The following is a 60,948-nucleotide window of genomic DNA, read 5'->3' on the forward strand; positions in this document are numbered from 1 at the left end:
AAAGTCAGAAGCATAGAATTCAAAACCAATAATAAGAAGGGGCGTCCCAACACTTTTGGCCTTTTTAATAATTGAGTTGAGAAACGTTATCTGCTGCGCCACACAGCTTGTAAATCAAGGCGGAACCGCCGCGAACGTTTTCACGCGTGTCTCCGATCGGCGTCGCTTCACTCCTGTCTGTCGACCAAAAACCATAAAAGCAACCACACAAAGGCACAGCAGCAGCAGGACCGGCACCGTTCGGGGCCGCCAGCGCTCGCTTCGTGATGCTAATGTCTCCCGCTCGTCGGGCCACGGCGGAGAGAGGATGCTACGATACGCAGGGTTCGGCTCGGCACAGCTTCGTTTTAATCTCGCCACAAAACACTTCGCTAATTTGCTGCAGCCTGGCGGTACACAGACGTACACCAAAGCTGTCAGGGGCGAGTACGAGACGCAACTAAAAGCATGTGGACGCCCGATTCAGCATTTCTTTTATTGACTTTTTGCTGATAGAACCACATGGGCGGGGGGTTATTTTGGCCCTACAGTTCGTAGTTACGTTCACAAACGTCACTTAAACTCTACCGTGCAGAAAAAGTTGCATTGTGGTAACAATATCCGGAAGCGGAGTCTAGTTCTCTGGGCTCGGAAGCATCTGGGATGGACCAACACACAATCAAAACCGTATTGTGCTTCTGAACAGCCTGTCCATCACTTACATTTACATTTTTAGCATTTAACAGACACTTTTATGAAAAGAGACTTTCAATGCTGGGACAGTATACAGTCTGAGCAATTGAGCTTTAGGGGCCTTGCTCAAGGGCCCAACAGTGGCAACCTGGCCCTACAGTTCGTAGTTACGTTCACAAACATCACTTAAACTCTACCGTGCAGAAGAAGTCGCATTGTGGTAACAATATCCAGAAGCGGCGTCCAGTTCTCTGGGCTCGGAGGCATCTGGGATGGACCAACACACAATCAAAACCGTATTGTGTGTTGTGGTCGGACACTTACATTCTCGGCATTTAGCTGACATGAAGCGACTTACAGTACTGTGACTGCATACTGTCTAAGCAATTGAGGGTTGAGGGCCTTGCTTAAGGGCCCAACAGTGGCAACCTGTTAGTGGCGGGGCTTGAACCAGCGACCTTTCGATTGCTAGTCCAGGATTTTAACCACTAGGCTACGAATCAATTAGACGACTCATTTTGTACGGCTGGGTCGGTGTTCCGGTTCATTCCAGAGCTGCTGAGTGGGGCTGAGGTCAGGGCTCTGTGCAGGACACTGGAGTTTATAGATAGTTTATAGAGCTTGATTTGTGCACAGGCCTTCCCTAAACTGTTGCTACAACATCAGAAGCTTATAATTTCCTGCATATAATTGATTTATTACACCTAAGACACATTAATTCAGTAATTATCCTCTGTAAAACAATCATTCCTGGCGCCGCTCGGCGTGTGTTTGCTCACAGAGTTCCTCCGTCGGCGTGTAAAAGCCATAAACGTCCCGGCGGAGGAGCAGAACAGCAATCGCGGCGGACTAAACGACTCCCGCGCACCTCATTAACTTCCTAACGGCCAGGATTGAAGCGTAATGAGGATGAGGGATGATTTAGGAACGGCGGGAGGCGGCGCGAACGCGAGGACCTCGTGAGGTGAGAGAAGGGGTCGGCGTTTGTTCGGATCAGTAAATAATTACCTGAATCCTGCGATGATACGTGACGATATCGCCGCCTGAGATGAGCGTGTGGGTCCTAACAACCGACTGCAACCTGAGCGCTGTAGGACATACGCCTCATGCAGGAGGACATAAGCCTCATGTCCTCGTTTGATTATGGACACTTTATCTGTTCCAGCATGACTTCACGTGGCTCTTATGACTAAATGGATGATTTATGGAATGCACAAATTCCCATAGACACACTCCAAAATTCTTCTGAACAGCCTGTTCATCACTTACATTTTCAGCATTTAACAGACACTTTTATCCAAAGCGACTTACAGTACTGTGACTACACAGTCTAACAAAATGGCAGTGGTGGGGCTTGAACCAGCAACCTTTCGATTACTAGTCCAGTACCTTAATCGCTGGGCTACGATTGCCCTAATAATCAGGTGCCTACATACACTACAGTATATTGCCAAAAGTATTCGCTCGTCTGTCTTCACACACATATGAACCTGAGTGATTCCCATTCTCAATACACAGGGTTTAATATGATGTCGCCACCCTTTGCAGCTATAACAGCTTCAACTCTTCTGGGAAGGCTTTCCACAAGGTTTAGGTGTGTTTAGTGTGTTTATGGGAATTTTTGACCATTCGTCCTGAAGCGCATTTGTGAGGTCAGACACTGATGTTGGATGAGAAGGCCTGGCTCACAGTCTCCGCTCTAATTCATCCCAAAGGTGTTCCCAAAGGTCCCAAAGGTCAGGACCAAACTGGCTCATCCACGTCTTTATGGATCTTGTGCTTTGTGCACTGGTGCGCAGTCATGTTGGAACAGGAAGGGGCCATCCCCAAACTGTTCCCACAAAGTTGGGAGCATGAAATTGTCCAAAATCTCTTGGTATGCTGAAGCATTAAGAGTTCCTTTCACTGGAACTAAGGGGCCGAGCCCAACTCCTGAAAAACACCCCCACACCATAATCCCCCCTCCACCACACTTTACACTCGGCACAATACAGTCAGACAGGTACCGTTCTCCTGGTAACCACCAAACCCAGACTCGCCAGACGGAGAAGCGTGATTCTTCACTCCAGAGAACACGTCTCCACTGATCTGTCCAGTGGCGGCGTGCTTTACACCACTGCATCCGACGCTTTGCATTGCGCTTGGTGATGTGAGGCTTGGATGCAGCTGCTCGGCCATGGAAACCCATTCCATGAAGCTCTTCACACTGTTCTTCAGCTAATCTGAAGGCCACATGAAGGTTGGAGGTCTGTAGCGATCGACTCTGCAGAAAGTTGGTGACCTCTGTGCACTATGTTCCTCAGCATCCGCTGACCCGCTCTGTCATTTTACGTGGTAACACTTGGTGGTTGAGTTTCTGTCGTTCCCAGTCGCTTCCACTTTGTTATAATAGCACTGACAGTCGACTGTGGAATATTTAGTAGTGAGGAAATTTCATGACTGGACTTGTTGCACAGGTGGCATCACAGTACCACGCTGGAATTCACTGAGCTCCTGAGAGCGACCCGTTCTTTCACTGATGTGTGTAGAAGGAGTCTGCATGCCGAGGTGCTCGGTTTTATACACCTGTGGCCATGGAAGTGACTGGAACTCCTGAATTCAACGATTGTGATGGGTGAGTGAATACTTTTGGCAGTATAGTGTACCTTATATTGGGACACCCTAGACTTCCAACTCTGAAGCAACAGTTTAAGGAAGGTCTGTTCCTGTTCCAGCATGAGCAAACTCTATAAAGACATGAAGAAAAGCTCAGAGCTCTGACCTCAGCCTCACTCAACAGTTCTGGAATGAACCGGAACATCTCTAAGGGCACAAATTCCCACAGACATACCCATAAGTCTTGTGAGAAGCCTTTTTAGAAGAGCGGCTGCTGCAAGTAGCCCAGGCACTACACAAGCCGAATCCCGAACATTTTTGGTGATTTAGAGATCTATTTAGGTCCAAAAAGAGGACGTACGGTCACCCTCGTCTAAAGTAAATCAGGAATTAGCAAAACCATTTAGCCAAAATGCTAAACATAAGGTGAATCAAAAAAAAAATTACGGAGCTTCATTCAGCTCCGTAATGGATCAAAGCTTTTTAGCTCCTTTATTCAAAGCGCTATTAAATCACTCGTCCGCGTTATGATGATGGACAAAATGTCAGCGCGCTAATAGCCCGCAATAAAGCCGCGCTCGAAAATGCGAACGGCAGTGAATCACCCGGACGGACTTTATAGCCTGATAGCGAGGAGCTAAATTGCCTCCCCATTTCGCTCCTGTCTGTCAGGAAAGACCGACCGAGTCGAGCCGAGCCGAGGCGAGTCCGGCCCCGGATAGGCCCTCATTAGCGCTCAGGAGTTCATCCAGGCACGTCGAGCGGGGCCAACGAGACGCCATCAGATGCAATTAGGCGTCGGGAGCGCTCCGGTAATTGTGTCATTTTTATCATCAGCATGCTTTATTGCTCCCCGGCGTCCGGAGAGCCCCGAGTCGGGCAAATTGGCGCATTAGGGCCGGCTCTTTCCCGCGGCCTGCCTCCTGCGCGCTTATTAAGGCCGCATCGACGCGGCCGCTCGTCTGGAAGACACGATGAATCATCGGTTAATCACCGCGCCTCGATCTGACGTCCTCGTCCACCTACTTACCTCGCCTACTTCTCTCCTCGTACCTCGCTGAGCAGCTCAGTACAGAATCTCCACAACATCACAGTGTATTACAATTATTCCTCTTATATATAAAAACAGTATGTGGACAGTTTAATAAGTAGGATTGGTTATTTTAGCATTGCTAAGTGGAGCGTTAAACCAGGACACGTATGCTAGCAGGACAGTCGGTGGTACAGAAGAAGCTCAGTGAGGCTACATGAAGCGAAGCAGCCAGCAGATAAACCCAAACCGACGCCCCGACCCGGATCTGATCCCTGTGATGGAGTTAGCAATCGAGCTAGCTCTGCATAGACAGGCACGGCTAACAGAGTGAGCTAGCCAGCTAACGTTAGCTCGTGAAGCTAAACAGAGAAATGTTTTTAGTGCAGTGATTGTGCAAGAGCAATATAAGAGCATCCATCCTTCCATCCATCCGTCCATCCATTCGTCCATCCTTCCATCCATCCATCCGTCCATCCGTCCATTCGTCCATTCGTCCATCCGTCCATCCATTCGTCCATCCATCCATTCGTCCATCCATCCGTCCATCCATCCGTCCATCCATCCGTCCATCCATCCGTCCATCCTTCCATCCTTCCATCCATCCACTCGTTCATCCATCCGTCCATCCATCCGTCCATCCACTCGTCCATCCACCCGTCCATCCATCCGTCCATCCATCCGTCCATCCATTCGTCCATCCATCCGTCCATTCATCCATCCTTCCATCCTACCATCCATTCATTCGTCCATCAATCCGTCCATCCATCCGTCCATCCATCCTGCCATCCATTCGTCCATCCGTCCATCCATCCGTCCATCCATTTGTCCATTCATTCGTCCATCCATCCGTCCATCCATTTGTCCATCCATTCGTCCATCCATTCGTCCATCCATTCGTCCATCCATTCGTCCATCCTTCAATCCTTCCATCCTTCCATCCGTCCATCCATCCGTCCATCCATCCATCCGTCCGTCCAGCCATCCATCCGTCCATCCATTCGTCCATCCATTCGTCCATCCATCCATCCGTCCATCCATCCATCCAAGTGGAGCGTTAAACCAGGACACGTATGCTAGCAGGACAGTCGGTCGTACAAAAGAATCTCAGTGAGGCTACATGAAGCGAAGCAGCCAGCAGATGAACCCAAACCGACGTCCCGACCCGGATCTGATCCCTGTGATGGAGTTCGCACTCGAGCTAGCTCTGCACGGACAGGCACCGCTAACAGAGTGAGCTAGCCAAAAAGTTTGTAAATAATCTGAATTATGAGCTCCACGACTTATTAGAATCCTCTCTACTGAGGCAGCAGCTGATCAGGTAGGCATTAGGCAGCTCACCAGGTTTTCAGACAGACCCAGAGACCGCGTACGTCTGACTGTTAGCGCACAGCTTTGTTAGCTGAGTGTTATTTGACGTGATGAAGTTACACACGTGTAGCTACGCTGACTCATGTGGAGAAACTGCGGCAGGATTAAACAGTATTTACACAGAGCTCCCGCCGACGCTTATTCCCAAAAAAGCTGATTTACGGAGCTTTAGGTGAAGTCTCCTCTCCCGAGCGAGTCGGAGCACGTCGTCGCCCCGCCCTAAATCCTCAGACTGGATCTTAGTACCACACAGACCAACACACACTAACACACCACCACCATGTCAGTGTCACTGCAGTGCTGAGAATCATCCACCACCTAAATAATACCTGCTCTGTGGGGGTCCTGTGGGGGTCCTGACCATTGAAGAACAGGGTGAAAGCAGGGTAAAAAGTATGTAGAGAAACAGATGGACTACAGTCAGTAATTGTAGAACTACAAAGTGCTTCTTGCCGGCGGAAACCTCACAAGACCCCCGGAGCGCCGTGGCCTCCTGTTTACCGCATCCAGTCCGATTATAGACTCTCGATTTCCCAGCAGCGAGCGATCTGTTAATTCGTTTATCCTCCGCAAACAATAACGCCGCGCTGCGTTAGCGAGGAGACGCTTTAAACGTCGCCGTGAATAACGAGATCGGATTTCTCTCCGCGCAGTCCGGCGGAAACGATGAGGACAATATTAACCAGTATCAAACACTCCAGTCAAACACAAGCGCCGGTGTTTAAACACCGTTTTATTTATCTGTATTCAACAATATACTCACTATAGGGGCAAAAGTATTAAGACGCTCCTATCTCCTAATATTTGAATTCATGTGTTTCAGCCAACAAGTGTAATAAATCAATTATATAAAGGTAATACTATGCTTCCAGCTGTGCAGCAACAGTTTAGGGAAGGTCCTGTCCTGTTCCAGCATGAGCACCTCCTCGTTTCTACACTCACTGTTCATTTCATCAGCTCCACTTACCATATAGAAGCACCTTGCAGTTCTACAATCACTGACTGTAGTCCATCTGTTTCTCTGCATGCTTTGTTTGCCCCCTTTCATGCTGTTCTTCAATGGTCAGGACCCCCACAGAGCAGGTATTATTTAGGTGGTGGATCATTCTCAGCACTGCAGTGACACTGACATGGTGGTGGTGTGTTAGTGTGTGTGGTGCTGTTGCTGCTGGAGTTTTTAAACACCTCACTGTCACTGCTGGACTGAGAATAGTCCACCAACCAAAAACATCCAGCCAACAGCGCCCCGTGGGCAGCGTCCTGTGACCACTGATGAAGGTCTAGAAGATGACCGGCTCAAACAGCAGCAATAGATGAGCGATCGTCTCTGACTTTACATCTACAAGGTGGACCGACTAGGTAGGAGTGTCTAATAGAGTGGACAGTGAGTGGACACGGTATTTAAAAACTCCAGCAGCGCTGCTGTGTCTGATCCACTCATACCAGCACAACACACACTAACACACCACCACCATGTCAGTGTCACTGCAGTGCTGAGAATGATCCACCGCCTAAATAATACCTGCTCTGTGGGGGTCCTGACCATTGAAGAACAGGGTGAAAGCAGGTTAAAATGTATGTAGAGAAACAGATGAACTACAGTCAGTAATTGTAGAACTACAAAGTGCTTCTATATGGTAAGTGGAGCAGATAAAATGGACAGTGAGTGTAGAAACAAGGAGGTGGTTTTAATGTTATAGCTGAGCTTTATTTAGGATTATTTGAGGGGCCTGTGAGGAGGTTTCGCTGGACCCTCGATCGTCTGCTTGATTACACGCCCGGATTAAATTCTACGTTTCCTGTAAATAATTTGAATTGAATAGAAAATTCCAGCCAGATGAATAAACGTCGGCGTTAAATCAGCCCCGGTCGTGCACGGTACAGTCTGTAAATATTTGGACGGTGACGCGTCCAGGTCATCGGGTCTGGCGCTTTGTGAATGAACTGATGATAGAAAAACACACAGACGGCCAAGAATCGAGCGCCGCCGATTATCCAATTACTTACGGTTCAGGGAAACGGAACGGCGCGGTGCTGCGAGGTCAGTCACAGACTCCAGTGTTTACTGTACGACACAGTTTCACATCTCGGCCTTCAAATCACCTTCCAGAGGTTTTACAGCTGTTGTTCCAGGCATACAAGGTTTCAACCATTTCCCCCCAAGTTTTCCCCCCATTTTGTCGTATCTAATAACCCGATTGCATCTTGCAGAACCGACCACTTCTTTTCACCTACACAATGTGGGCTCATATGGGGATCAGTCTCTCGTATGGAGAGTAACGCACTGATCTCCATTATCCCCTGTCTCTGTGCAGCGCCATCGATCAGCCAGCAGAGGGCGTAACTGTATCAGTTATGAGGACTGCTGCTGACCTCCACTCTGACTGAGGAGAGTCGCGACTAACACACGTCCCCTCCGACATGTGTGCATGAGCGGACCGCTTCTTTTCACCTACACAATGTGGGTTCATATGGGGATCAGTCTCACGTATAGAGAGTAACGCACCGATCTCCATTATCCCTCGTCTCTTAAAAAGTTTAATTAATTTATTTTAGGTTTGTTTTTGCTTTGTTTTGTTTTCTGCTGATTCAATCATTTAAAATTCAAAAACTGGTAGAAAAATGGGAGGCAAACAATCACAACACTGTACCTACTGTCAGTATGCAAATAAAGACCTACTGGACCGAACCCTAAATATTAGGTCGTGCTTTGCGTCTTTTAGCTTCGTAAAAATCATCCAGATCTACACGTCTGATGGTTCAGGATGTTACCTCACTAAATCCTTTCATTTTTCTTTAGATATTCATTGGCCAAAATTATTGGGACATCCCTCTAAGTGTTGGGGTCAGACACCTATAGCCTTTAGCAGAACCCTTTTTCACCTATGCACTCTGCACATCAGGGTCCTTACACCCACCTAGTCCGGTCATCCCACCCTAGCAGAAACGTGTCTGCTGCAGGCACTGCCAATTATGCCCGCTAGATGGTGCCCAGCCGACCGGTGGCAACGCCGAGTTTCGAACCGAGGAGTTCAGAATCTCGGCGCTGGTGTGCTAGCGGAATAAACATGTAACTCTATGGTGTTAGCCACCATGTCTGTTACAAACAGCTGTGCCACCTGACTTCACAAGTCTTCTTTTGACTGGATAGGCATAGATTCCCACAGACACAGTCCAGAATCTTGTGTAAAGCCATGCCACAAGAGAAAATAGGGCTTGTTGTAGGGTGTCCGGATACTTTTGGCCCTATAGTGTAGCATTTGGATTCTCAGATTGGTTTGCTTTTTTATAACATTTTTCTAACCTTGTTTTTACTCCCAGTTTCTTAAGATTCCTGTAAAATTTGCCGGTCAGATGTTACAGATGTTTGCTTTGATGTCTCCGCCGTTTCCACCAACGTTGACGGGAACTCCAGAAATGATTTTCATAGATTTTTTTTTTCTTCATCGTCTGGCCAGGCCGGGGTTCGCAGCTTCGGTCGTGGCTGATGAAATTACTCTCATACATCGAGCGATTATGTAGCGAAGCAATTACTCGTTGCGGGTGATTTATTCATGGCTTTAGGTTTGAACCCACGCCGCTGGGTCCCGCCAGACGTTATTCACTCAGTGTGTCGATTCCACTCAGTATCATCTCTAAAAGTAAAGGAACGTTTCTGTTCAACAAGCCGCCCAAGATGAACCGCTAGTGCTAAATAATAGACTTGATCTCCACAGCCAAACAGTGCAGGTAGGAAATGTGGAAGAGCTTCTTGTTTGACATGAACGTCTGACTTCACGTGTGTTCTTTTCAGAGATGTTCACAAGTCACAAAATACGAGTCCGAGTCAAGTCACAAGTCTTTAGACTAGAGTCTGAGTCAAGTCACAAGTCAATATAATAAACACAAAACATATATTGGAAAAGTTCAGATAAAAAACAACAACAGATTAGCGAGTGTATTTCACCGTTTTACTTCGTGCCTTTACTTTCCTCCTCATTGTGTAAATGAATGTAATTTCTGTAACAAGAAGGTTCCAGTTAAAAGCTTCAACTGATACGTTTTGTTTTCATTGCAGAAGAAAAGCGCTCGATAAATCACGGCACAGCGGCCAAAATCCCAAACACAGCAAAAAAAAATCATAACCGCTGCTTACCTCAGCTTCTTTTCTTCCAGATGCTATTACATTTATAAGCGTGTGTCCCATTAGGAATAGAATCCGTTATTTTATAATTAAAAACCGGATCGACATTTAATTCATCTTTAATAAAAACTAGCAACTCCTGTTGTTCACGAGTCATGAGTTGAGTCCGAATCATTTGAAACGAGTCCGAAGTCTGAAGTCCCTGTGTGTGCGACTTACGTGCAACTCGAGTACCCATGTCTGGTTCTTTCGACTGACTAGGCATAGATTCCCACAGGCACAGTCCAAAATATTGTGTAAAGGCCGAATTTCCTTTTGTTTTGTTTTGATTTTGTTTTCAGATATATCAAAAGCCCCTCTTTTGAAAAGGCCACTTTGAAGTGTATCTGTGGGAATTTGTGCCCATTCAGTCAGATGACAGCATTTGTATGGCCGGTCCTCAGTTAATGTTCCGGGTTCATTTCAGAACTGCCACTGGAGTTTCTTCACGTCCTTATAGAACTTAATCATGCTGGAACAGGAAAGGACCCTCCCTAAACTGTTGCTGCACAGCTGGAAGCATGTTTCCTTCATATGACTGATTTATTACACCTGTTGGTAATCGTTACGACATGAATTTATCGGGGCGTCCCAAAACATTTAACACACCAGTTACATATTAGACTGAAGTATTTATTTCATTAAGATTTTAACCTCCTGTTTGATTCATTTCGTTCCTTTTTCCAGCGCCAGCGTTTTAAAACTGCCCTCAGATCCCACGGACGGAGCGGCGGAACCCGGAGCGCCGGAATAACAACGTTCTGATTAATCAGGGGGGCGCGAACGTTCCAGAACTGATCGTCATTCTCTCCACCACGAGTGGAAATGAAAAATAAGAAGCAGACAGACGGAGACGGAGTCCTGGTCAGATATTTCACGTTTAGAGTCACGGAGAGGGCGGTGAGATACGAAGAGGCGCGTTAGCTTCACGTAGAGAGGACGAGGCGAGATGCTGACTAGCTCCTCGTGTCCTGGCGCCGTACAGACACCAGCTAGCAAACGCTTTTCATTTCGGGATGAAGCTCTACACCCATCTTCATTACACCACATGGAATCGGCCTTTATGTTCACTCATTCATTCAGTCAATGTCTGTTTTATCACTGTGTTTACCTGGTCAGGGTCGCAGTGGGTCTGATTCATAGGGCAGACACACTCACACGTGGAACATATAATACCAAAATGATCTTAATAAATTAAAGCCACTGCAAAAAGATTTAATACAAATTTTAATTATTTTTATTTATTTATTTAGTTTTTTATTTATTTATTTATCTATTTATTTAGTTTGTTTATTTATTTATCTATTTATTTAGTTTTTTTTATTTATTTATCTATTTATTTAGTTTTCTATTTATTTATTTAATGATTTATCTATTTATCTATTCTATTTATATATTTAGTTTATATATTTAGTTAGTTTTTTATTTATTCATTTGTTTATCTAATTATTTAGTTTTTTTATATTTAGTTATTTAGTTTTTTATTTATTAATTAATCTATTTAGTTAGTTTTCTATTTATTTCTATAATTATTTATAAATCTATTTAGTTTATGTATCTATTTATTTAGTTTTCTATTTATTAATTTAATGATTTATTTCTCTATTTATAAATTTAGTTTATTTATTTAGTTAGTTTTTTATTTATTAATTTATCTATTTATTTAAATAATTTATTTATGTAGTTTTTTTTATTCATTTGTTTATCTATTCATTTAGTTTTTTATATTTATTTATTTAGTTTTTTATTTATTCTTTTGTTTAACTATTTATTTAGTTTTTTATTTATTCATTTATCTATTTATTTAGTTTTTTATTTATTTATTAATCTATTTATTTAGTTTTTTATTTTTTTCCTTAATGATTTATTCATCTATTTATATATTTAGTTTATTTATCTATTTATTTACTTTTTATTTATTTATTCATTCATTTTTTATCTATTTATTTAGTTTTATATTTGTTTATTTATTTATTCATTTATTTATCTATTTATCTAATTTATTTATTGCTTATATTTATTTAGTGTTTTATTTATTTATCTATTTATTTTTTTATTTTACACCTCCCCCCCATTTCTCCCAATCTAGTCATTTCCAATTCCAAACTGCAATTCCAGCGTCGCTGGCCGAGGACTATCACACGCACCCTCCGCCGCCCACACAGTCAGTTTAACTGAATTAAACCCATTTTAAATCTCTTGTTATGATCACACACTCGGTGGCTCTGAAATATGCATGAAATATTTCTTAACTAATCCAGGAGTGACATCGTGGATTCACTGGGAGAGTGAGTGAAGAAAAACATGCAGTAGGTGAATTGGCTGCTGGAGTGTGTTCTGCTCTGCAGCCTCTATCTTCACCATAAAAAAGCAACAAGTGAAAGTGATTCAAAAATAAATATATATATAAATAAATAAAATAAATTTTTCTGGCACTCCAGGTCACCACATGAGGAAAAAGTCCTGACATCAACCTGCTGGTACTGAGTCGACATCAAACATCATCTCAGATCTTCACTGGGGGTCTCAGAACGAACACTGCGCTTTAAACCCTGTATGTTAGGGCGCTCCGAAATCCCCCGTCTGCTGCATTAGTAATGAACACATGCCCTTCTGATTGGCCTTCGCTTCCACCAGAGGCCTGAAGCACGCTGGGCCTCCATCCCACTGCAGCCTGGATCGATTTACTCCCCATTACTAATAGATAAAGGTTAAGACTTTGATACGAGCTGTAGCTCAGCACGCGTGCACCGCCCGCCGAGCGCCCGCGCCGTACCAGCAGGGATAACACGACCGCCTCCACAGACCGGGAAGTCGTGATCAGCCGATCGATGCACCAGTTCAGGGGGATTAAAACCAACATCCTTTCAAAACTAAATCACACCCAGCGTCTTTCCTTCCTCCCATTTACTCAGAACTCAGGACTCAAGGCTAGCCCTGTTAGCCCCAGCGCTAGCCCCAGAGCTCAGATCAATACGCCGCCTCTGCTTCTTTGAGGCCGGTCATGAGCGCTGACCTCGGTCCAGCTCAGAGGGAAGCAGAATAAGAGCGACGGATCTTCTCTCGCTCTGCTTCCTCTGCAGGTTCTAAAACGTTATAATCAAAAGCAGCTGCAGCCCGAGCTCCCAACGATCCACTTCAATTTTTAATGAACGCTGGGAGCGCGGAGTGTGTGTGTGTGTGTGTGTGTGTGTGTGTGTTTAGCTTCAGGAAATAAGATTAACAATTCTCAAAAGAGAATAAGAGTCTACTGCACACACACACTGTGTTTCATCGCCTTTACACCTGATTCACTTCCACCGCTGCCACGCCCAGTGGATCCTTAAATATGTGAACATGTTCGCCTCGTCACCCAAATCACGAAACACTTAACTCCCTGCACCTGTATTACTTATTTATCTATGTATTTATTTATTTATTTATTTTTACCTTTATTTATCTATTCATTTATTCAATTATCTATCTATCTATTTCTTTATTTATCTATTTATTTATTCATTTATCTATCTATCTATTTATTTATTTATCTATTTATTTATCTATTTATTTATTCAGTTACTTATCTAGTTATTTATGTATTTATTCATTTATTTATCAATTTATCTATTTAATAATGTATCTATTTATTTATTCATTCATGTATCTATTTATTTATCTACTTATTTATTTATTCATTCAGTTACTTATCTAGGTATTTATTTATTCATTTATTGATACATTTATTCATTCATTTATTTATTCATTTATCTATTTATTTATTTATTTATATATTTAATTATTTATTTAGTTATTAATCTATTTAGCTGGTATTTATTTAATCAGTTATTTATATATCTATTTATTTATTCATCTATTTAATTATTTATTTAGTTATTTATCTATCTATTTGTTTATTAAGTTATTCATCTATTTATTTATCTATTTATTCAGTTACTTATCTAGTTATTTATTCATTTATTTATCATTTATTTATCTATTTATTTATTCATTCATTCATTCAGTTACTTATCTAGGTATTTATCTAATTATCTATTTATTTAGTTAGTTATTTATATATCTATTTGTTTATTCAGTAATTAATTAATTTATTTATTTATCTATTTAATTATTTATTTATTTATCTTTTTAATTATTTATTTATTTATCAATTTAATTATTTAATTATTTATCTATTTAATTATTTATTCCTTTATTTATTTATTTAACATTTGCGCCCCTATTTTTGCTATTCCAACGCCGCTGGCCAAAGAGAGTCGCAGACTATCATGCACACCCTCCGCCGTCCACGCAGTCAGATTAACTAAATGAAACCGATTTAAAAATTCGTTATGAACACACACCAGGTGGCGCTAACATTTCTAATTCTGAGATGAAATATGTATGACACATTCCTTAATAAAGCAGCGTTGGTCTAAATCTCTGATCGCTCATCGGTCTGCGTTCACACCGGCAGCGTCACTATCACATGTAGGTCCATGTTTACCTCACAGCAAGGGGAAAAAAGCAAACGTCACAGCGGTACTTTGTTCTTTACTGGCTCATATCTACAAAATATATAGATGTCATTCAGGAGGTTTTTCCTACAGAACATTTTCTATCTAAATAAAAATAAAACCTCTTTCTTACACCAATCATTCAGACACACCAGACGATTCAGAGAAAAATCAAAAAAGCATCAGAACTGATTGATTTCACGTCGATCCTTTACGGCTCCGACGCGTCAGAACTAAATACGTTCCTGCGTTTAATGAATCACCAATTTCTTCCTTCCCTTTCAAGTCTACGCAGTGAGAAAAGCTCATTATGTGCATAATTCATGAGATTACAAATTACACCTCAGAGACCGAGAGAGAAGAAATGATGTATAAAGGCGGCGGGATAAAAAAAACAGTAGCGCGTCGTTAGGATCAAGAAAAATGACGGCGGATCTTCAGGAACACTGAACGCTTTCTTCAGTATTTCAGTTTCATCCGCCTGGATTTAGTCCGTCAGTCGGGATGAGTCTGCGCCTGCACCACGCCAAGAGAACACTTAAACCCGACGTTTACAATCACCTTCCAGTTAACCCGGCCGCAGGGACGCGTCCCAATCCACTAAAACACTAACAGACTGTTCGAACACCGACACGGCGCACGTCACGCCGGGAGCCTGGAGTCGAACCTTCTCTCCTGACTCGGGACCGAGAGAGTGGATGGAAGACGCGCTACGTGAACGCGTAAGTTGAAGTTTGCTTCTTGGCGTGCTTCTGCAGGAGCCGAGGCCAAAGACGGGGATGATTTACTCCTGCCTGACGGAGAGCACCGTTACAGGAGGTGCAGCTGAGATACTGAACCTGATACTGAACCTGATACTGAACCTGATACTGAACCTGATACTGAACTAGAGTGAAATTTAAACGTTTTAAATAGCGAGTCAAACTTGTTAGCACCATGCTAACTAGCAAATCTTGACATGACCTCGTTGTCCCTGTGGCAAGCGTGTAGGAGAGAGCTGATATCAGAAAATTGCACTTGGTAAATGTAAACAAACAAAAAACACTTAATGCCTCAAAACCCAACACACCTCCATCGCTGCCACGCCCAGTGGATCCCCAAATATGTGTACATTTTCACATCTTGTTGCCCAAATCGCTAATAGCTCAACACCCTGTGTCTTTGTTATTTATCTATTTATTTTCTCATTTATTTATCTATTTATTTATTCAGCTTTTCATCTATTTACTCATTTATTCATCTATTTATTCATCTGTTTATTTATTTATTTATTCTGCTATTTATCTATTTATTTATTTATTTGGTTATTTATTTATTCATCTATTTATTTATTTATTTATTTATTCAGCTATTTATTTATTTATTCGGCTATTTATTTGTCTATTTATTTATTTATTCAGCTATTTATTTATTTATTTTTTCAGCTATTTATCCATTTATTTTATTATCTATTTATTCATTTATCTATTAATTGACTTATTTATTTATGTATCTATTTATTAATTTATTTATCTATTTACTTATCTATTCTTTTTTAATTAATCATTTATCTATTTATATATTTACTTATTTATTTAATTATCTATCTATATATCTATTAATTGACTTCTTTATTTATTTATCTATTTATCTATTAATTTATTCAGTTATTTATCGATCTATTTATTTAATCATTTATTTATTTATTCGCCAACATGGACAGTCCTCCTTCGTCCGAGGGAGGTAGGGATTCCTTATAACTGCTGCAGATACGACCTCTGCTGGCTGATCGAAGGCACTGCAAAAAAACGGGGGATAATGGCGATAGATGCATGACTCTCTGTGCGCAATACAGATCTCCGTATAAACCCGAAGTGCACACGTGTCAGAGAGGGCATGTTAGTTACTGCCCTCCTCAGTCAGGAGTGGAAGTCTGCAGTCTGAAGGCTTACATCTAACTTTTTAAAACACTCTGCTGTCATAGTTACCAAATCAATTTCTGACCAGGGTTGCCAGATTTAACCTCTTAGGACCCAAGCATTTATCATCTTGTTTTTCACTTATTTATTGTCTAGTACTTTTTCTACCACTAGATGGCAGACAAAAGTGTCCACTAATGGGGACAACAGGTGTAAGTTAAGCAGAAAGAGGTATAAAGCATAACAAAGCCAAAATATGTGACTGCAGGGTCTCAAGAGGTTAAGTCGTGAAAGAGCTCCTCACACTCATCAGCCAATTTTCGGTACCCCAGCAAAACTTAAAAGCATAAGCTTGACACATGCATTGCAGCTTTGTTGATGATAAAACCTGTATGTAATAATAGAATCGTAACCAGTCCGGCACTGGAACGTTTCATTTGTCTTCTGTGTGTTCGGTGGTCAAACTGCCGAGTTCAAACCTCCATCAGTGAGGAGGAAGTTGAACATCAGCGATGATAAACGTTCTATACAAATAAAGCACGAGCTGGTACAGCAGAGAAACAAATCAGCTAATCACCACGTCCATCATGCTAACGTGCTCTGATCCAGGGTTTATAACCAAACTCATTTACATTCATCATATTTATCAGAGGTTTTTAATTCACAGTGACTTACATCTGAGATCGAATACAATACAGGAACAGGACATCCTAAACCAGGGGCGTCCAAACTTTTCTTGTTGGGGGCCAGATGGAGTAAAAATACACAACCACTGGGCCACAGACTCTTCAGTAATAAAAGCCTTCCTGTTTATTAGTGTGTCTGATGATCTGACGACCAATTTTACTCCCCAGTTTATAACCCTAACGGGAAGATTATTTTATATATATATATATTATACTTCTTTAAATTAAACATACCCACTTCCCTCTGACCTCATTCATTCATTTTCTTATCTGCTGGGTGCTGGAGCCTATCCCAGCTTTTCAATGGGCGCAAGGCACACAGCAACACCCTGGACGGGACGACAGTCCATCGCAGGCCAGACACACACACACACACACACACACACACATTCACCTACAGCGCAATTCAGTGTCTCCAATTAATCTGACTGCATGTTGTTGGACTGTGGGAGGAAACCAGAGCTCCCGGAGGAAACCCACGCAGACACAGGGAGAACATGCAAACTCCACACAGAAAGGACCCAGACCTCCCCGCCTGGGGATCAAACCCAGGACCTTCTTGCTGTGAGGCGACAGTGCTACCCACCGTGCCACCGTGCCACCTCCTTTGATCTTCTGTGTTCACGCCGTGGTCTACAGTAGTTTTCGTTTCACTGGAGTCGCCACGTTTATCCAAAAACTGGGGAACGTTAATGTAGGGGGAAAGAAGACGGGGAGAGTTTTAGATTCACTTTACGCAATAGCGCCACCCAGAGTTCAAACAGTTGATTTTTTTAAACCTGCTTAATAGCGGGATGACTTCAATTTTACTTCTAAAATACCTCACGGAATCCAGATGGTCCGCGGTCCTAAACCCTTTCCATAAAGAGTTCTACAAGGCCACTGATTGGTGAGTTTGAAGTAGAGGAACCTCAGGAAATTCTGACTTCCAGCCCATTGAACATAAAATGGGGCTTCAAGTACCAGCCAGACCTTCTTTTTTTAACAAATAACAGTGCCTGACCTTGGTCTTCCCACACAGACACCCAAAAACTGTGGAAATCAGTAAAATGAAGGCAGCTGTAACTGGAAATTCAATTTGGTGGGGGTTCCTTAAGTCTTTATTAATGCTTCTACTTTCAGAAGATCATTCAGAAGAGTCTTAGATGAACCAAACAACAAATAAATTCAAGCTGTACCAAAAATCCACCACCAACGTGAAACAAATCAAAAGACATTAAACTCTGTTGATGTTCGCGGTAGGGATCGTTCCCACACCGCCGCGCCGAGCGCTTTTGCATCTGAGCTGTAAACAAATAAAGCAGAAGGGAAAATCCGAGTCAGCTTTTCCCTTATTTATTAAAAACTCCTAATGCTCGATTCCACAGGTGTGTTTCAGAATCAATCACATCACACACACTCACTACAGGACGTGCCATCATTCACCCTGGCACATCATTCACACTGGCATAATATCAGACCTTCGTTCAGGGGTGAGAGGTTCGTCCATCTCAACCTCCAGACTGGTCTTAAAATGCCCTCTAGTGGCACCACCGCGATCAGCCATAACATTAAAACCACCTCCTTGTTTCTACACTCACAGGACCACCACAGAGCAGGTATTATTTAGGTGGTGGATGATTCTCAGCACTGCAGTGACACTGACATGGTGCTGGTGTGTTAGTGTGTGTTGTGCTGTATGAGTGGACCAGACACAGCAGCGCTGCTGGAGTTTTTAAATGCCGTGTCTACTCACCGTCCACTCTTTTAGACACTCCTACCTAGTTGGTCCACCTAAAGTCAGAGACGATCGCTCATCTGTTGCTGCTGTTTGAGTCGGTCATCTTCTAAACCTTCATCAGTGGTCACAGGTCAAGCAGTGACCGTGGTGTTTAAAAACTCCAGCAGCGCTGCTGTGTCTGATCCACTCATACCAGCACAACACACACTAACACACCACCACCATGTCAGTGTCACTGCAGTGCTGAGAATGATCCAACCCCTAAATAATACCTGCTCTGTGGTGGTCCTGACCATTAAAGAACAGCATGAAAGGGGGCTAACAAAGCATGCAGAGAAACAGATGAACTACAAAGTGCTTCTTTATGGTAAGTGGAGCTGATAAAATGGACAGTGAGTGTAGAAACATCAACACTGTACCACACAAACACCCAAAGCCCTAAACACCTGTTGCATGGTTGCAGGAGGACACCGAAGTACCCAAAAAATTGCCAACCCAAACGAAGGGACCCATGTTAGTGTCCTTGTGTGGTCATGCTGCCACACAGACATCACTATCACTATATGGACCTTAAGCATCACCAGTGCTCTTCTGACACTGTAGCTGCTTTATAAAGTTGGACAGAAAGGCATGGCTTACAATCAGTGTTCCAATTCATCCCAACAGTATTTAAAGTGGTTGAGATCAGAGGTCACCAACTTTCTGCAGAGTCAATCACTACAGACCTCCAAACTTCATGTGGCCTTCAGATTAGCTGAAGAACAGCGTGAAGAGCTTCTTGGAATGGATTTCCATGGCCAAGCAGCTGCATCCAAGACTTACATCAACCAAGCGTGATGCAAGGGTCGGATGCAGAGGTGTAAAGCACGGCGCCACTTGACTCTAGATCAGTGGAGACGTGTTCTCTGGGTTTGGTGGTCGCCAGGGGAACGGTACCTGTCTGACTGCATTGTGCCGAGTGTAAAGTGTGGTGGAGGGGGGATTATGGTGTGGGGGTGGTTTTCAGGAGTCGGGCTCGGCCCCTTAGTTCCAGTGAAAGGAACTCTTAATGCTTCAGCATACCAAGAGATTTTGGACAATTTCATGCTCCCAACTTTGTGGGAACAGTTTGGGGATGGCCCCTTCCTGTTCCAACATGACTGCACACCAGTGCACAAAGCACAAGCTCCATAAAGACGTGGATGAGCCAGTTTGGAGTCCTGACTTCAACCTGATAGAACACCTTTGGGATGAATTAGAGCGGAGACTGTGAGCCAGGCCTGCTCGTCCAACATCAGTGTCTGACCTCACAAATGCGCTTCTGGAAGAATGGTCAAAAATTCCCATAAACACACTCCTAAACCTTGTGGAAAGCCTTCCCAGAAGAGTTGAAGCTGTTATAGCTGCAAAGGGTGGCGACATCATATTAAACCCTATGGATTAAGAATGGGAGTCACTCAGGTTCATATGTGTGTGAAGGCAGACGAGCGAATACTTTTGGCAATATAGTGCACAGTATATAGGCAGTGTACGTAGATAACATGACTCAGTAATGTGGCTCAACAAGACAGACTGGAGCCCCTGTAAGCTAAAAGCAGGGGAAGGAAGGGGGGCTCGATGGGACCCCTTTAATATCTGGAATAACGAGGCAGTAAAATTTACTTGCTTGCTTTTATTTTCATATCTGTGAAAGATGCCTCAGACAGAGGAAGATCAGAACAACCCGGCGAGATCAAAGTGAATAAACTCTGCATTTTATTTTATTTTTTTTGTTTGCAACCGTAAGTGCAGTCGATGCAATAACAGACTCGTACTGGCGCGGCCCAAATTCCTCGAGCTCTGCAGCAGCTGCGTTAGGCCAGCGCAGGGAAATCCTCCGGGTCGTCCGGGTTCGGAGCCTGAGAGGAGAAAAGCCTCAGTCATGATGGAATGAAAATCATTCACAGCTAAATAAATACAGAAACACGTCACTTCTGATTGTTAATGTGAATAAACCCTTTAAAACGACCTGGACAAACTATAAACCCCTTTAAGCAACTTCATAATGCTACATTTACTGTCTTTAATAAGTTTCTATATTTTAATTAATGCTATTGTAAAGAAAAAGAACCTACACTACTTGTACATGACGGGTAACCAAATATTAAAGCCACAAATTCAAACTCGACCACAAGCTTGAATAAACTGCAATGAAACAGCGCCGCTACGTGGCGGAACCGGGAACTGCGTCTAACAAATGTGTTATTAAGACAATATTTAAAATATTAAGCTTTTAAATGATTGTATACATTTTACATATTCCAACATGTATTGTTTGTATTTTACACTTTGTTTTTAAAAGATCTGTATAGCTTTTTATTGTTTCTGCTGACTCACAATGGTAAATAAAATGCCATTAATAAAATTTTAATCTATTTTTATTAATAAAAACAACCAGACAAGATACGGAAGTCAAAACAACGCAAGTGGAGGTACATCTGTATTTAGTTCTAAAAAGAAAACATTTTACACCCATTTTATGCCCAAATCTGCATAAATTAGTGGCTCTTTGTAGACCAGGTACCACCTCTGATCAAACCAAATCCTGCTACTCAAATCATGTCAACACAGAGCACAAGAATTTCCTTCAGACACCCAGTTTAGCATCATGGTTTGGGCTTTTAGCCAACTTCAGATATAAACCAATACAATATATGGCCAAAAGTATGTGGACACCCAAGCTAATCCATTTTTTAAAGGTCAATCAGACTGAATGACAAGCAGTAAAAACCGAGCGTCAAAGCAGCACATCTGCACGGTGCACGATGCTAAAAATAGCACAGGGACAGTGTTTAGCAGTGCCAGGCAGCACAAAGTGAGTTTGTGACTGCAGACAAGGTACAAAACTCTAACCAACAGGGCAGCAGAGAATCACCGCACTGCCTGATCGACTCCTGTCTGTACATCACCTGAGCGAGGTGTTCGTAGCGTGAGGAGCAGAAGAGAAACTCGAACTTACTTGTACATTTGGGGCGTATTTCTGAGGCGATCTCTCGGCGGTTGTAGCGGACGCAGCACCGCGACCACGCCCTCCTCGCCCGCCTCTGCCCCCTCGAGAGGGCCTGCCCAGGCTTCCGAAGTTTATATCCACCTGACAGGTGATGTCGTTAGCAGGGCGTCGACAGCCCGAGTCGTCCTCGTCGAGCTCTTGGCCCCGACACTAAAACGTGGGGGGATTAAAAAGAAGTCATATTTCTAATACAGTGTTTGTATAACAGTATCTATTAGTGTTAATCCGACTCACCACGATGCGTTTGGACTTGTGGATCACCACAGCTTTGGGGGGCAGCTTGGTATCGGCCTTACGGATGTTAAAGTCCACCTTGGGTCTGCTTTGCTCTTGCATGGCTTTCCATTCATCCAGGGACATTTCTAAAGCCACTTCCAGCACCTCCTCAGTCTCAACAGGTCTGCAGGAATGATCAACATTCATTTATTCTTTTATTTTAAATATTTAGTCTTTTTTTCCTGCATTCCCCCCCTTTAGCTCCCAATCTAGTCATTTCCAATTTCCCCCTGCACTACACTTAAGAGTTCATGACCACTTATGTGAACTGGAACACACAAGTGATCATTTATTACCTCATTTTGGTGGTAGAAATGAGGTAACTGGCCAAAGTTCCTCAGTTTTTTATTAACATGTGCAAATCAAATGAGAAGCATGTTGATCTTTATGAATCAGGCCGTTTATATGGAGATCCGTATCATGCAGGGAGAGTCTCACGCCAATCTCTATTATCTCTCGTCTTTGTGCAGATCCATCGATCAGCCAGCAGAGGTCATAACTACAGCACTTATGAGGAATCCCTACAGCTGTGTGGGCACCTAGCCGGCCGATAGCAAACCCACGGTTCGAACTCGAGAGCTCGAAATGTCAGCGCTACCTAAGCGGCCCACAATTACCCATCTGACCCAAAGGGTTTAATCATTTTAAATCTGACTGTAGCAAACTGACCCGTTTTCCAAATCTGCCTCGGTGGTCTCGGTCACCTCCTCACTTTCAACACTCTCCTCGATCGGTGCTGCATCAGCCACCGCACTGTGAGGCCACCAAGAAAGAAAAGAATCAGCAAACACAATAAATGTTAACTACAATAAAAATAACATGAACATTTAAATGTTATAACATTGATGAAGCCTTTATGTTTACTGCCACATTAGTACACATATGAAGACAATAGCAGATATGAGTAATATTAAATATTTCAGTTCAGGTTAGGGTGTTTAATGTTATTGGGTGGGGTCTTTTCAAAGAGATCCTTCAGATCGTTGTTCATGTCGTAGATCTGTATACTGGGCAGTCGATTAAAATATGTTTTAAGTGTTGAATTACAATTAATATCCATATTTATTTATTTATTTATTAGTGTTTTAACACCGTGTTTAACAGATATTATGTTGGTCTATTTAATCTTGTATATATTTTGAGGCCATTTTATAGTTCCTTTTTATTTTTATGGCTGCAGGGTTGGTTGGTTTGGGTTTTACTTTCATGTGTAACACTGGTCATTTTATATTTTTTATGGCTGAGGTGGGTTAAAACTGTTCTTGTGTAGAAATTTCTTTTATGGTGTCAGGCATGTGTACTTGTCTTTCCTTGGTGTATTTGGGGCCCTTTATCATAACGTTTTCAGCAAATTTCACAGGTTGGGGGACATTTGGTGTTGGTGGGTTATTCTGCCGTAACCGATTCTGCACCTTGTGTGTGTGTGTGTGTGTGTGTGTGTGTGTGTGTGTGTGTGTGTGTGTGTGTGTGTGTGTGTGTGTGTGTGTGTGTGTGTGTGTGTGTGTGTGTGTGTGTGCAACTTGGTCTATGTGAAATGCACCCAAACATTTATGTTAAACCAAGAACACACCAAGGACGACACAGTTTGTTGGTGGTCTGAGTGTTTCATTCAGTTTGCCATTTTTTCCTGATGTAGATAATATCTCCATATATAAACATCTTGATTGGTCCAGTTGGTCGGGATGGTAGTGAAACCTCCTGTTTACATTTACGTACGTAACTTTGTGATATTTGTTTTGCAAGTTTTTGTTCCCCTCTTCTTGCCACATGGTTTTACAGAGAGCATCCAAGAGTGGGATGAAGTCTATCTGCTTTTTCAGTCTCTGAGGTCAGGGACCAGAGCAGACCACTAGGGTTCCTTCACACCAAACTTGCCAATCCAGATCTTTATGGGTGGCCTTCAATCATAAGGTGACCCTAATAACAACAACATTCAGTAGTGGTATTATTTACACAGCACATGTAAAGCAGATGCTTGGCTCTTACCTTACATGGTCTCTCATGGAACCCCAGTTGCGAGGACCGCTGCCCCCTCTCTTCTCCTCAGGACGAACACTCCTGGTTAAGAGTTAATTCCAGTTTTATATTCAATACCAACACACAAGTAGAACAAAGGTTCAAGAACTACAGTAACATCAGGTACTGATAAAAACATTCAGGCCCTTAAACCTCAACTGTTTTTCCAGCCCCTTTGTTTCTTCTTATCAACTTTATGGCCAAAAGTATTTGGACATCTGACCATAAGCTTGTTGGACAACTTATTTTAAAAACAAATGGTATTAATACAGTGACCGCTATGTGATCTTTTCAGCCAGAACAGCCACTCTTATGAGAAGTCTTCTTACTTCTAAGACTTTGAAGTGTGTCTGTGTATTGGAATTTGTGCCCATTTAGTCTGGCACAAATTCTCATGTGTGTCTGGGCACCCAGTTGGTTTGAGTTCATTCCAGAGCTGCTGAGTAGTACTAAGGTGAGTAAGTTTCTTTAAACTGAGCTCCTCTTCATGTCTTTATAGAGCTCGCTTTGTGCACAGGGGCACAGGAAAGGCCTTCCCTAAACTGTTGCTGCAAAGTTATAGATGCGTTAAAACTGTTAGCAATTGTGGCCGAAACACTCACTCACTCTCGTAACCGCTTATCCAATTAGAAGTTTGGAACCTCATATTTCAGGCAGCACTCACAGTAATCACAGTTTTCAGCAGATGGTGTGTTTGGTAACTCTAGAAGTATAAAAAAAACTATAATAGTATAAACAATTAAATATAGACCATAATATTCCATCCTTACGCTCGGTCGCTGCCACTGTGCCGCTCAAACTCCCTCTTTCCCCGCGGATCAAAGCCATCATTGGATCTGTAGTATCCAAATCCTCGAGCCCCGCGTCCTCTTCCTCCACCTCGTCCTCGTACACCTCGGTCAGAGAGCTCCACAGGTCTAAAACAGCACGTTAAAATATATTTATTTTATTTATTTATCATCATATAATAAATCGAACCCGGGACCTTCCTGCTGTGAGGTGACAGTCCTACCCACTTAGCCACTGTGCCGCCCTATTTCAAAAGTAGCCCTGTTTATATGGGCACAGGAAAGTCACAGCTATAGTAAATTAAATGTAAGTGCCACCACCTAAAAGCACCCTGTTCAGGGCTGACTGTACCTCTCGATGGAGTAGCCGAGGGAATCGCCCGCCTCATTGAACTTGTTTTCGCTGAAGGCCACACGCCTGTCCACTTTCTCCTCAGGCTGAGACCGAACGGGGCGCTTCTGACCTGCAGACAGTCACAACGTTTACACAGGTCTTAATAAACAGATTTGTATTTATTGTTATCAGAGTTACCTGGTGCAGGTGTAACAGTGTTATCAGATTTACCTGGCACAGGTGTAACAGTGTTATCAGATTTACCTGGTGCAGGTGTAACAGTATTATCAGATTTACCTGGTACAGGTGTATCCGCATTATCAGATTTACCTGGTGCAGGTTTATCAGTATTATCAGATTTACCTGGTGCAGGTGTAACAGTGTTATCAGATTTACCTGGTGCAGGTGTAACAGTGTTATCAGATTTACCTGGTGCAGGTTTATCAGATTTACCTGGTGCAGGTTTATCAGATTTACCTGGTGCAGGTTTATCAGATTTACCTGGTGCAGGTTTATCAGTATTATCAGATTTACCTGGTGCAGGTGTATCCGTATTATCAGATTTACCTGGTGCAGGTGTATCCGTATTATCATATTTACCTGGTGCAGGTGTATCAATATTATCAGATTCACCTGGTGCAGGTGGATCAGATTTACCTGGTGCATGTTTATCAGTATTATCAGATTTACCTGGTGCAGGTGTATCAGTATTATCAGATTTACCTGGTGCAGGTGTAACAGTATTATCAGATTTACCTGGTGCAGGTGTAACAGTATTATCAGATTTACCTGGTGCAGGTGTAACAGTATTATCAGATTTACCTGGTACAGGTTTAGCAGAGTTACCTGGTGCAGGTGTAACAGATTTACCTGGTGCAGGTGTAACAGTATTATCAGATTTACCTGGTACAGGTTTAGCAGAGTCACCTGGTGCGGGTGTATCAGATTTTCCTGGTGCAGGAGATTTACCTGGTGCAGGAGTAATAGTATTATCAGATTTACCTGGTGCAGGTGTATCAGAGTTACCTGGTGCAGGTGTAACAGTGAGTTACCTGGTGCAGGTTTAGCAGGGTTCTCGGTGGTGCGGGGAAGCGCTTTCCGGTCCCTCTGCGACTCCTTCTTGTTGGGTTTGGACACGGTGGTCGCGACCTTCTTCAGATCCTCTTTCTTCTTTTTCTTCTCACCCTGGACCTGAGCCTGGTACAACAGGTCGAACGGATCTCCCTCATCGTCCAGCAGCCGCCCGAACCGGTTCGCCACCGCGCAGCCGTAACCGGGATCCGCGACCTCCTCAATCAGCTCCTTCATCCCGACAGATCCTCAACCAGATCCTCAACCTGCTCCTCAACCGAACTCCCAAAACAACCCGCGGAGTCAGAGCCGAGCAACTTTATACCGAGTTCAAACAAATAAACAACAAACAAAACATCAAAGTAACAGAAACTACAAACACATCAAAGCACTCATAAAGCCCTAATTAAGAAACGCCGAACACACGGCGGGAAATTTATCACCTGGTACTTAAGCCAGATCTCGCGAGATCCCGGGATGTGTCTCAAATCACACACACTAAACGGTGGGTAGCGCTGTCAAGTTCATGGCATATCATTAAAACCACCTCCTTGTTTCTACACACACTGTCCATGTTATCAGCTCCACTTACCATATAGAAGCACTTTGTAGTTCTACTTTCACCCTGTTCTTCAATGGTCAGGACCCCCACAGAGCAGGTATTATTTAGGTGGTGGATCATTCTCAGCACTGCAGTGACACTGACATGGTGGTGGTGTGTTAGTGTGTGTTGTGCTGGTATGAGTGGATCAGACACAGCAGCGCTGATGGAGTTTTTAAACACTGTGTCCACTCACCGTCCACTCTATTAGACACTCCTACCTAGTCGGTCCACCTTGTAGATGTAAAGTCAGAGACGATCGCTCATCTATTGCTGCTGTTTGAGTCGGTCATCTTCTAGACCTTCATCAGTGGTCACAGGACGCTGCCCACGAGGTGCTGTTGGCTGGATGTTTTTGGTTGGTGGACTATTCTCAGTCCAGCAGTGACAGTGAGCGCTGCTGTGTCTGATCCACTCATACCAGCACAACACACACTAACACACCACCACCATGTCAGTGTCACTGCAGTGCTGAGAATCATCCACCACCTAAATAATACCTGCTCTGTGGGGGTCCTGACCATTGAAGAACAGCATGAAAGGAGCTAACAAAGCATGCAGAGAAACAGATGGAGTACAGTCAGTAATTGTAGAACTACAAAGTGCTTCTGTATGGTAAGTGGAGCTGATAAATGGACAGTGAGTGTAGAAACGAGGAGGTGGTTTTAATGTTATGGCTGATTGGTGTAAATCTAATTCATAAAATAACTTTAATACAATGATATCTGAAATGTAAGTCCCACACTATATGTTCAAAAGTATTCGGACACCACTTCTAATTAGTATTAAATTCACGTGTTTTAGCTAAATTGCTAACAGGTGTAATTAATCGATTACATCAAAGGAGCAATATAATGCAGCCAATCCACCTTCTGCATGTTCTTGGGAGGTGGGAGATGATTTAACTAATTCAGTTTAGTAATCCAAATCTGTTTGAATCCTATATGTATATGATTATAATTACATACGGCTAGCTTCTCTGTGCCCATATAAACAAGGCTAGTTTGACTGAAACCATAACAGAGCACATGAAAAATAAAAAAAAACGAAAGGAAATCAGTCTGGTATGTCTGGCATGAACCTGAAGCTTCTGGAACATTGGTGACACTGTCTACAGTCAAGTGAGCTTTGCATAAATATCAGCTCAGGAAAGAAAAAAGCAAAATGCAAAATGAAACAATATTAAAGATAGACAAAGCAAAGGCAGAATCGGGATCTTCTTTCATGCACAACAGCCTCCAAGCCCATGGCAATGTAAAGCTCACTCAACTGTGAGCAGCTTTACTTAATGTTTTAGCAGCTGATATTTAATGCCACTCTGTTTTTAGTGGTTCGTGGATGAGCATGAAGAGACACTTTAAAAAAAAAAAGACACTTTTTAATAGGTGCAGTCAAGCTAGCCTTGTTTATGTGGGTGCCGAAAAGTCTCCAGCTTGTACCCAGTCATGATCACCGATGAAGAATTAGGAGGCCATGTCACAAAGAGAAATACTTTATAAAATTTTATTTAGCATCATTTTAATCATCGAAAGAAGACAAGTTTGTAAAATCATTCAAATCAAAGTACATCATGAGACAGTTAATGTAATATTTTAAAGAAAAATTACTTTTAATTTTGTGCAAAGTTAAAATCCAGTGATTCCAGTAAAAGTTCTTACAAAATACAAAACCAATTAAATAAACATTACATCTTTTTATACTATATAAAGAAAGGCTTTTACAATTTTCTTAGTTATTCACAAAATGCAGGTCGGTAGCTGAACAAACAGCAATAAATTCAGTTCAGCTGAACTCTGAGTCCATTTCCAGCTTTGTGTATATTTTGTTGATCTCAGTTTTCAGCAGCATCTTCCTGGCTTGCCTGGTTCTCTGGTTCTGGGCTCTTAGATGGAAGGCTGTTCACTGCAGGCATGCATGTGATGGGCACCACTCTTTCACCCGACCCTGCGCTGCCCTCCTTGGGCGCCTGGATCTGCAGCTGGCCGTCGTTCAAAGAGCAGGTCACCGTCTCAGGGCTGACGCCGTTAGGAAGGTCAAACTCCTGGCGGAACTCCTGGCATCTGTACGAGTACGATCCCTTCCCGTCGTCTTGCTTCTTTTCAGACTTGCCGCTCACCCGCAGCTTCCTGCCCACTTGCTTGACCGACAGCTCTTCTGGGCTGAAGTCTTTAGTGTCCAGGGTCAGTGCGAACTGATCGCCATCTCTGGCCAGCTGAAAGGAGATGGGCTTGAACACGGTGGAGGAAGCAGTGTGGTCGATCTCGTCGAAGATCCGCTTGTGGAGGCGCTCCATGAACTCCAGGTTGTTCCGCATCTCCTGCATGTGCCTCATCATCTCTTGCTCCATCTGGTAGAACAGTGGGCGCGTCTCAGGCCACAGGCTGCGCACCGGCCAGTGGAAGTCCACGAATGGGCTGAATGGAGCCTGAAATGTGCTAGGGCAAAGCATCTTCGGTGGATGGTAGATCGCTTGTTCTCTGCTGGTCGCTGCTCTGTCGTCTTTTCGTTTCAGCTGTTCGGCTGTGTCTGCTTGAACACGCTCACTGTGCTGCTTTTATATTCTGGTGGAAAGATCTGGAGCGTTCCTGCTTCAGCACGTCACTGTGTGCCAGGAAGCGTGACGACGTAGGTGCGGTCATACTCTAAAAACAAGATCGATGTATTTCTGCTCCGGGTGCCACATGCCAGACGAGTGCTGCGCTGTTCTATTTACAGTACACAGTCACACAGACACATGTTGCCTACTTTGTTTTGTTATTCAGCTTCCTGGAACACAGAGATGCTCCTCTATAATTCATTATTTTCATTCTGTATTAGCAAATAAAGTTACTTTAACACACTTTATAGCTTTTTTCAAAGGCATAATATTTTCCTTTAAGGTGTAAAATGATATTTAAAAGACCTGAAATCTTTCTCTTTCCAATCAAGGCATGAATTCTTTTTTAAAAAGTTCTGGATCTTTCTTGAAGATAATAATCATTCTTTAGAAGCTTTGAAGTATATTAAAAGATCTACAACTTTCTACAAAGTTCTGGAATTTTCTTGATGCTATTTGTTTCTTTAAAAGCTCTGAAATATATTAAATGATCTGGAATTTTCTAAGACAGGTCATCATGTTCACACAGAGACTGAAATGTTCTGTAAAGCTTTTAAACATACTTGAGTTTTTACTACAGAACGTCTGTTATTCACTTTACATATCTTTAACTAAAGTAATGGGTAATATACCACAAATATACATTTGAGACAAACAGTAATATATAAATATTTGATAGTAGGCTAATATACAAGACAAAAGTAAAAAGAAAACAAATCGATAAAGGAAGGTAAAGATAATTAATTAAATATATGCTGTAGGATATACATCATGCCTTTGAAATTGTTGTTGGAAATTCCCAACAACTTTGTTCTATTATATTTGTCATGAGTATAAATTTAGACAGTTTCTCATCATGCCAACTGAGCTCCGTCCATCATCCCACATTCAGATCCGACACCATGTTCCAGCTTTAAATACACAGAGCTTAACTAGTACTTACATTTACTATAAGTGTATTGTTGGTAATTACATTAAACACTACTTGTATAGTTTTTGTAATTTAAGCTTTGGTTAACTATTATTAATACACTGATTTTAGCGAATACAATCTAAGCAATTCAATTTAAAGTCTTACTTAAGAATCCAACAGTGACCCTGTCTGACCTTTCTGATCACTAATCCAGTACCTTAAAATCTGTTCTACCACTTACACGACCACTAATATTCATTAAATAATTCAATGTACATTTTTAGATTAATCTTTTATTAATTAAATGAATTTTATACATAAAAAGTCTGGTGAGGTGATATTTTTAAAGAGCTGGAATGTCTGGAAAGGTCTGGAATTTTCTTTAAAAGATCCGATTCAGTTCTTAGAGCTGGACTTTAGTTTGGAAAAGTTTGGAATGCCTTTCAAGGTTTTGGATTATAAATATATATTTATATATTTTAAAGAAAAAGACGTATAAAAGGTCTAAAATTATTTGAAAAATTGTATTTTCCTTTTTACCTGGTTTTAAACTGTTTTTTATTTCTAATCAGATGTTTGAAGTGTTATGTTTAATTGTTTTACCTACTAAGTTTTAAAGTAGGTACACAATTAAAAGGGTTAAAAACTCTATGTGAATGATAAAGAATAGTACAAATTCTGTTTTTTTGTCAAACAAACAGCCTTCAGACACAGAAACTGACACACTGTCCATTATGTATACATACTCATATGGTACAGGGGTGGCACAGTGACTAAGTGGGTAGCACTGTCGCTTCACAGCAAGAAGGTCCTGGGTTCGATCCCCAGGTGGGGCGGTCCGGGTCCTTTCTGTGTGGAGTTTGCATGTTCTCCCCGTGTCTGCGTGGGTTTCGTCTGGGAGCTCCAGTCACTTGCACAGTCCAAAGACGTGCAAGTGAGGTGAACTGGAGACACTAAATTGTCCATGACTGTGTTGGATATAAACTTGTGAACTGATGAATCTTGTGTAATGAGTAACTACCGCTCCTGTCATGAATGTAACCAAAGTGTAAAACATGACATTAAAATCCTAATAAACAAACAAATATATGGTACAGATGTAATGAAAAGAACAAAAATACATATTAAAGACAAGAACAGGGTAAATTACATTATTTATTCTTAGTCTATTTTAGCTAGGATACTAATATGTAGAATAAAAGCAGACAAAAGAAGTTTGGAATTTTATTAAAAAGATCAGTTTGTGGTGCATTCAATACATTGGAAATAGTTCTGGGATTTGCTTGTAATGTCTGGAATGATCTAGAACGTTTTAACAGGTAGAACGTTCTGGAAAAATGACTGGAATGTTCTTTTAAAAGACTGAACTTTTCTGTTAGCAGTCTGAGAGTTTCTGAAATGACTTAAATTCTGGAACTTTCTTGAATTATTGTTGATTATTGCAGATGAACTCTTCTCATTTCTCTGCCTTCAGAATACACCATGGCTGCGTCCCAAATCGCACATTAAAATCTAACGAGTGAGTCAAACTGACATCAGTAGTGCACTATGTTTACACGCTATTAAGTAGATCAGGGCAGTGATTGGAACACAGCTTTAGTCGCTGCTTGTGAGAACGAAGATTTAATAGCTAACCATGGTTCCACCGGTGCAGGTCTCACCACTTATCAAGGTAGATTTGATTAGTCTGATATGTAGAAGTAGCGTTTTAATATAAAATCATTACAAATTGTATGTTACGTGTCATTCGGTGCAATTTATTTGTCGGGAAATAGTGCTAGCAGATGCTAACGGTTTACCTCAGATTTACCTCAGTAGAGCGCTTAGCTTCTTGGCTAATGCTAGCTAGGCTAATACACTGTATTAGAAGGTCAGTGGTGGCGACTTTGCTCTCATATTTTAACTTTTTTTTTTCTTTTTGTTACAAACGTGATATGACAATAAAGTAAAGCGTTCTGTGTGAGATATTTCGATAAAATCGCATTTAATCCTGTTTAGATTTTACATCGTTACGCGCTAGAAATCAAATAAAGGTCAAAATAGGTCAAATAAATACGGATTTCTGAAGGAGCTACAAATAAAAGATTCAGATATTTTAGTCTTTAAATTGTATAAGTTAAACATATAATCAGACTAAGAATTATACACATCATACACCGATCAGCCATAACATTAAAACCACCTCCTTGTTTCTACACTCACTGTCCATTTTATCAGCTCCACTTACCATATACAGGGGTTGGACAAAATAACTGAAACACCTGTCATTTTAGTGTGGGAGGTTTCATGGCTAAATTGGACCAGTCTGGTGGCCAATCTTCATTAATTGCACATTGCACCAGTAAGAGCAGAGTGTGAAGGTTCAATTAGCAGGGTAAGAGCACAGTTTTGCTCAAAATATTGCAATGCACACAACATTATGGGTGACATACCAGAGTTCAAAAGAGGACAAATTGTTGGTGCACGTCTTGCTGGCGCATCTGTGACCAAGACAGCAAGTCTTTGTGATGTATCAAGAGCCACGGTATCCAGGGTAATGTCAGCATACCACCAAGAAGGACAAACCACATCCAACAGGATTAACTGTGGATGCAAGAGGAAGCTGTCTGAAAGGGATGTTCGGGTGCTAATCCGGATTGTATCCAAAAAACATAAAACCACGGCTGCCCAAATCACGGCAGAATTAAATGTGCACCTCGACTCTCCTGTTTCCACCAGAACTGTCCGTCGGGAGCTCCACAGGGTCGATATACACGGCCGGGCTGCTATAGCCAAACCTTCGGTCACTCGTGCCGATGCCAAACGTTGGTTTCAATGGTGCAAGGAGCGCAAATCTTGGGCTGTGGACAATGTGAAACATGTATTGTTCTCTGATGAGTCCACCTTTACTGTTTTCCCCACATCCGGGAGAGTTACGGTGTGGAGAAGCCCCAAAGAAGCGTACCACCCAGACTGTTGCATGCCCAGAGTGAAGCATGGGGGTGGATCAGTGATGGTTTGGGCTGCCATATCATGGCATTCCCTTGGCCCAATACTTGTGCTAGATGGGCGCGTCACTGCCAAGGACTACCGAACCATTCTGGAGGACCATGTGCATCCAATGGCGGTGCCGTGTATCAGGATGACAATGCACCAATACACACAGCAAGACTGGTGAAAGATTGGTTTGATAATCATGAAAGTGAAGTTGAACATCTCCCATGGCCTGCACAGTCACCAGATCTAAATATTATTGAGCCACTTTGGGGTGTTTTGGAGAAGCGAGTCAGGAAACGTTTTCCTCCACCAGCATCACGTAGTGACCTGGCCACTATCCTGCAAGAAGAATGGCTTAAAATCCCTCTGACCACTGTGCAGGACTTGTATATGTCATTTCCAAGACGAATTGATGCTGTATTGGCCGCAAGAGGAGGCCCTACACCATACTAATAAATTATTGTGGTCTAAAACCAGGTGTTTCAGTTATTTTGTCCAACCCCTGTAGAAGCACTTTGTAGTTCTACAATTACTGACTGGAGTCCTTCTGTTTCAATGGTCAGGACCACCACAGAGCAGGTATTATTTAGGTGCTGGATGATTCTCAGCACTGCAGTGACACTGACATGGTGCTGGTGTGTTAGTGTGTGTTGTGCTGGTATGAGTGGATCAGACACAGCAGCGCTGCTGGAGTTTTTAAATACCGTGTCCACTCACTGTCCACTCTATCAGACACTCCTACCTAGTCGGTCCACCTTGTAGATGTAAAGTCAGAGACGATCGCTCATCTATTGCTGCTGTTTGAGTCGATCATCTTCTAGACCTTCATCGGTGGTCACAGGACGCTGCCCACGGGGCGCTGTTGGCTGGATATTTTTGGTTGGTGGACTGTTCTCAGTCCAGCAGTGACAGTGAGGTGTTTGAAAACTCCAGCAGCGCTGCTGTGTCTGATCCACTCATCACGTGTCACTGCAGTGCTCAGAATGATCCACCACCTAAATAATACCTGCTCTGTGGTGGTCCTGACCATTGAAAAACAGGGTGAAAGCAGGGTAAAAGTATGTAGAGAAACAGATGGACTACAGTCAGTAATTGTAGAACTACAAAGTGCTTCTATATGGTAAGTGGAGCTGATAAAATGAACAGTGAGTGTAGAAACAAGGAGGTGGTTTTAATGTTATGGCTGATCAGTGTATTATATACTGTATAAGAATAACACGATTTACATTTACCCAGTAATTATATGGCCAAAGTGTGCCCCCCCCCCCCCCTTTTGTATTGCGTATGGGTGTTTAATGGGTGTATAAACAACAGTTTGAGGAAGGCCCTGTCCTGATCCATTATGATTATACCCCAGTGCTCAAAGCAAGGTCCATAAAACATGTGGTGAATCCCATTTCTTTAATGCTGTCTCCTTGCTACAGGCAGCTTGTTGAAAAGAGCTACAGGATGACCTGAAAGCAGCAGGAACAACACTTCCACAGAGATTGATAAGCATTGAACTGCATGCTTGTAAAGGAAGCACAAGAGACAAATCCAACAGTGAGAAAAAACATGATCTCAGGGCAGTGATAGCTCAGTGGTTAAGGTGCTGGACTAGTAATCAGAAGGTTGCTGGTTCAAGTCCCACCACTGCCAAGTTGCCACTGCCCCCGAGCATTAACCTTCAACTGCTCAAAATCGTGTTCAGTCATAACTGTAAGTCGCTTTGGATAAACGCGTCTGCTAAATGCTGAAAATATAAATGCAGTATTATTCACCTGGCTGCTTTTAATCATCCTAATAGTTCTTTTAGTCTTAGCTTTAACTAAACATCCCCAGTTTTAACTAACCAGGCTCATTTAACGGCATACTATCAGGTAGAGGATACGGAAGAGCATGCAGAGCTTTTTTTTTTAAACCAAAAGAAATCAGCATTAATTTCAGCACAGTGAATTCACTTATACGTTATGAAATATCTGGCTGTAAACTTTTACTGACATTTACTCCCATCATTGCAAAAGATGATGAGAATGTAAGCGTGTGTGTGTGTGTGTTAGCCTCCCAAATCAAATATTTTTAAAGCTCTAACATGAATCATCTTTCTTTTCAGGCTGCGAGATGGTCTTTACTGCTGGTTGGAATCGTCTATGGAAAGCAGCGATATGGTAAAGAAAGTACTTTATTGTTTACTGTTTTGGTAGGAAAGTGTTTAGGGGAATGTGCGGCGAGAGGACGGGGTTACTTTAAACAAATACAAACAAAAACAACAGAATTTTGGGAATTAGGGGATTATTATTATTATTATTCAGAGTTTCAAGGATAATTCTTAGTTGTTTTAACAAAGAATGAAATAAACACATGATCTGACTGGGTCCGTGTACCTTTGGTAATTCGTTTTCCACTTTAATTCCCAAAGTTGAAAAACAAGAAAACGGGTCGTTATTCGTTTTTCGTTTTAAGATCAAAAATCGAATAACAAATAAGCAGAAATTGAAAAACGGGTCGTATTTTAATTTTCCAAAATCAAAATTTTTTATCAGTTCAACCAGAAATAAAAGTGCGAGCGCGTGCACGCGCTGACGTGCGTATACACGCATTTATACACGCTTCATATAAAGAGTAAATCAGGTACAAGTGTCTAGAAGACGGAGCACAAAGTCGTAATAACGTGACGCCGCGTCCCCTGTTCTGACTTTTGTGTCTGTCGTACTTTTTCCTGCACTTGTAATTCACACAAGAACTGTTTATCCTAAAAAAAAAAAAATAGGGGGCTATACTAAGAAAAAAGAATGCTGCATTATTTTTTACATTATTATTATTATTATTACCGTATAGGACCCAGTTCTGTAATACAGGCAGAACTAATCGTACATGTCACATAGTGGTGGTAAATTCGGTTCTTTTTATGGACTCTTTTTATTGCGATTGATTTACTGGATGAAAACGCATCCAAATATCACTCGTCCTCCGTGCACTCAGAGCCAGAGCCAATCAGAGGACTCATAGGATCCGGGTTCATTGAGATCTCGGACTCGTGATTCCTGATCCAGTACGAAGATCCGAATCCTTAACCGAGGCGATTCAATATTTCTTGTTCTCGGCCAGTAAACATCCAAAAATTAATACAATTGCACGAACTAACTCTGCAGTAAACAAGAAGCAACAACAATCAAATATATTTGTAATAGTTTCACCGTGACATGTACGATTAGTTCTTATTACAGAATCGAGTTCTAATAAAGCAATAAGCCACGAGAGGCCGTGCATTACTGTGATTGTAGCACGGGGATGACGTTAAAACTTCTTTCCCCGTGCTAAAATCATAACAGTAACGCACGGCCTCACGTGGCTTATTGCTTTTATAAAACGGCGGTCAACATAAAATATAATAAATACAACAATGTTTAATTCATAAATGTATTTATTGTGTATAAACTTACAATAAAGCGTTCTTCCGCGACGCAAAATAGTTCGATTAACAGTGTTGCTAGGCAACATGAGGGCGAAAATAGCATAAATTTTTTCGATTCAGTGGCGTATTAATATGGAATGATGTGAGGTGGTCCTAGGTGTGCGTTTATCGGGGATTTTACAACGGCTTCGAACGCGGCTCAGCCAATCAGATTTTAGGACCGGAACTATCCGTTTTATAAACGGTAATATAACAGGGGACGCGGCGTCACGTTATTATGACTTTTTGCTCCGTCTTCTGAACACTTGTACCTGATTTAAAGTTTATATGAAGCGTGTATACGCACGTCAGCGCTTGCACGCGCTCGCACTTTTATTTCTGGTTGAACTGATAAAAAATGTTGATTTTGGGAAAATTAAAATACGACCCGTTTTTCAATTTCTGCTTATTTGTTATTTGATTTTTGATCTTCAAACGAAAAACGAATAACGACCCGTTTTCTTGTTTTTCAACTTTGGGATTTAAAGTGAAAAACGAATTACCAAAGGTACACGGACCTGACTGTATATTATTATTAATTTTTTGTCTGGTTCCTACACTGGTTTATAGTTTTGATCTGACCAGTTCAGGGTGAAATATCCTCAGGGAGAACTGGAGTTCTGCCACGTAGCTCTGATGTCTGGAACCTTCTGAATGAAATGAAAATACACGATTAATAATTCTCTGCCTTAATTTCCCCAAGGGGATCAATAAAGTCTGGAGTAAACTAGACATTTTGAGGTATTTATAGCTGCTCACGCCACATTCCTGATCAGACTAATAAATGTGTAGTAGTTTTGTTACCGTGAGCAATAAAGAAAGAAGTGAAGTGATCACAGACGTGTCATTATGTTTTATACACCGATCAGCCATAACATTAAAACCACCTCCTTGTTTCTACACTCACTGTCCATTTTATCAGCTCCACTTACCATATAGAAGCACTTTGTAGTTCTACAATTACTGACTGTAGTCTATCTGGTTTCTCTACATACTTTTTACCCTGCTTTCACCCTGTTCTTCAATGGTCAGGACCACCACAGAGCAGGTATTATTTAGGTGGTGGATGATTCTCAGCACTGCAGTGACACTGACATGGTGGTGGTGTGTTAGTGTGTGTTGTGCTGGTATGAGTGGATCAGACACAGCAGCGCTGCTGGAGTTTTTAAACGCCGTGTCCACTCACCGTCCACTCTATTAGACGCTCCTACCTAGTCGGTCCACCTTGTAGATGTAAAGTCAGAGACGATCGCTCATCTATTGCTGCTGTTTGAGTCGGTCATCTTCTAGACCTTCATCAGTGGTCACAGGACGCTGCACACGGGGCGCTGTCGGCTGGATGTTTTTGGTTGGTGGACCATTCTCAGTCCGGCAGTGACGGTGAGGTGTTTAAAAACTCCAGCAGCGCTGCTGTGTCTGATCCACTCATACCAGCACAACACACACTAACACACCACCACCATGTCAGTGTCACTGCAGTGCTGAGAATCATCCACCACCTAAATAATACCTGCTCTGTGGTGGTCCTGTGGGGGTCCTGACCATTGAAGAACAGCATGAAAGGGGGTAACAAAGCATGTAGAGAAACAGATGGACTACAGTCAGTAATTGTAGAACTACAAAGTGCTTCTATATGGTAAGTGGAGCTGATTAAATGGACAGTGAGTGTAGAAACAAGAAGGTGGTTTTAATGTTATGGCTGATCGGTGTATAACTAACTGTGGCTAACGTGTATTCATGTGTTTTTTTTATGACCCTTTTCTTCATCAGATCACCTGAAGCCGATCGCTGCAGAGGAGAGACGAGTGGAGGAGGAGGAAAGAAAACAGACGGAGGAGCGAGAGAGGATTTACAAACAGCTGGCTGAAGGTAATGATATTCTATTCACTCTTGCCTCATAGCAAGAAGGTCCTGGGTTCGGATCCCAGGTGGAGCGGTTCGGGTCCTTTCTGTTTGTCCTAATTAAATAGAATAAAGTCGTCTATCGATCTATCAAACGTTTGGCTGTTTGTCCTCAGTGTTGTATAACACAAGAGGCTCAGAATGACATTCAACGTCTTAGCGAGACACGAATCATCTCAGATGGACTTTCGTTTATCAGTTAAATTGATATTTGTCGCTCAGATGGCGCAGCGGTGAAAACACACACTTGAACACCAGAGCTGGGATCTGGAATACATCGTATCGAGTCTCGGCTCTGCCCGCCGGCTGGGCTGAGCGGCCACATGAACAACGATTGGCCTGCTGTTCAGATGGGGTGCGGTATTAAAAAGCCGGGGGACTCTCTCGCATAACTGATGCAACTTCGACCTCTGCTGGCTGATTGATGGCGCCTGCACAGAGATGAGAAAAGAGTGCTCTCAGGGTGTGTCTCTCCGTACACGATGCTGAGCTGCACTGCACTAGTGGCATTAGTGGAGAGGAAGCGTGACGCAATCGGGCAATTGGACGCCCTTAAAGGGAGAAAATGCATAAACAAACAAAAAATATTTGATGCACCGATGGTCGTTCGGACCTGAAATCAAGATGTACTGAGCATTAATCATGTCTAAACGTTTTCTAACGTCTCTGCGTTTGTCTCCACAGCTGATTCGGACACCATTCTGAAGTGAAACCTCGCAGCGATCTCTTCATTCACCTTCAACACAACGATTACATTAATTGAAGAAAATGAGATCTCTATATTTTGTAATAAAATGTGTAAAATGTACGTCTGTGTTGTCTGTGTTTGTTAATAATATTAATAATAATAATAAGATATTTCAGCTGTAGTGGCTGCTGGTTTTTATAATCGGTAGTGTGAAGAGCAAGCTGATTAAATCAGGGTGATTAGATGAAGCTTTTGCTCCGTTTACATTGAAAACATGAAGCTAAAGCGGCTTTTTATACAGAGGGGTGAGAAACGCTGGTCAGTACAAACTGGGGATTGTTGTGGGTGCAGATTTTTATACCATGGCCAATGGTAGATCAGTGATTAGGCTAGTGGATCAGTGATTCAATTCAAAGGTCGCTGGTTCAGCCGCTCAGATGGAGCAGCGGTAAAGTACGCTAGCGCACCAGCGTTGGGGTCTCGAATACATCGTATCGGATCTCGGCTCTGCCTTTCCGACTGGGCTGGGCGGCTGCATGAACAACGATTGGCTGTCGTTCAGGGTTAGAGGGTAAGAAAGTCGGATCATAGGTCCTCATAACTGGTGCGACCGCGGCCCCTGCTGGCTGACCGATGGCGCCTGCGCAGGGCTGAGGAATAACGCTGATGGGGGCGTGGCCCTCCGTACACAGTACCCGTCAAGTGTACGAACCCGACTCGTGCAGGTGAAAAATGCAGCCTGTACTGACTGTACGTGCCGGAGGGGGAGGTGAAGGGTCGAATCAGTATAGAGGACGCAATCAGGGTAATTGGACACGACTAGATTAGGGGAGAAAATTGGGGGGGAAAAAAAGTGTGGTAGCACTGTCGCCTCACAGCAAGAAGGTCCTGGGTTCGATCCCCAGGCGGGGCGGTCCGGGTCCTCTCTGTGCGGAGTTTGCATGTTCTCCCCGTATCTGTGTGGGTTTCCTCCCACAGTCCAAAAACATGCAGCCAGGCTAATTGGAGACACTGAATTGTCCTATAGGTACCTAGCCGCTAGGATGCATAAACCAGTGCATTGTGGTGCCGGTCCCAAGCCCGGATAAATAGGGAGGGTCGTGTCAGGAAGGGATCCGGTGTTAAATCTGTGCCAAATCAATAATGTGGATCACGATCCGCTGGCGACCCCTAACGGGAGCAGCCGAGGGAATAGATGTTGTAATTGTAACTCGCTTTGCATAGAAGCATCAGCTAAATTCGTGCTTTGTTGATTGGAAAACCTGCAGCCACACCGCCACCTTGTGGACAACCCTGTACAACCCTGCTTATATACACAGTTTCTAGTTATTTCTATTCATTATTTCTAAATCTATGATTTTGTTTGGGACACCAATAAGAAATGAGTTGCACCAGTGCTGACATCTCGAGCTTGTGAGTTCGAATCTCGGCTTCTACACGAACAAAGATTGGCTCGTCTGAGTAAGAAAGGGAGGGTGTAGGGATTCCTGATGACTGCTGCAGTTACGACCTCTTGTGGCTGATCGATGGCGCTACACGGAGACGGGTGATAATGGGGAACGGTGTGTAACTCTCCGTGCGCGATACGGATCTCCGTATGACCCGCCTGGTGCTGGTGGAAAGAAGCAATTGGTGCTGCACACGTGTCGGAGGGGCCGTGTGTTAGTCACGACCCTCCTCGGTCAGGAGTGGAGGTCTGCAGCAGTAGAGGTGAAATATGATTGGGATGTGATTGGCAAGCCGTAGCCTAGTGGTTAAGGTACTGGATTAGTAATCAGAAGGTTGCCGGTTCAAGCCAGGTTGCTGCTGTTGGGCCCTTGAGCAAGGCCCTTAACCCTCAATTGCTCAGACTGTATACTGTAACTGTAATGTAAGTCGCTTTGGATAAAGGCGTCTGCTAAATGCCGAAAATGTAAATGTAAAATGTGGTTACAACTAAATTGGGAGAACAATTAGGGGAAAGAGGACAAGGTTACTCCAGAAACGACAGATATTTATGCGTAACAGAACGCAACGTTCACGGCGTGATGCTGCAGCTGAATCATTTATTATTTACACTCACGGTGTTGATTTATTATTATTTACGAGGCCTTGTTTTACACTTCAGTACAGCGTCTGTCCGCGAGCACAGTTCACTGAGACGGCTGGTGAATCATGCGGTAAGTGTGTTGCACAGACTCAGCTCTTTCTCGTATTGGAGTGTGACCTGAATCCCAGGATTTATGCTAAACCGTGTGTGGATTACACCGCTGCTCTCCCTCTTTAACCCTCGTAACCACACTGGAGGGCAACGGTGTCGCCGCTCTCACCCCTCCAGTCCCTTTTTTATTCTGTTAAAATTCAACTGTTGTCAGTGACTCAGGTTTACTCTGGGATTTGATCAAAACAGCTTTGTTTTCTGTGTAATACTGCTGGGGTTGAGGACGGGCGACGCGTGGAAAGCTCGACTGTATAAGATAAGAGCATGGCTGGATTACTGACCGGGCCAGTGGGGCCAGCGCCCAGGGGCCCTTGAGGTCAGGGGGCCCCAGGGGGGCCCTGGCCCAAAACATTTTGCGATGCCTATCAACATTTATGATACAATATATTTTTATTTCCGAGGGCCCTCCATTTTAAGGATCCTCTGACTATTAGGGACTTTGACCCCAGGGCCTCTTGGGGGCCCTAGCCATGCTTTTGGGGCCCCTAGCCATGCTTTTGGGCCCTAGCCATGCTTTTGGGGGCCCTAGCCATGCTTTTGGGCCCTAGCCATGCTTTTGGGCCCCTTATGAAAATGGATGAGGCGTTGTGGCCATGCTCTTATCTTATACAGTCGAGCTTTGACTACACTGCTCTGACTTCGACTTCTGGCTATTCTGAGCAACTCTTTGCCCAGGGGCCCAGACTATCCTTAATCCGTCCTTGGATAAGAGGCTTTATTAAGGAATGAGTCAGGAGGAGAAGAGCTGATTACAAAGCTGCTGGAGATAAACCATCAAAAATAGAATCAGCAGCTGCTGGTCTGCAGGAATCAAATCTGAATTCTAGCCATTTTTGCAAGTTCATAAAAACGCACAATTTAATTCTCTTTTAGCGCTTTTCCACCAAAAGAACCCTGGTTCTGGTTCTTGAACCGGTTCTCTTCGGGTTTCTTCGAACCTTGGTGTTCTGTAGAGAACCGACCCGCGTTTCCACCAGGTTTTGGGAACCAAGCCGCGTGCATCAACGGTGAGCGTTACACAACGTAAGTAAAGAATAACATGATGGTGGAGCGTGAAGATTAACTGTGGGGATTTGTGCTGTTGTTACAGATGTTCGGTTTTATGTAAAAAGCATCGATCAGCTGTCGGTGATAAGAAGACGTGGACGTGTTTGTCTCAGTTGTTGTTTTCTTTAGTTCATTGACGTGAGAAGCGTTTTGTGCTTCACTCTCACCGCGACTCTCGGCACAAATAACCGATTTGCTCAGCGCTCGACTGGAGCGATAAAACACTAAAGGGATAAACTTTGTGGACCCTCACAGACCAGAATTATTTTTGTATCACTGGTAATGGATCATTCTCGGCACTCCAATGACACTGACATGGTAATGAGCACCAGTAGTGGGATGTACTGGTATAACGTGCATGAGGTGTAGCAGTGTTGTTGGGATTTTTAAACAATTTTTAAAAGGTAGTGGCACAGTGGCTCAAGGGCAGCAAGAAGGTCCTGGGTTCGATTCCTAGGTGAACCGGTCCAGGTCCTTTCTGTGTGGAGTTTGCATGTTCTCCCCGTGTCTGTGTGGGTTTCCTCTGGGTGCTCCGGTTTCCTCCAACAGTCCAAAGACGTGCAAGTGAGGTGAATTGGAGATACAAAATTGTCCATGACTGTGTTTGATATTAAAAACCTGAACTGATAAATCTTGTAATGAGTGTAATGAGTAACTACCGTTCCTGTCATGAATGTAACCAAAGTGTGTAAAACATAACGCTAAAATCCTAATAAATAAATAAATAAACTTTGGACCATGGTTGTGCAACTGTATGATATAAATGAAGCATATTAACACAAATGGAGGTTAATAATCATAATTCTGTCCTAATGACTGAGGTAATGAGATACGAGACTTTTAATCACACGTATCGCTTCGTTAACTCTCCATGAAACACAAATACAGTCTGTAATGAGCATAATAATAAACGGTGGCTTGTTTGTTGAGCAGTCGTTGTAATAAACAGACATTTTTAGTAATTAGTAAAAGCTCACAATGTTTTCATGTCTGTCCAAACCACTACAACAAACCACTCCTGTGTGGCAGGATACTTAAAAAAGAAGAAGACAGAGTCCCTGATCAAGGACTGCTAACACGACTCCGCTGGTTGAGGACATTTTCCAAAAGTATATAAATATATTTATTTCCTACGAGTTACAGCACTACAGAAGTACAGTAGTAGTCGAGCCTTTCATCAAAGCATGTGATGCATCCAAGATACAGATAAACGAATAAAAAATACAGTTTATCGTTAAGCTTCAGTGCTATAAAGAGATTAGATCTGTACAAAATCTAGAGACTTGTACACTGATCAGGCATAACATTATGACCACCTTCCTAATATTGTGTTGGTCCCCCTGCAACTGTGATGCTCTGTGTATTCTGACACCTTTCTATCAGAACCAGCATGAACTTCTTCAGCACTCTGAGCTACAGTAGCTCGTCTGTTAGATCGGACCACACGGCCCAGCCTTCTCTCCCTACGTGCATCGATGAGCCTTGGCCGCCCATGAGCCTGTCCACTTTTGATAGATACTGACCACTGCAGACCGGGAACACCCCACAAGAGCTGCAGTTTTGGAGATGCTCTCACCCAGTTGTCTAGCCATAACAATTCGGCCCTCGTCAAACTGGCTCAGATCCTCACGCTCGCCCATTTTTCTTTGCTTCTAACAAACGTTGAGGATAAAATGTTCACTTGCTGTCAGTGGTCAGAATGTTATGCCTGGTCGGTGTGAGTGCTAGTAATAATAATAACAGTGTTAACACGTGTAAACTCTCAGCTATTAGACACGACCCATATCTAGATTTGCCTTTAAAACATACTGTCTTATAAATAAGTTTGGACACCCCTGATAAATGTAGGTTTTGTTAATTTTCTACATAAATATAAGAACACATCCTCTTTATGGGACACATTTCTGTACGTTCGAGTGTCCAGTAAAATAAATTTGGCTAATAAACAATAATAAGTGTGCAGTAAAATGAATAAAAATAGAACAACGGTAAAACACGCTAGCACACCAAAGTTGGGATTTCGAACGCATCGTTTTGAATCTCAGCTCTGCCATCCGGCTGGGCTGGGTGCCTACATGAACAATGATTGGCTGTTGTTTACACAGGATGGGATCGGCCGGACCAGGTTTCCTCATAACTGATGCAGCTATGACCTTGCGGAGTCAAGGAATGATGCTGATCAGGGTGTGGCTCTCCGTACACAATGCTGATCCGCATATAAACTCGCCTCGTGCAGGTGAACACATGCAGTCGGTACTGCACACGTGTCGGAGGGGGCATGTGTCAGTTGCGGTGCTCCTCAGTCTGCAGTGGGGGGTTGTATCGGTACAGAGGAAGCGTAATGCAATCAGGGTAATTGGATACGACTAAATTAGGAGAGAAAAAAATTGAATATTGGCCGGTCAGGTGGCACAGCAGTAAAAACAAACGCTGGAAACAGAGCTGGGATCTCGAATCCATCGTATCGAATGTCAGCTCTGCCTGCCGGCTAAGGCTGAGCGGCCACATGAACAACGATTGTTGTTCAGATATGGGCGGGACTAAGCCGGGTGGGGTTTCTCCCTCATGACTGGTGCAATTACGACCTCTGCTGGCTGATTGATGGCGCCTGCACAGAGATGGGAAAAGAGTGCTGTCAGGGTGTGTCTCTCCGCACACAACGCTGATCTGCATATGAACTTGCCTCGTGCAGGTGAACACATGCAGTCGGTATTGCACACGTGTCGGAGGGGGGGGGTGTCAGTTGCGGCGCTCCTCAGTCAGCAGTGGAGGGTTGTATCGGTAGAGGTGAAGCGTAACTCAATCAGGGTAATTGGATACGACTAAATTAGGGGAATATTTAGGGAATATTTCACATCCCTGTAGAAAATGAACAAACGTATTTCCACTAAGGACAATAAAACACATACATTTGATCAGGGGTGTCTAAACTTTTGCACGGGAATTGTATCTGATCCCGACGTTAATGAAATTGAACCGGAAACTACGTCCCAACACTTCTGAACGTGTTCAGAAACAAGAGGTTTAAATAGGAGGTGAATTATGGGAGTCGGACCCTCAGATCGTGGTTGCTCACTAGGGAATGTGTGTCTGTGATTGTGTCTGTCGCTCCCGGAGTTTCTCAGGGTCCCTGTGTTCTGGGGTTCTCACCCAAAACATCACCTTTAGTCACTGAGACGTATCCTAAATATTCTGTTCTTCCGTTTAGGTCCTTTCGTTCTAGCCGATTGTGCAGGTCTTGGATCCTGATGATGGATTGTTGATGGCAGCTGCAGGAGAAAAAGAACGACTGCTGAATTAAATCAATAAATAAATAAAAACACAAAAATAACTCGATAGCACAGATTATTTAAAGTTACATTACTGTTCTCTTAATGCTGCATGTTAAGTAGACAGCAAAGTTAAGGGCTTTGCTTAGTGACAGCTTGCCAGTGGTGAGACTTGAACCAGCGACCTTCTGATCTACCCCGTAATTTCCCTCCCAATCTAGTCGTATCCAATTACTCGATTTGTATCTTTAATAGGAGCCGTAACTAACACACACCCCTCGGACACATGTGCAGTACCGCTTCTATTCACCTGCACTGGGCGGGTTCATATGGAGATGAGTATAGCGCACAGAGAGTCACACACTGATCTCCATTATGATCTCGCTCAGCTCTGATCTCACTGATCTCCACGTTTCTCCACCTCTGAACAGGCACCTCGGCTACTAACCAGGGTCCTTAAACAGTGTCGAAGACCCCGCCCACTTTTTTAGTCCAGTCTTTTCCCACACAGCAGACTGGTGGACTAGTAATTTTGCTGCTATTTTGTCTGCTGCTAGGGAGCAGAGCTGAGATTCAAACTTGTGGAGTTCAGAATCCCAGTGCTGGTGTGCTAGTGGAATATCGTACTACGCCACCTGGGCACTCCACAAGGCCGAGCACTCCACAAGGCCAAAGTCTTGACCACTAAGCCACCACTGCCCTTACTGGGTATTCCTCCACTCCCACAACCGGACTGGATGATTAATAAGCCACTAAGCCAAACGTCCGGTGTGAAACGTCTATGCCGAACCTTTTTTGGCTGCTTGCGCTTCTGCCTTCGCCTTCGCTTCCTCTTCAGCTGCCTTCAGCTTCGCCTCGTATTCGTCCTGCAGGGCCTTCCACTCCTTCCTGTTGTTCAGGATGCCGTCGTACATGGGCTGGATGGCCTTGTGGAACCGAGAGAACTCCTGCACGGCAGATATTCATCATGCTGAGCGTTAGTTATAATAAAGCAGAACTTAAAGCACATTAATAAGAGGCATTTACATCACATTTACCTTGTAGACAAAAGTACAGACAAAGTCGATGAAACCACACTGAAGTTTGGGCAACTCGGCCGCTTTGTTTCTGTCCATCATGGGCTACAAAAAGAAAGAAGGATTAACGACAGAGCCTGGAGTCCTGGGTTCCAATTAAAATCAGCTATGTTTATAATCCTTTATAACCTGTGTTCCAATTAAAAGCCAGCTACGTTGGCGCCCAGGTGGTACCGACGAGATATTTTGGTAGCACACCAGTGCTGGGTTTCTGAAGTACTTGAGTTTGAATCTCAGCTCTGCTACCGGTCAGCTGGGTGCCATCTAGCAGGCTCAATTGTCAGTGTCTACAGCAGACAAAATTGGACACTAAGTCTGCTGAGTCTAAGTCTCTGTGCGCGAAACTGGCCTCACGCGCCAATCCACCAAAGTAGGGGCGATTAATATGCTATATTGGGAGAAAAAGGGAGAAAATGCATAAATAAAAGGGCTACAAAAAAAGCCTAGTACCTAGTAGACTAGACGATTTTGTCTGCTGCACTGTCTGCACTGCCAATCGTGCCTGCTAGGGGGCGCAGAACTGAGCTCCAAACTCAAGGAGTTCAGAACTCTGCTAGTGGAATGTCCTGCTGTTCCACCTGGGCGCCTATGAAGTCCATTTTTAATACTTTTAAATGTACATACACATTGCTACACGCCATTTGTTTATTTACCAGGATCCTCTGGGTGGCCAGTGAGCTAGATATCAAACATTGAATTAAACAGATGCTGGGTGCCTGCCGAAGATCTGTTTTGGGTGAAATGCTGCCCAAAAAGGACGGTACTGTCTAAATCTGTCTTATGCAGCTTCGGTTTCAAACTTAGAAAGACTTACGATTGGTTGCTGTTCAAGAACGGTCCTCTCTAAATCACCCTGCTCCCAGAATTCGGCTGCTACCGAGAGCGCCACCTGGAAAATAAAGTCATGCAGGTAGAATCCAGAGCAGCCTTTGATTTTAAGACTTCAGTGACCGTGATGTCTTTGATTATTACCTTGCTCTGAACCTCCCATGGTTTGGTGATGGCTGATAAATCACAAGCTGTCATCATCATGGCCCTGTTAGTAAATAATCAAATAATTAGGCAAGCAAAAGTAAAATGAGCTGAGTAAATGAATAATTAAATATATACGATATTTAACTGATGCAGATCAGTTCTTCGCTCTCACATTACAATCTCCTTCCTTGTTGTTTCCAGGGACAGGAACTCCACCCACTGCTTCTCATCCTCATACGTCTCTGAGAGATCTACGATTTTCTGGAACATAGTCCTCTTCCTGTCAGGAGGGGCGATATAAAATTATTTAAATGTACACGTCATGACTTAACAGAGCTTGCTGCTTTGTGCACGAGAGCACAGTCATGCTTAAACGGGGAAAGGGCCTTCCCTAAACTGTTGCTGCAGAGTTGGAAGCATATAATTTCCTTCATATAATTGATTTATTATATCTGTTAGCAACTGTTTTGAATTCAGTCGTTATTAATTCGAGTGGAGGTGCAGTTCAGCTTGTAACCACTAGGGGTAACAGATTTAAGGAAACGCCCTGAATGTTCCAGCCCATATTTTCCTCTATCACAGTCCCGCACTCACTATACTTACTAACATTTAAGGGTTCGGTCTGCATTCTCGAATACAGGCCGAGGTATGATGACTTACTTGAAGTACAAGGCGAGGTCGGTCGCAATGATGGCGATGTCGATGAGGTGAATAACGTGATCCATCTGTCTTCTGTTGAGATTCTGGAAAATGTTCAAGGACTGAAAACAGAAGGATATATCCAAATCAGTCACCAGTGGAGCGGTCAGTAGGGGTGGGCGATAAAATACAAATAGATAAAATCCTATGTCGGGTATATACACTATATGGCCAAAAGTATGTGGGCACCACTCTGATTATTTAGATGAACGTAGATGTTTCAGCCACACCCATTGCTAACACATTTTACATTTACATTTTACACACAACCCCAACAATAATATAAGGCCTGTTTGTGTTCCAGTGTGATAAAGAGGTCCAGATAGTCATGGTTTAACCATTTTGATGAACTCCAGTGACTAAATACTCCTGGGATGAATTGGGCTGTCGATTGCAAATTCTCTTTTAACTGAATATGCACAAATTTCCACAGACACATTCCAAAGTTTTATGAGAAGCCTTCATAGAAAAATAGAGTATGTTATAGGTGTAGGGCAGTGTAGGGCAACGTCATATTAATACAGGATGTCTAACAAGCTTTAGGTGTCCACATAGATATCACTCACTCACTTACTTTCATAACCGCTTATCCAATCAGGGTTGTGGGGGGTGCTGGAGCATATCCCAGCTTTTCAATGGGCGCAATGCACACAGTACTACCCTGGATGGGGCGCCAGTCCATCGCAGGGCAGACACACACACACACATTCACCTACAGGGCAATTCAGTGTCTTCAATTAGCCTGACTGCACGTCTGTGGACTGTGGGAGGAAACCGGAGCTCCCGGAGGAAACCCACACAGACACGGAGAGAACAGAAAGGACCCGGACTACCCTGCCTGAGGATCGAACCCAGGACCTTCTTGCTTTGAGGCCCACCGAGCCACTGTGCCACCCAGGAAAGATATCTGACAATTAAATAATATAAAGGTTTGAAATCAGCAGCATATTGAGCTGTAATTACCTGAGTCAACTTTCTATTGTTAGGCACTTTTTCATCAGACTGTATTTCCTTATATAGAGGCCAGTCTTAGCAATAAATTGTATTAAATTCTACATTATTTCTGTTCAGTGTATTTTTACCTCGTCAGAGAGCAGAAACTTGCCGAACTCTAAGTGATGCCTCTCCAGAATAGATGAGCCATGAAGCTTTGCTAGTGGATTCTGGGATCTAAAAGGATATTAAAATGAAACACAAGTGCATTGTTCTGTAAAATTACTACAGATGTCATTTCACAGCCTGTACATTATTTATTTATTAGGATTTTAACGTCATGTTTTACACACTTTGATTCCATTCATGACAGGACAGGTAGTTACTGCTTACACAAGATTCATCAGTTCAAGTTTAAACACAGTCACGGACAATTTTGTGTCTCCAGTTCACCTCACTTGCACGCCTTTGTACTGTGGGAGGAAACCCACACAGACACGGGGAGAACATGCAAACTCCACACAGAAGGGACCCAGATCGCTCCACCTGGGTATCGAACCCTGGACCTTCTTGCTGTGAGGTGACAGTGCTACCCACCTATTAAAAATGTGAAGACAAATCGAATTGTCTGTTTTACCACCGCTTTATACTAGGGTGTGACCTGGGGTGTGATACATTAGACAAGAGGCAGGAAACACCCCGTACAGGTCACCAGTCTTTGTACTGTGGGAGGAAACCCACATGGACCCAGGAGGAACATGCAAACTCCACACAGAAGGAGCGGGCTGGGAATCAAACCCATGTCCTTAGCATTGTGAGGTGACAGCGCTACCCACTGCTTCACCATGCTTCCACTATGCCATCCTAATGGCATCCAAAATTATTAAAATGATCTAATATCTATCACACAATTGCACTCACAACTGCCATTCTGAAAAACAGCCCGCATTACAATCCTACTAAATCTAGTACCACATCACACTAACAGTAGTACAGTTTCATTCTGATGGACTTACTTGACCTGGTAGAGGTTATTTGTGCCCCGGTGGTCGATATCATGGAGGAATCCGGCGGTGATCATGGCCATGACTTCCAAATCTGTGTAGTACCGCTTCAGCTGGCCTGTCTGACTCCACACGATCAGAAAATAATTATACACTGTGTTATTTACTAAATAAAGTCTCATTTGAGCTCACTGATAAAAGAAGAGGTTTGACGCCGCTCAGGTGGCGCAGCGGTAAAACAGGCTAGCACACCAGAGCTGACATTTCAAACTCATCGGTTCGAACTCAGCTCTGCCATATGTGGCTGGGCTGGGTGGCTATAAGAACAACGATTGGCTGTTGTTCATACAGGGAAGGGAAATGCCGGATAGGGACCTCATAACTGGTGCAATTACGACCTCTGCTGCCTGATTGATGGTGTCTACACAGAGTCGAGTTATATTGCGATCAGGATGTGATAAGCTGATCCGCATGTGAACTCGCCTAGTGCGGGTGAGACGATGCACTCGGGTACTGCACACGTGCCGGAGGGGGCGTGTGTTAGCTTCGTTCTCCTCAATCCAAGCGGGGATCAAGCATCAGTAGAGAGGAAGCGTAATACAGTAGGGTAATTGGATGCGCTAAAGTCGGGAGAAAAAGGGAGAAAATGCATAAACAAAATTTAAACAAAAAGAGGTTCGTACCGTGAGCAGGGTGAACATGGTTTGTCCGACGTTGAAGCCGTGGCGCCAGTTGTGATACGTGATCTTCCTGTAGCCTTTACTCACAGAGTACATGAAGCGCACCAGAACCTAACGAGAACAGAACGAAAGCATTAGAGTCATTCAGAGTCATTCAGAGGCAGTTGTAGCCTAGTGGTTAAGGTTCAAGCCCCATCACTGCCACGTTGTCACTATTGGGCCCTTGAACAAGGTCCTTAACCCTCAATTGCTTAGACCATATACTGTCACAGTGCTTACTTTGGGTTAAAGTGTCTGCTTAATGCCGAAAATGGAGTAAGGAGGACATAAAGTCAATATCAATGTACACTATTATATTTTATAAACTTTTTTTGCATTGTGGTTTCACACCTTTTAGCAAACTCTCAATCTTAGAAGATTTAGAGTTGATTTTTTACTTTTAGTTGACCATTATTCTGGGTTTTTTAGCGGTACATATTGTGCGTTCAGTAAAAATGTGCTAAATTGACTTTAATTCCAGGGATTCAGCATACATTTTTGTTGGATGTGATTCTTATAGACCACATGTGTCAAACTCAATGACTCTCACATTAAGCGAGAGCTTAAACGATGTATGATTGTCTTAAAATACGCTGTAAAATCCTACATAAACGGCATCTCCCACAATGCATGCCGATTTTGTGACCCGCAAAGTGACATCCCGCTTTTAGATGGCGGTGTTTCCACATCAGCGTTTAACTGAGGCGGTTTTCCAACAAGTGGTGATGAGAAATATCTACAAATAATCCCGAAATGTACAAGAAGAGAAAATTGAAGCAGGAGGAGGAAATTTAATGAAAGGAGGACAATATAAATGTAGATAAACGTTATAAATATACAGGATAAATTTGGCATTTTGACACCAAACACAGAATTTAACCTCCAAGAAAAACAAGAAATTGTCCAAGACTGCAATCACAGCAGGATACGTTACCATCGCCCACCATAATGCAGATGTGGCCACCCCTGTTATAGACGGTACGAACACTGACCTCCTGAGGGACCTGGAATTTCTTCACGACTCCGACCTCGTAGTACATTTGGATCCCGCACATCACCAGTTCCAATTCCGTGCAGTCAAAGTCGGAAAAGCGGAACTCGTAGATCTCAAATTTGTTTTTCCCTGGGAGTTCTTTTTTCTGCAGGCAGAATGAGTGTGTGAGGAAACATCATGACCGTGTGTCCTTTAGGAAATGAACTGGGTGGATGAGAAATAAATGATTAATTCAGTTCTATGGGCAAATACCAGAATCTGCCAGAGTTCTTCTTCTTCACAGTCCTTCGGTTCTTTTCCAAAAACATCTCTGGTTTTCTAGCACGTAAAACAACCACAAAATACAAATTAAACAACAACAACAATGAATTTTTCTTCGTCGCCTCATAACGTGCATTATTTTAGAGAAACTGAACCTTACAAGGATGTCCTGGATCTCGTCGTCTCGGCACTTGACGTGGTACAGCACCATGTCCTGTGCGATGTCCTTCCTGTTCTCCAGTTTGTTCATCTTGTCGTAGGTGTCTGTGTTGAGTGCCGACCAGCCCAGGAACTGGGTCAGAGCCTTCAAACATCAACAGCAACATTCACTAAGTCGAGAGTTTAATGACGTACAGGTGAAGTCGAGTGCACAGACAGAAATTTAATCTCTGTATTTTATTCCTTCCTGCTTCAGTTGTTTACCATGGCTTAAAGACTGGTAATACACCGATCAGCCATAACATTAAAACCACCTCCTTGTTTCTACACTCACTGCCCATTTTATCAGCTCCACTTACCATATAGAAGCACTTTGTAGTTCTACAATTACTGACTGTAGTCCATCTGTTTCTCTACATACTTTTTTTACCTGCTTTCACCCTGTTCTTCAATGGTCAGGACCCCCACAGGACCCCCACAGAGCAGGTATTATTTAGGTGGTGGATCATTCTCAGCACTGCAGTGACACTGACATGGTGGTGGTGTGTTAGTGTGTGTTGTGCTGGTATGACTGGATCAGACAATACCGTGTCCACTCACTGTCCACTCTATTAGACACTCCTACCTAGTTGGTCCACCTTGTAGATGTAAAATCAGAGACGATCGCTCATCTATTGCTGCTGTTTGAGTCGGTCAGCTTCTAGACTTTCATCAGTGGTCACAGGACGCTGCCCATGGGGCGCTGGTTGGTGGACTATTCTCAGTCCAGCAGTGACAGTGAGGTGTTTAAAAACTCCAGCACCGCTGCTGTGTCTGATCCACTCATACTAGCACAACACACACTAACACACCACCACCATGTCAGTGTCACTGCAGTGCTGAGAATGATCCAGCACCTAAATAATACCTGCTCTGTGGTGGTCCTGTGGTGGTCCTGATTATTGAAGAACAGCATGAAAGGGGGGTAACAAAGCATGCAGAGAAACATTTAAACACCACCCTATAAATAATCTTACTTGCTGTCTGTATATCTTTGACCCATCAAATGTTCTCATGTTCTCAGAAATCCCACAATAGTCTAAAGATCGAAAAATTGACATCCTCATTTCTACAACACATGACCACCAATAGAAAACGAATCTGCACCTCCATCAGTTGTTCATCCTGCTCGTCGAACGGCTTCCCGTCTTTCCTGTTGTAGAAAGTCGCCACTCCGACGATTTCTTCCTTCTTGTTGACGATGGGCAGTGAGAGCACGTTTTTAATGGTCCAGCCACTGCTATCAAGAGCCTCTGACTACAGATAAAACAAACACGTGCGTTCTCCATGTAGACTCTGTACTTTGGTTCAGATTTTAATCTTTAATCTTTAAATGAATTTCCATTTTCCACTGATATATACATTTGTGATGCAGGCTGGGCTAGCATGTTCTTCCTCTGAGACAAGTAAACCCCAAGCACTGCATCTTTTGAAAATGCTGGATATAATGGCTATATAATGGTTAAAACACTATGAGGATATGTATTTATTGGTTATGCTTATAATTTTGTATACACAAGTTAGCCTACGTTCAGAATTTGGGTATCGAATTGGGTACCGTCGCTCTATTTCAATGGTCCCCAACCACCGGGCTGTGGACTGGTACCGGTCCATGGGTCATTTATTACTGGGTCGCACAGAAAGAATAAATAATTTATTTATTTTTTGTTTTATTGACAATCACACTTTATTTTGAAAACCTGGATTCTCTTTTAATAACATCCGTCTGTTCCTCTTGACGTGTTTCATGTGATAACAAAAAATTAAGTCCACAAGCTCAATAAAATGAAAAAAAAGCTCCTCAAACTGATTTCCCATCATTGGTGAGTAGTATTATTATTCACTTTGTGTTTTTTATTTATTATGCTCGTCCTATAATTTTATCTTAAATCCTTCCGCCGGTCTGTGAAATTACATCTCATATAACACAGTCCGTGGTGCAAAAACGCTTTGGGACCGCTGGTCTGTTTAATTGGGTGAGAGGAATGTCCCAGTCATGCGGTCTTGGCTCTGGCATCATTAGGAATATAATGTGAACATAGAGAGCTGTGATGTGATTATTACCTGAAATTTAAACATGTCCTCCGCTGGTGCGTTCATGATGTTGCAGATCTTAAATACAGAGCAGAAAATGAACTGGTTAGGTGTGTACGGAGCAGAGATGTTCACAAGTCACGAGTCTTTATAATCTACACAAAACATATATTGGAAATGTAGCGTAGAAATAAACAAATAATCTGTAAATTCAGATAAAAACAACAACAGATTAGCGAGTGTATTTAGCCGTTTTACTTCGTGCCTTTACTTTCCTAGGTACCAGTTAAAAGCTTAAACTGATACGTTTTGTCTTCATTGCAAAACTGGACATATTAAGGTAGGGCGTGGCAACACCATCGTGTTATTTTGGTCCAGCTGACATGAAGCATAGAGAATTGTAAATGTGCTCTCGGGGGATTAATGTACATGACCAATAAAAGTAAGCTTGGCTTTATAAAAGCAAATGCTTTAAGTTTTGACCCAAACCTAAACTACGAGGCATCTCCAAAAAGTTTCCGCAGTTTTTTAACTCTATTTATTAAGTATTTTAAAAAACAAACTCCATCACTTTTCTACATCGTTGCCTTTCCGATGCATTTTTCCAGCGTCGTACCAACTTTTTAATGTTTTGGGTTGAGCTTGTAGTCACTGATGCAGCGCTGCTTTCACTTTGTCATCACATGAAAATCTTCTTCCCCTTAAAGCTTCTCTAAGCGTCCAAAAAGGTGGAAATCAGATGGAGCTAAATCCGGACTATAAGCGTCTCTCAGTCTCTTAGACACGACCGATTATTATTCCTCCTCCCACCCTCACCGCTTATAAACCACAATATAAAAGTGAGGAAACTTTTTGAAGATCCCTCCTATATTATCTTTACATATCTTGTCATGGCCATGCATTAGGATCTCGCTCACATGTGCTAGTAAGACGTGGTCACACATTATATTGATTTAAACTCTGTAAATGTCTAAAAGAGGTTTAAAACGTGACACTTACAAACCCACTCTCTGCTACGTAGGTGGGGAGTCCACTCGCCAGTGCCCAGTGGTCAGGAGTTGGATTTCTGTTCAAACGAGAACAAATGTTCAGATGTACGTAGATATAAAAAGACTACATTACATTTCATTTGAATTCCATTAATCAGTTTATCCTGGTCACGTGTTGGCAGGAATTCCCTGGATATGGCACCAATCCATCACAGGGCTTCAGCCATCCTCCCTCCCTAGCCATAGCCAATCAAGTCTGTGTAGATGCCAAGCCAGCCGATAGCACTGTTAAACATACGAACCTGGATCTCAGTGGTGGTGGGCTAGCGAGATAGACAGCTGCACCACCTGAGCACCAAAATATCCAATAATTAAACTCATCATACTGTATATTGGTACGATAGTGTTCCAAATGAAGCCTAACGTCTCATTTAAAGCCCAGACAAACAAACTGTTATTTTGAGAACTAATTCACTAAAGGTAAAAGAGGAAGAGGATGGCCAGCAACATGATGGATGTGGACAATTAGAGGAACAACAAGTGACCCATCAGCCATTAAGAAGCCTGAAGACCCAAACAGAAGACAGGATAGTCTGGAGAAACACTTCCCACATGGTCACCAGGATTCAGAATCGACACAATGGCACTAATAATAATAATAATAATAGACTCTATATTCAATATGGTCAAAATTTTGTGGACACCTTTCTAAACAGTTTGATTTTTATGATATTATGACTTTTAGTAAGATCCCACCTTTCAAGCAAGTGAGTTTATGTTGTTGCTTGTCGTAGCTTCGCTTCTTTAGTCAACTGTTACTGTGGAAGTGGAATGTCTAGAAGCAACAACAGCTCAGCCATGAAGCAACAAAAGTTCACATGTTTGGGACTGCTAAAAAGTGCTAAAAGTGCTAAAAGAGTTATTTCAAAACAGCTCCGGAGCGCAAAGTCTGGAGTTTGTGGATCAAGTTTTCATGACTGTGCTGCCACCAACCTACACAGTAAAAATGGCTTTTAGAGAAGTTAAGACTGTTAGAGCAGTAAGTAAGGGAGTAAGCACATTTTCAGCATTTAGTTTATTATAGACATGTAGACAGTGTATTGTCTAAGCAATTGAGGGAGGGTTAAGGGCCTTGCTCAAGGGCTTGAACCAGCAACGTTTGGATTACTAGTCCAGTACCTTAACCACTAGGCTACCACTGCTCTAGTCCTTAACAATGGCATTTATTTATTTTGGATATAAAGTGTATCCACAAACTTTTGACTCTACAGTTTCTGCTCACTGCACATGTTTTATCATCGTAATTGTTATGATCATAACCAAGAGTAAAATCTTACGGTATGACTTTGATGTCCTCTTTGCCGTGTAATATGTAGTCAATGACCTTGTAGAAGATGATTTCCTGCATGAGCATAAAGACGTGAACATGCAGGTTATCTGACAGGACCAGACCTCCAGAAACATCAGAGTTAACAAGGTCCTTACCCTCCCGTCTGGAGTCACGGGGCCGGAGTACGGGGCCTGTTCTCCCATCAGCACCGGCCAGACATCAAAAAACTCCTAAAGAAGGATATGTGAGAAGAAAAAAAACATTCAAAATACCTCTAAAGTAAAAATATAAAAAAATATCAAATATGTTAAAAAATATAAATATACTGTATGTTTAATAGTTTAATTTGTGACACGTCCGTATTTTGACGTACCTTCTCCTTGGTCATGTCGAGCAGGCCGACGGAGTAGCGATCGCAGTTGAGGTACGCTCGCACCGTGTACAGCGCCTTGTGGAACTGTCGCTCGATGTCTGTGAGCTCCTCAAACACTTTGTTAGCGGACCACAAGAGCATCTGCACACAGAACAGGTAACAGGGTAAAGATGTGGTAAAACTGATGGTGCTGGATGCTAGCTGGTATAATGCTGTTGTGAGTTGCTGCTAACACATTACATGGTGCTGTAATACTGTCTGAATTCTAATTACAATATCTTTGAAATAAAAAACATAAACAGTACTTCATTCAAATACATTTGTTAGTAGCATTAGAATGTAAGTTCCACTAGCCCCAACCTCTGGGATTCAAGGTTCGAATCCCCTGTGGTGCTGTTGGCCAGTCAGGCATCCACATACAGACCTACACTGAAGGGAGACAAAAACCCCTGGTAACCAAACCCACAGTGGCCCGGACCAGGATAAATTATATAAAGAAATTATTTAGTTGTTTCTGTTTATTATTCTTGGTGTAATTTTTGTTTCTGCAGTTTTAAGTCATCCTGCACCTTTTTTACATCACAGCTGACTTCTGTCTTACTGTTATCATTAGTCTGGAAGAAAGTTTTGAAGTGGTGCATGATGTAAGTAGATGAAATAGCACACACTCACCTGGCCTTTACGTGTTTCACAGTTGTGCAGGTAGCTCAGGTGGTAAATCTTCAGGTTTAGTGTACCAACCTTCAGATACTTCAAAAAAAGCTGTAAAGACATTTTTTTATTTAGACAGACAGACAGATAGATAGACAGACTGACTGACAGATAGACAAACAGACAGATAGATAGACAGGCAGACAGACAGACAGATAGACAAACAGACAGATAAATAGACAGGCAGACCGACAGATAGACAGACAAATAGATAGATAAACAGACAGATAGACACATAGACAGGTAGATAGGCAGACATATATACAGACACATAGACAGACAGACGGAGTGGTGTATAAGAGGTATAACTTACATCTTCATCGTCGTCTGTGAAATGCGGTCCTTTAGTCTTGTTGACGGCCATGATGACCGCCACCACGTCCTTGCCGTTCATGATGGGTGTGGCCAGGATGTTGCGGGTGGCGTATTCCGTCAGCTCGTCTACGAACGGGCTGAAGTGACTATTCTGGAATAAACAACATTTTATAGTGTAAAGTTTTCATATTTGGAAACATTACTGTTTGTAAAGAAAGAAAAAAAAAACATGGACTGAGATGGAAGACGCGTTGGGGTTCACCACTTTGTGCCAAACCTTTTGGTGCCATACACCCCACCTCATAAATAATGGCTCTCTATTACCCAGAGAAGAAAGCTGTACATCAAGTCTATTTAGAATCACAGTTGAGTTCTCAGGGCCCAAGCTCATCTCAGATGGACCAAACAAGAGTGGAAACAAGTGCAGTGGTCAGGTGAGTCCACGATTTAGGTAAACTGCTATCAAGCTCTCGGTGCCAAAAATAATAAGGACCATCTGGACTGTTATCAGCGAAAGGTGCAAAAGCCAACATGTTTGATCAGTGCCCGCTGCATGGATGGGATTTTAAGCAGACACGTGCTGCCATCGAGGCAACAACGTCTTTTACGATGTCAGGCCTCATTCATGCATGTGCTTGGCTAGCCTGCCTGCAGTCAAGATTTGTTTACTAATAAAACCGTAAGGTGAATCATGAAGAGGGGAATCAGACGACGGTGACCACGGACTGTTGAGCAGCTGAAGAATGGAGAAAAATTCCTCTCACAAAACTGTGAGATCATCAGTTCCCAAAGTATTAAAAGGTCTCATTAATGGGAACGATAATGAAACACTGGGGGGAACACGCCCCTGTCCCAACTTTTTTTTGGAGTATGTTGCAAGCATTTAATTCTAAATTTGTCTATATTTGCAAAATACCATAAAGTTGATCAATGATAGTCATTTACTTTCTACTTTCAACAGTTAAAAATTCCAAAGAATTATTAAATTTTACAAAATTATAAAAAAGTATATTAGTAGTTATAAAAGTATATTATGGCGCCAGTACAAATAGAACTATTGAAACCTGCTGTCTGTATTTTTTTCTAACACTTTCTGACTAAACCCTTTGTGTAAATGTTGAAAAACTAAACATTGTAATTAACATCATGTATTGTAGTATTTTTTCCACAGCACTCGGCCCTATTGCTGACACTGAAAAGCCAGAGGCGCAATAATCCGTCGGTGAGGATAGGACATGACATATAGAAATAAATGGATTATGTCAAGAGGATTTCGCTGGCCTGAATTATGCATCTACTACAACACACTCACACATTTACACCGACTAGGCATAATAAATGTTCACTTGCTGCCTAATATATCCCCCCCACTAACAGGTGCCGTGATGAAGAGATAATCAGTGTTATTCACTTCACCTGTCAGTGGTCATAATGTTATGCCTAGTTGGTGTAAATGTTATAAAGACAGCTGACTGATGTGTAAAATCTAAAATGCATTCTGTACCTCGCTAACATCCTTCACGTTGATGGTTTTCTTGGATTGGGCAACGTGCCCTATTATGCCGATGTCCAGAGGGAACACGATCTCAGACTCGGGAGGAACCACGCAGTCTTCCATGGTTGAGGTGGCGTTGACGTTGAAGAGTCGTGTGGCCAGCTCGGCGATGCCGTTTCTCTGCCGGTACATGAAGAGGCTGCAGCAGTCGGCGTGGATCAGAGCGCTTAGCCTTTTCAGGATTTTGAAAACCACCTTCTCCATGTTGATGTTCTCCTGCATGTCTTTGATCAAATCGTAAAATATGGCTCCTTCCTCGATCTGGCAGACCTGCTTGAAGGTGTCCACGTCCACCTTGGACTCTGCCGTCCCCAAAACGGAGGCCACGGCTCCGGGCTTGAGCTTCTTCTCGAAATACTTCTTGGCGAATTCTGGACGTCCGTCCAGGAACTTCTCCACGTCTTCACTTCTGACGCTCATCTTTGGTTGTACTCGCTCCAAGCACTGACGAGGTTCTAAACTAGACTAAAAAACACAAATCTTGCAGCACATAATCCCAGAACTAGAGAAAAACAGGGGCAGGCAGGGACGCAAGAGACACCTGGAGCATCAGGGAGTCCAGTCCAGTCCGGCCGTCAGCAAGGCGCTTCTCTAATAGTGTTGAAGGTGAATCTGCTCATACGAAAGTGATCAGGTGATCAGTAGCAAAGCTGGAATCCACTGCCCCTGCTGATTTATCCCCTCGCTGCCCCTTTCCTCCAGCATCAATAGAAATCCTCCATTGTTAGGAATATTGAGACTAAGGAACACCACCAACGCAACAGGCGTCAACAGAAAATGGTCCAGATTTGTCCCACTTTGGTCTCTCCGGCCTTTCTGACCTCTGAAAGCTCTTTACGTTCTTGTTAAAAACACACTGCTCATGACTAAGCCCTATTTAGCCTGAACACTAGCTGATTATCTCAGCACCCTGGTCTTCTGCACACTGATTTCAACCAACAGCCCAACCTCAAATGCAAATCCATTCCAAACACATATAATACATTATATACAAAATCTGCGAGGCCAGAATTATAC

At 42.8% G+C, this 60,948-nt stretch overlaps 3 protein-coding genes and 1 long non-coding RNA gene across 4 annotated transcripts; 1 reads left to right on the forward strand and 3 right to left on the reverse strand.

The window, feature by feature from the left end:
• Positions 1-20,272: 20,272 nt before the first annotated feature.
• zgc:103482 (intracellular hyaluronan-binding protein 4) lies at positions 20,273-26,463 on the reverse strand. The gene is made up of 9 exons (XM_063011836.1): positions 26,122-26,463; positions 25,973-26,038; positions 25,088-25,199; positions 24,718-24,864; positions 23,918-23,989; positions 22,601-22,684; positions 21,890-22,055; positions 21,605-21,805; positions 20,273-20,504 (listed from the first exon to the last, which is right to left on the reverse strand). The coding sequence occupies exons 1-9, from the start codon at positions 26,375-26,377 to the stop codon at positions 20,460-20,462; spliced, it is 1,149 nt and encodes a 382-aa protein (XP_062867906.1). The 5' UTR covers positions 26,378-26,463; the 3' UTR covers positions 20,273-20,459.
• Positions 26,464-28,262: 1,799 nt separating this feature from the next.
• hspb9l (heat shock protein, alpha-crystallin-related, b9-like) lies at positions 28,263-29,256 on the reverse strand. Its single transcript, XM_063011210.1, has one exon. It carries the CDS (start codon positions 29,188-29,190, stop codon positions 28,573-28,575), a length of 618 nt encoding a protein of 205 aa, XP_062867280.1. The 5' UTR covers positions 29,191-29,256; the 3' UTR covers positions 28,263-28,572.
• A 2,556-nt stretch (positions 29,257-31,812) lies between these two features.
• On the forward strand, positions 31,813-39,369 carry LOC134330191 (uncharacterized). The gene is made up of 4 exons (XR_010014988.1): positions 31,813-31,922; positions 35,319-35,373; positions 38,430-38,528; positions 39,246-39,369. It is a non-coding gene; the product is annotated as an uncharacterized LOC134330191 (long non-coding RNA).
• Positions 39,370-43,589: 4,220 nt separating this feature from the next.
• On the reverse strand, positions 43,590-60,683 carry pde6b (phosphodiesterase 6B, cGMP-specific, rod, beta). The gene is made up of 22 exons (XM_063010989.1): positions 59,881-60,683; positions 58,375-58,527; positions 58,023-58,112; positions 57,351-57,491; positions 57,133-57,207; positions 56,985-57,049; positions 55,658-55,724; positions 54,689-54,736; positions 53,732-53,881; positions 52,587-52,730; positions 52,418-52,483; positions 52,164-52,310; positions 51,136-51,243; positions 50,465-50,574; positions 49,598-49,685; positions 48,477-48,577; positions 47,989-48,096; positions 47,814-47,877; positions 47,656-47,730; positions 46,803-46,886; positions 46,556-46,712; positions 43,590-45,765 (listed from the first exon to the last, which is right to left on the reverse strand). The coding sequence occupies exons 1-22, from the start codon at positions 60,349-60,351 to the stop codon at positions 45,716-45,718; spliced, it is 2,562 nt and encodes an 853-aa protein (XP_062867059.1). The 5' UTR covers positions 60,352-60,683; the 3' UTR covers positions 43,590-45,715.
• Between the last annotated feature and the right edge of the window lie 265 nt (positions 60,684-60,948).

The sequence above is a fragment of the Trichomycterus rosablanca genome, chromosome 16, assembly GCF_030014385.1.
Source record: "Trichomycterus rosablanca isolate fTriRos1 chromosome 16, fTriRos1.hap1, whole genome shotgun sequence".
Lineage (NCBI taxonomy): Eukaryota > Metazoa > Chordata > Actinopteri > Siluriformes > Trichomycteridae > Trichomycterus > Trichomycterus rosablanca.

Bases quoted from the DNA above. Each gene is read 5' to 3' on its own strand.
- zgc:103482 (XM_063011836.1), bottom strand. From the start codon at position 26,377: ATGAAGGAGCTGATTGAGGAGGTCGCGGATCCCGGTTACGGCTGCGCG. The intron at 24,865-25,087 runs GTACAGTCAGCC...GTGCTGTTTTAG, and splicing joins CTCGGCTACTCCATCGAGAG to ACCTGTGGAGCTCTCTGACC. The intron at 23,990-24,717 runs GTAAGGATGGAA...ACTCTTAACCAG, and splicing joins CACAGTGGCAGCGACCGAGC to GAGTGTTCGTCCTGAGGAGA.
- hspb9l (XM_063011210.1), bottom strand. From the start codon at position 29,190: ATGCTTTGCCCTAGCACATTTCAGGCTCCATTCAGCCCATTCGTGGAC.
- pde6b (XM_063010989.1), bottom strand. From the start codon at position 60,351: ATGAGCGTCAGAAGTGAAGACGTGGAGAAGTTCCTGGACGGACGTCCA. The intron at 54,737-55,657 runs GTAAGTGTCACG...TCTGTATTTAAG, and splicing joins ACGTAGCAGAGAGTGGGTTT to ATCTGCAACATCATGAACGC. The intron at 47,731-47,813 runs GTAATAATCAAA...TTTATTTTCCAG, and splicing joins CATGGGAGGTTCAGAGCAAG to GTGGCGCTCTCGGTAGCAGC.